Source organism: Lagenorhynchus albirostris, chromosome 11, assembly GCF_949774975.1.
Source record: "Lagenorhynchus albirostris chromosome 11, mLagAlb1.1, whole genome shotgun sequence".
NCBI classification, from domain to species: Eukaryota; Metazoa; Chordata; class Mammalia; order Artiodactyla; family Delphinidae; genus Lagenorhynchus; species Lagenorhynchus albirostris.
In genome coordinates this window covers 63,173,144-63,234,561 of record NC_083105.1, presented here as the reverse complement: position 1 = coordinate 63,234,561, position 61,418 = coordinate 63,173,144, and the positions used below count along the sequence as shown (strand labels likewise).

Sequence of the window (61,418 nt, the reverse complement as noted above, 5' to 3'; positions counted from 1 at the left end):
GAGAGGCCGCCTGCCGATGCAGGGGACACGGGTTCGTGCCCCAGTCCGGGAAGATCCCACATGCTGCGGAGCGGCTGGGCCCGTGAGCCATGGCCGCTGAGCCTGCGCATCCAGAGCCTGTGCTCCGCAACGGGAGAGGCCACAACAGTGAGAGGCCCGTGTACCACAAACAAACAAACAAACAAAAACAGTTAAAATTGTACATTTTATGTTACATATATTTTTCCTCAATAAAAATTGCAAAAAACCCCAAATCAAACCAAACCAGAATCCTGAGCCCCATTTCTGACCTAGAATCACAGTTTCTAGAGATGAATCCAGGACTCCCCAGGTAATGCTTATGCAAATTAAAATGTGAACCAATTGCTTAAGGTGTAGAGAGAAACTAAAAGATTGGAAGAGAATAATGGCAGAGAATGGCAGAGAATTAAAGGGAGCGTGATTCCATAAGGAAGGAGTCAATAGTGTTGAATGGTTTCATGGCCCAGGAGGAAGACTGAAAAGAGGCCTCAAAATATGGCATTCAGGTGGCCACTGATGAATGGGAGATGAGGAAGCAGAGGTGGTGGCATGTATTCTTTCAAGGGCTTTGCTCATGTATGGTGGTGAAGAGATGGAGATTGCATAAGGCTGAGAGGGAGATAGGACACAGGAAAAGTTGGTGGTTTTGAAGGTGAGAGAGAACTGAGCATGTTGGTAGGTGGACAGGAACGTTCAATGAGGCCAAGGAGACACCAAGGGGATCCTTAATAAAATACAATTTGGGACAGGTAGTAGAGGTTGGGATCTGGAACTTAGGCAGAGGTTATTTGGGTAAAAGCTCACTGGGTAAGTTTAGAAGTGAAAACAAGGGAAGATGAAGGGGTTCAAGACTGAGGGCAAGAAAAGACTTCCTGACACAGTAAACAAAAATGGCACTAGTTGGTGGTTAGGTCACCTGCTTAGATGAATGGAGAATGGAGCAGGAATAGAGTCAAGAGCCTGCCTGAAGAAGGGTAAAAGTCTGGAAGAGTCACTAGGATAAAAGTGATCAGGAGCAGCAATATAAAAAGACTGAGAAGTAGTATTAGAGCCTAATTGAGACTGGAAATGGCACCAACCATACAATTATCCTGCACAAAATAGAAAAACTGGTTTTCCTAAATGAAGGTTTTGGTTCCATCCTCCTATTATTTAGGAACTGCTCTGGCTTCTGCTCTCTCTGCATAAAGTTCAAATTCCTTAGTAGGAACTTTTACTAACTTCTTCAAAAAGTCCAACCTCTCATTGGTGGTTCAGACTCTCTTGTTCCCTGTTCCTCCTTCTATAACATCAACTCAGAAAACAATAGGATCTTAGAGATTGTGAAGCTCATCAATCCAATCTCCCTTCTTAGCTAGGTATGTTTTGTTTTTCCATCTTCTCTCCGCCAAATCTTCTCTATCTTTCACTTTCCCTTGAAGTGGACTCATGGGTGTTTTAAAAATCAACACCTGCCACACATCAGTGACACCTATCCCACAGCACTGACGCTGTAGCCATTCAATTGTAGGCTGCATTTTGTGTAGGCTTCTCTGCACGTATTCCCACCCCCATACTGGTGTATGCCCCCCACCTCCATACTGGTGTGCTTTGACAGAGGACACTGACAAAAAAAGTCCTGAATTAACTTACTCGCTTGCATGTTTTCTGTTTTGAGCTTGGGTGAGGTTCCTTTTCTTGAGTTGAAACCTCCATGGGTAGAGTGGTTAAAGGCAGAAATTTCTTTCCTACTCCAGATTCACAGGGCATTCTCAACCATACTCAAGTCACTTTTATTATATATAAAATATAATTGTATATATTCTATACAATCCCACTTCATTCATCCCATTTGTACCGGTTGGATTTTGAGTTCATAATTTAATCTTTTAAACATCTTTTAAATGCTAGTCGATGCATCTTGGTTAGTACTGTATCTGTAACTGCTGTGCTCAGCCTGGGCATGTTGGAAACTTGACCTGCTCTGGAAAGATGTTCTTCCTACCAAAGCTTCTCCTTTAGCCAGGCCAATGACTTTTCATTCCAGATTGTATTGTGAGGTTTTGTCTCATAGACAGGATGAATAAGTCTAGAAGAAGCCTGAAGGCAGATCAGATTTAAGGAGCCCAGGGAAGGGACATTCTAAGGCTAACCTGGTCTAAGTCTTCCTAAATAACCACCAAAAGCAGCCCCTTGCATATCCCAGAACCAGGGTCACTTTCTCTAGGTCATTCCAGATAGGACAGATCATTGCCTCACAGGTATATTCTCCTCAGGGATCATCCCCCCAAATGAGGAAGATACTGATTCTTTTAATTGCATGTCCTGGACATTTAAAAAGCTTCTGCCAAGTTTTAAAGCTGCCTAACTATCAGGAGTTAAGGAGAATGAACTTAATTCTTTGTATAAACCTCTTTCAATATCTCTATCCTCCCTCCCATCTCATTGTCTCCAGAATCTTATTCTGTTCCTTTCTTTCCCTTCTTCTATCAGTGATTCAGGGATCGGATGAGTCTCTGTGGCTTGTTTTGCTCTGAAGAGCAGAAGGCTTCGGTCCCAACTGGTGTTGCCAAAGCAGCATACTAATTCCATGCCATGGTCCTGGGTCAAGATCTGCACAATCTGATTAGCCATATCACCTCGGATAGCTAGGGAGCGGAAGTGGTCAAAATCATGGAGGCCCAGCTTCCGGAGACGCCTTGCAGCTGCCCGATAACACTTCCAGGGCTGTGGTTCCACAAGGAGGTAGCAGCACAGGGAAGAAAGGTGGGCCAGGAACTCCCAAAGGCCTTGGTCCCCATGGTTCAGATGAATCCACATGGTTACTGACATGCAGAAGCCAATATCAAAAACTGAGCATCCAAACTGGCTTAAGAAAGAGCTCAAGAGAACTTTCCGGGTCCTGTGATTCATGAAGTCCAGGGTGATAAAGGTCAAGCCATCAGGAAAAGGGCATTCTTTTTCAGCTCGTTCCACCAGGACTGGATCTATGTCGCAGCAGAGGAGATGGAGCTCTCTTGAGGCATCTGAGCAGGTCTCCCCATCATGTAGGGAAAGGAAATGTTTGTATAGAGCCACACTCAGATCCTAGAGGAATCCAAAAGAGCTTTGTCATTGCAGCTCTCAACCAGGGAATGGAAGAGAAACCTATATCTCTTATCCTCCCATTGAGACTGCCACTTATTCCTGGCTTTATAGGATGTAAGGTTGTTAAACTATAGCCTAAGCAGGTTGCCCCCCAAAAGTTTTCCACAAAGCAGGCTCTCAGTGCCCTCCAGGAGTCTCAGGCTGTAATGCATTATCTCCATACTTTCCTGACACTGATGGGCTGTGTGGTTGAAAGTTACAGCCCAATGGATGCAGCAAAGGAGTCCAGAGCAGTATTTTCCAGCTTAAGTAATATGCTGGTAAGCTCACTATCTTTTTCTTTTTTTGAGTATCTCAGACCCCAGGGAGGAGGAAAAGATTTCAGGGGCATAACCAGTGCTCCTTGCCAGGAAGGTGAGGAACAGAGCAAGCACCACCTTATAAAAATCTACTTCTCAGACCTGTGGTTGGGAAAGTCTGCATTCCAAAGTCTTCATTCAGCCTTCACTCTACAGCTTCAATTTTGCTACATGCGTTATGTTTCACCACCCCCTTCTGAGACTTATTCTGCTTTTGCATCCATAACCTGCTGACCTCCTTCTAGCCAAATCCAATGATTTGTGATTTTCACCATCTTAGCACCTTTTTGACTCTTAAACAAGTCACTATTTCCTTTCTCTAACTTTGACGTCTATAACCATTATAATGAACTCAAATTCATGTTCTGTTTTTTTAAGGCATTTTTCTATTCACTACCTCATTTGCTCTGTGCAACAATCCTGTGAGGAAAATATTTATGCCCTTTGCGCAGGTGAAGAAAGTGTGGCTGGAAACAATCCAGATGTCCAATAATAGTAGCATGGATTAAGACGGAATACCAGATAGCAATTAAAAAGGAAGGAATTCAGCTCAGTGCAGCAACATGGATGACTCACACAAATACATAATGCCGAGTAAAACAGCAAGACACAAAAGAAAATACATGGCAAGCATCCATTTATATGAAGTTAGAAAATGGACAAAATTAAACTACACTGTTTACGGATACAAAAATAGCAAGCTATAAAGAAAAGAAAGAAACAATAATAGTAAAAGTTGGGCTCTCTGGGTGGAGAGGGGCGTTTATGAGCAGGGAAAGGCATATGGGAGACTTCTTGGGGTGCTGACAATGTTTTATTCTTGATATAGACAGTAGTCATAAAGATGTCTGCTTTATAATAATTCATAAAGTGTGAATTTATGTTTTGTGCACTTTTCTCTATGTGTGGCATAGTTCACAAAAAACCTGTATTTTAAAAATTATGGTTCAGAGTCTAGTGACTTGTCCAATGTCACATGGTTACTACATGGCAGGATTTAGGCAACATTAAGTTCTTTCCTCCATACCAGGCTTCTCATACTTCAATAGGCATACACATCACCTAGGGATCTTATTAAAATAAAGATGTTGATTTAGTAGATCTGGGTTGGGGGCGGAGATCTGTATTTCTAATAAACTTCCAAGTCATGCTGATGCTGTAGCTCAAGGACCACATTTTGAGTAGGAAGATTATGCTGCTTAAAAATTTCTCCCCGTCTTTCTATTTATTTCTCTGCGGTCTTCCTCCTCCTACCTGATCTTGGGTGTGCTCCATGTTTGACCAGTCATTTCATCACATCAGTCCCTCCTCTACCACATCTCTTAATCCTCTCCATCCTCAATTCCCCAATCCTAGAGACCCCTGGAAGCTTAAAAAAGAAAACACAGACTCAAGGGCTCAATCCCCAAGATCCTGATTCAGTAGGTCTAGAGTACAGCCTAGGAGTTTCTAAAATCTAAAATTCTAAAAACAAAGCACCCCCCAAATTATCACACATCTATATTATGAAGCTGCTAAAAAAGACTGTAGTGACATGAGTGATCTCCAAATTATTAAATGAAAGGCAAGGTGCAAAAGAGTGTGCTATTATTTGTAAGGTGTATACTCAAGAAATTATAAACAGCAGTTCCCATTGTGTAGGAGAAGAGGATTTAGGGTCAGGAGTAGAGACTTGCTTTTTACTATATGCCCCTTTGTATTTTGAATTTTTTTTTTTTGGTCTTATCAAGTGCAAGCATCTTTTCTTAAGTGCAAAATAAAAAACTCCCTAAAGGTACAGCCAGGTTTGGGAACCACTGCCCTAGTTAACTGCAACTATGTCCTGGCCCCCAAGGTACAAGTATACTACTTTCAACTTTAAAATCTCCTGTAGTTTCCTAATGCCTTTCATGAAATCCCAAGTCTTAAACCAAGTCTCTTTACCCCTTTGATCTGCTATATCAACACAGCAGAGAAATGTTTGCAAGAGACAGCCAGACACCCACCCATCTGCTCATTCCAGCTTTTTAGCCTGTGTCCAAATGTCTCCCTCCCATTTACCAGCCCTGTGCCTACAGCCCTCAACCCTCTACCAAATTCTCTTCTGCCTAAGGCCAGAAGCACGATAAAATCTCCTCATCCCCTCCCACTCCGGGTCTGGAATGGAGTGAGGGTACTAACTTTTTGAAGCATTTGTAATCATGGGGTCAGAATGCCTGCTCCTCTAGGATATCCTAGTGGCTACAAATAGGTGTCAGAGAGACATTTCGCTATTTTGCTTGTGGTTTGACTATAATCATTCTTACGCCTAAAAATATTTCGTGGTAAGAAAATGTGGCAATGCCTTCCTCCCACAGAATACTTTATTTTTCTTTCTCGATCTTCTTCCCTGTACTCAGCCAACAGATTGCTTTTAAAATAAATATCCACTTGGCTCCAGGGTCCATTCTGCACCGTTTCACACTAATCTTAATTCCAGGCATGATTCTGTCACCCTTGGCTCCCAGTAAACCAATCCCAACCCCACGCTCCCAAACTTGGGTCTCGGGAAGTCCCCTCTCCCCCAGCCAGGTCGCCAGCCACGCTGGACAGGAGGCAAGCGCTGGAAGCCCAGGCACAGTGGCCCTTCCCACCCGGCGTTCTGCCAGGAGGCCGCAAGCGCGGAGGCGGGGACGCAGGAATTCGGAACGTAGTTGAAAACGATTCCTCCCCAAGATTCCTAAAAGAGATGGTGCTGGGACCCTAGAGGTGAGGTAGCAGCAGCACGGGGTCGAACACTACGCCTTTAAACTCATTTTGGGAAAGTTGTGAGGGGTCTGGTGCCCCGCCCTGGCCGGAACCCCAGGGGATGTGGAGGCTGCCAACCTCTCGGCTCGACCGACGTCCGATCCCTCCCCCGTCACTCACCCCGGAGTTACACCCCACGTCGAGCCCCAGGATCGGCCTTGTCTCTGGACTCTGAGGGAAGAGCCGGCGAAGCAGCTCTGGAGGCAGGAGGCGGAGCCGTTGCTCTGGAGGGTGGAAGCGGGAATAATGAGGGAAATTTCCGAATGGGGCGGCCCCGGGTTCCAGAACTCGCGGTTCCTCTTCCGCCGCAGTCTCTTCAACGCCCCCGGTGGCTTGCTTCATGGGCGCCGCCATTAGTCTCAGTCTGGCCTCGGGGTCGCCTCGGAACCGGAAGTCGGGAACCTGCAGGCTCGGCGAGCGCGGTCCGGGCTCCAGCGCGCCTGCGCTGCATGGCAAAGGCGAGTGACTATAAAAGCGGCCTCCGCTGAGCCAGCGCAGAAGTTTGGGGTTTCCGTTGGCGTGAGGAACCCTCGCCATAATCTGGGAGGTGGTTAGTAATATTATCCCGTTTTTCTGGTGAAACAAGCTCAGAGAGGTTGAGTGACTTGCTCAAGCTGACATAGTTTCAACTTGGGCTACCCAGAACAAGGAGTTTGTTGGGATTTGGAAGTCACTTTTGGTCCACCGTCCTTCCTTTACAAATGCATGTGAGATCCAGAGAGTAGGAATTACTTGTCCAGGGTCACACGCGAATCTGTGACGCTGGAACTTCACCCGGTTCATCCTGTGATGCCAGGAACTATGGGTCACTCGAGGTGCCAGAAGACCCAGATGGCCCTGCCTGCCACATGGGTCAGGTGGACAGGGGCAACCGTAGAGTGTGAGCTCTTGAGAGGCAAGGACTATGCCTTAAGAGCCGGTGCTTAAGAGTGCTTACCAGGCGCTAGACACCTTGCTAAGACCTTTACATGTATTTATTTAATTCGCACACCAACCCTGTGAGGGAAGAACAGTAACTAATATCCCTTTTATATAGATGAGGACATTGGGGCACAGCAAAGTTAGTAACTTGCCCAAGGTGTTGCAGTTAGAAATGATAGTACCAGGATTTGACCCAGGCACTTTGGCTCCAGAGGACGTACTTGCAGCCATTATGTTATTCTCAGCCTGAATCCCTTATACCTGCCATAATGCCTGACCCAAAGATGCTTAGTAAGTACATGCTGAATGAAAACTCAATATCTACAAATGGTATTGGGAAAACTGGTTATTCATATGCAAAAGAATGAAAGTAGGCCCTTACACAAAAATCAACTCAAAATGGATTAAATGTAAGACCTGAAACTGTATATCTGCGAGAAAAAAAACCATAGGGGAAAGGCTTCAAGACTGATCTTGGCAATGATTTCATGGATGTGATGCCAAAAGCACAGACAACAAAAGCAAAAATAGACAAGTGGGACTACATCAAACTAAAAAGCTTCTACACAGCAACAGAAACTACTGACAGTAAAAAGGCAACCTGTGGAATGGGTGAAAATATTTGCAAGCCATTTACTGATAAGGGATTAATTTCCAAAATATATAAGGAACTCCTACAACTCAAAAGCACAAAAACCAGTAACTTGATTTTTTTTTAATGGGCAAAGGACTTGAATAGACAGTTTTCCAAAGGAAGGCGTACAAATGACCAACAGGTATATGAAAAGATGTTCAGTGTCACTAATCATCAGGGAAATGCAAATCAAAACCACAATGAGATATCATCTCACACCTGTTAGGGTGGCTATTATGAAAACAAAAACAAAAGAAAAGAGGTATTGGCAAGGATGTGGAGAAAGTGGAACGCTTATGCGTTGTTGGTGGAAATGTAAAATGGTGCAGCCTCTATGACAAACAGTATGGATGTTCCTCAAAAAATTAAAAATAGAACTACTACATGATCCAGCAATCCCATTTCTGGGTATTTATCCAAAGGAATTGAAATCAGGATCTCGGAGAGATATTAGTGCTCACATGTTCATTGTGACACTGTTCACAATAGTCAACATGTGGAAATGACTTAAATGTCCATCTGCAGATGAATAGATAAAAGAAATGTGGTATATACATAAGTAGAATATTATTCATCTTAAAAAAGAAGGAAACCCTACCATATGTGGCAAAATGGATGAACCTTGAGGACATTATGCTAAGTGAAATAAGCCAGTTACAGAAGGACAATTACTGCATGATTCCACTTATATAAGGTATCTAAAATAGTCAAACTCACAGAAGCAAAGACTAGAATGGTAGTTACCAGTGTCTGGGGTGAGGGGAAGGGGGACTTGCTAGTCAACTGGTATAAAGTTTCAGTTATGCAAGATGAATACATTCTAGAGATCTGCTGTACAACATTGTGTCTATAGATAACAATACTATACTGTACACTTAAAAACTGGTTAAGAGCTTCCCTGGTGGCGCAGTGGTTGAGAGTCCGCCTGCCGATGCAGGGGACACGGGTTCGTGCCCCGGTCCAGGAAGATCCCACATGCCGCGGAGCGGCTGGGCCCACAACGGGAGAGGCCACAACAGTGAGAGGCCCATGTACCACAAAAAAAGAAAAAAAACTGGTTAAGAGGGTAGATCTCATGTTAAATATTCTTATTGCAATGAAATAAAATTTAAAAAAAAACCCAAACTCCATACAGGATGCAAGTAGGCAACTAAAGCCAGGTCTGATTTGGGAAAACTGAAAAGGAAGAAAGAAGGGAACTGAACTGAAAGAGACCTGGTGGAATGGAACTAGGCAAAATGTGGGCTGAGCCAGAGATAAGAAAAAAAACTGAGCTGGTAAGAAACTGCGCCGAGGTGGCAGGATGGGGCATGGCATCGGCCTAGGTAGCAGGTTCAAGTCAGCAGCCGGGATGGGCCAGAATATCCAGCAGGGTCAGCCAGGGGTCTGCAGAGTTGTGCTGACCTCTCCCCACCTGGCCAGCCATCTTCAAGGGGCCTCCAGCTTCATGAGGCCAGCGATTTGCTGAACTTCTTCCAAGGACTGAAGCATGACTCCTGCAGACAGTACCATCAGAAGTTAAAATAGGCCCTGTCCCTTTTCCTCTCAATTTTTACTTCATACTTTCATCTCTGTCTGATCTATCAGACAGAGAGGACATAAGTTAATGACCAAAAGTCACAGTGGGATTGAATTAACCACAATATTCTGCACAACTTTTAGAAAAAGGGGGGCAGGGGAGGGTGGGGGAACAGCAGCACCACCATTTCTCTCTCCAGTGTTTGACAGATTTTGGTGAGCTGAACTTACCCCGTTTTGTCACTAGATGATGCTAACACAAACACTTGGCAACCCTTAATTTCCAAAGAGCAGGAATCACCTTGCTTTTGTAGGCAGTTTTTTCTTTGCCTGTTTAAACACAGTATATATATATTTGCCAGTAAAGAGTTTAATTTCATCAAGGACATGGGCATGGTTTTTGAGTTCTCAAAACACTGTTCACCCTAAAAGAAATAGGCAACAGTCCTAGGTGGTGAATGGCAGGTTCCTCCTGACCCCGGGAGCCTCAAGAAGTAAAGATAGGAGTGGGCCTGGTAATGTTACTGGGGACCTGAAATGCCTTAGAGGTGAGCCCATAAAGAGGCATTAGAGTTTGACTCAGTCCGGGGACTTTTTGAACCTGTGCCCATTTTTCAGAGCCTGATCAGCCCAAGTGACCTGACAGTGCTCAGCTGGAGCCTGGGGCCTGAGTAACCAGCCCCAACACCTCAAATAGCTGTAGTAGCACCTAAGAGCATGCTCTGCACTGCAGTTGGCTAGATTTTGTGAAGCCTGATGCTTATACAATTGTGCGCGTGGGCAGTGCTTTAAAGAAAAAAATTACAAACAAAGATAGGTATGAAAGTGAATATTTACAATGAGAAAATAAATCACAACAAATTACAATTTTTAAAAAGCTGACAAATGCCACAAACATCGCAAAAAATCCCATAATTGATGAATCAAATGCCAGTCACATTTGAATATTACTATTTTCTTACATTTTTTGGCTGCATACGCTTTGATTGCTTCTTCACATGGTAATGATTTGAAAATACCATTTTACTAAGAGGACTAGAAAGATGATTCAGACTTATCAAATTTGCCTTTTTATTATTTAATCATTTAGAAAAGTTTCTTTCAGGTTCACAATTTGCTATTGGCAATGTCATGTAAATGTTTAGGTTATCAAATTGGGGAAAAACCTTGATCAAGTTTCTTTCATCTAGGAGCTATACAATCTCAGAGCATTTCAGATTTTCTTGTGAGGGACTGTGCTCTTCAAATTGACTCGTTTACTAGCCAATTTGTCTTTGAAAACCTCATTATAAATGGTGAATTATGAGTTTTTTATTATTTGCATTGATATCAGTAATTTGTGTCAAGTCATCAAAAGGTGTAAAGATAGGAGTTTTGATAATTTGTATTTTGAACAGTTCTTATCAAAATAGAAAAGAATGCATATATAATGATATTTGCTGTGTTATTGAGTATATTGCTGACACAACAAAATTTGTTTTGACTGGATGTCAATAAGGACAGGATCCTCTGCTTATATTTTTGTACAGCTGACAAGTGGAAGAGTTTTCTTCAGACTAGCTTCTGGCCTCATACATTTCTTTTCTTTTCTTTTCTTTTTTTTTAAAGAAAATGTGTTTATTTTTTCAATATATATTCTTTTTTTTAAATTAATTTTTATTGGAGTATAGTTGATTTACAACGTTAGTTTCAGGTGTACAGCAAAGTGAATCAGTTATACAAATACATATATCCACTCTTTTTAGAGTCTATTCCCATATAGGTCATTACAGAGTACTGAGTAGAGTTCCCTGTGCTATACAGTAGGTTCTTATTAGTTATCTATTATATATATAGTAGTGTGTATATGTTAATCCCAATCTCCCAATTTATCCCTCCCCCCGTCTTTCCCTCTTGGTAACCATAAATTTGTTTGTTTTCTACATCTGTGACTCTATTTCTGTTTTGTTTAGGTTCATTTGTACCATTTTTGTAGATCCCACGTATAAGCGATGTATGATATTTGCCTTTCTCTGTCTGACTTCGGCTTCATATATTTTCAAAACTTGATTTTCTTCTGCTCCCACACACTTCTGGTGCCAGGTGCAGAAGGACACATTTAGACCTTGATTTGAACTCTGGCCTTGCACCTTCAGGTCACAACTTCAGGTGAGTCAGCCCGGTGGGCAGATAAGAGATTCCTGGAGCTAGTCCTTCATCTGGGCGTCAGGTAATAGCTGTAATAGGTCAACTATGCATGGAAGTGACTGTAAACCATGTGAATAGATCCCAAACAGAGCGTATCCCCAAGTAAACTTCCCCTTAGCTGGATTCCAAGAATGCCTGTGGCCATTCCAGTGCCATCTAACACAAGGGGAAATGTGAAAGAGGGTAAGTCAAAGTGGAAACAGCAGTCTTTTTTTTTTTTTTTTTTCCGGTACGCGGGCCTCTCACTGTTGTGGCTTCTCCCGTTGCGGAGCACAGGCTCGGACGCGCAGGCTCAGCGGCCATGGCTCACGGGCCCAGCCGCTCCGCGGCACGTGGGATCTTCCCGGACCGGGGCACGAACCCGCGTCGCCTGCATCGGCAGGCGGACTCTCAACCCCTGCGCCACCAGGGAAGCCCAGGAAACAGCAGTCTTAATCAACTGCAATTAAAATATCTTAACTTTTTCAAATTTTGTAAAATCAAATGACCTTGTAAACACTTAGAAAAATTTCTAAGGCCTTGGAAGGGTCCTGGGTATGAGTGAGGACCCTGAAGGTTGAGTTTCATTAGCTCCATGGTAAATCCATTTCTGTCCTGCACAGAACACGTATCCAAGCACAGTTAAAATGAAGAAGTATATGTAGAATTTGAAATAACCAAGTTAGGATCTATTCACATGCATAATGGCGTCTATGGCCTCCCAAGGAACCTTGCGCAGCTGACATCCTGGCCCATGGTCCAGCTCATCCTACCCTCCCATCCTGTTCCTCTCTAATCACACCCCAGAGCCTCTGCTCAGTTCCTGCTCTCCCACCTCACTCACTACCTCCAGCTGGGGTTTGGAGGGGCCTCAGAACTGATGGTTAAGCAGGAATCTATGCATATTTTAAAATATTAAATCTCTTTTCTCCCAGAAACAATGTTCCAATAAGGGACTCATACCTGGACTTTTGGAACGCAAACCATCTATAGATGGAGAATTTACTTTTTATTATGGTTGAGAAACTCTGCAATTAATCCTTGTAGATTTTTAAACCACTTGGAAATAATATTCATACAATTTATAAATGTATGGATATGTAAACCTCTCATTTTCAGATGAGGAAACTGAGACCCAGGAGGTAAAGGCAATTTCTCCAAAGCTGGAACCGAATTAGTGAGGGTAGGTTAAGTGCTGTAACAAACAACCCCCAAATCTCAGTGGCTTACCACAATAAAGGTTTATTTCTCCCTCATGTCTCAGTTCAATGTGAGTCAAGGGTAGGGTGGAAGGGGCCTCTGCTTCTCAGAGACTTCATGGACCCATCTAGAAGCTTTAAAAAACATCTGGAAACATTAAAAAACATCTGGAAACATTTCACTGTAGGCAAATAAACACATGAAGAGTTGTTAAACATCACTAGCCATTAAGGAAATGCAAACTAAAGCCACCATGAGCTATCCCTATATATCTATTAGAACAGTGAAAATAGAAACATATTGACAACACCAAATGCTTGAATTCTTGGATGCAGAGAAATCAGATCTGTCATGTATTGTCGGTGAGAATGTCAAATGGCACAGGCATTCTGGAAAATAGTTTGGCAGATTCTTAAAAACAAACAAACAACAACTGGAATTGGGAGGAATGAGGATTAACTGTTCATGGATATAGAGTTTCTTTTGAGGGGACAAAATGTTCTAAAATTAGATTGTGGTGATGGTTTATTCATACCTTCTAAATATACGAAAAAAATATTAAATTGTACCCTTTATTGATTTATGTTTAAATATTTATTTATTTATTGGCTGCGTCGGGTCTTAGTTGTGGTGTGCCGGCTCCAGAGCATGTGGGCTCAGTAGTTGCGGCATGCGAGATCTTAGTTTCCCAACCAGGGATTGACTGGTGTCCCCTGCGTTGCAAGATGGACTCTTAACCACTGGACCACCAGGGAAGTCCCTAAATTGTACACTTTGAATAGGTGAATTATATGGTATGTGAATTATATCTCAATAAATCTGTTCTTAAAAAAATGAACATACACTTACCATATGACCCAGCAATCACACTCCTGGGTATTTATCCTAGAGAAATGAAAACTTATATCCACACAAAACCTTTATGAGACTGTTCATAGTGGCTTTATTTGTAGTAGCTAAAAATTGGAAAGAACCAATATGTCCTTCAGTAAGTGAATGGTTAAACAAACTGTAGTACATCTATAGCATGGACTATTACTCAGTGATAATACGGAATGAACTACTGATACCTGCAACAATTTGGATGGATGTTAAAGCATTATGCTGAGCGAAAAAAAATCTCAAAAAATACAAACTATATGGTTCCATTTATATAACATTTTCAAAATGAAAAAATCATAGAAAATGGAAAACAGATCAGTGGTTTGCTAGGGTTAGGGGGGGTGGATGTGACCATAACATCATGGCTTAATAGAGATGTTTGTGGTTGTGGAATGGTTCTGTATCTTGATTATAGCGGTGGCTACATGAATCTATGTGACAAAATGTCACAGAACTATTTACACACGTTGTACCAATGTTAATTTCCCAGTTTAAGTAGTGTGGTATAATTATATAAGATGTAATCATTGAGGGAAACAGTGAAGGGTACAGGGGACCTCACCATACCTTTTTGTGACTTCCTGTACATCTATAATTGTTTCAAAATAAACAGTTAAAAAAATAAGAGGAATTATTAGAGAATCAATATAGGAAGCAGTTACACCCTCACCCTCTCCACCACCCAATGTAGCCATCTATGCCCCCGCCTGCCTCTAACCCTGGCAGCAAAGTGGACAGGGTAAAATAGAGAATCTCTGGTCTGGGGGACAGCAGCCCACTGGAGGGAAGGATAACCTGCTGCAGGCTTAAGTGAAAGTTTACACAGTGAATGTTGAAAACCCCAGATTTCTTGCCCTACCACTTTCCAGATAACTGGCAGCCAGGGTTACACCCTTCAAGTGGGAGGTCTGGAGGGCCTGCTTGGGGAAACTTTTTTTTTTTTAATTAATTTAGTTTTTGGCTGCGTTGGGTCTTTGTTGCTGCGTGCGGCTTTCTCTAGTTGTGGGGAGCGGGGGCTCCTCTTCATTGAGGTGTGCGGGCTTCTCATTGCGGTGGCTTCTCTTGTTGCGGAGCACGGGCTCTAGGAGCACGGGCTTCAGTAGTTGTGGTGCACGGGCTCAGTAGTTGTGGCTCGTGGGCTCTAGAGCACAGGCTCAGTAGTTGTGGCACAAGGGCTTAGTTGCTCTGCAGCATGTGGGATCTTCCTTGACCAGGGCTTGAACCCTTGTCCCCTGCATTGACAGGCAGATTCTTAACCACTGTGCCACCAGGGAAACCCTGCTTGGGGAAACTTACAGACATCTGGGGTTTCTCTAGGGAAACAGCCCAGCCAGAACTAGTGAAGCTCACAGAGACAACCCCACCACCAGCTCAGAGCTTTTTAGTGCCCCAGTCATTTTTTAAAAATATTTATTTATTTATTTATCTATTTATTTGGCTGTGTTGGGTCTTACTTGTGGCACATGGGATCTTCATTTAAGATGCGGGACCTTTCACCGCGGGGCGCAGGCTTCTCTCTAGTTGTGGTGTGTGGGTTTTTCTCTCTCTAATTGTGGCGCACGGGCTCCAGAGCGCATGGGCTCTGTAGTTTGCAGCTCATGGGCTCTCTTGTTGAGGCGCGTGAGCTCAGTAGTTGTAGCGTGTGGGCTTAGTTGCCCCGTGGCATGTGGGATCCTAGTTCTCTGACCAGGGATCAAACCCCCACTCCCTGCATTGGAAGGCAGATTCTTTACCACCGGACCACAGGGAAGTCCCCATTCTTTTTTAAATAGATTCCAAGTGTATGTGAAAGTAGAGAGAATGGTATGATTTCCATGTACCTGCTACTCAGCTCCAACAATTGTCAAACATACAGCCAATCTTATTTCTTCCATACCTGTATACTTTCAATCTGTCGATGCCCACCCTCTTTAAAAAATAAAACAAAACAAAAATAAAAACCTTACAGCTTATTTGTTGAAGAAATTAGATATTTCATCCTGTAGCATTTCCCATATTCTGGATTGTAGAAGTCATGTAATAATTTTCTCAACTTTTGTATTCTATATGAACTCTTGGTTAGCTCTAGAATCTTGTTCAGATTGAGACTTGATTTTTGGCAGGAAAACTACTAGGTGGGGATGTACTTCCTATTGTATCTCATCGGGGGGCCCACTCTTAAAGTAGAACAGATGACCCCAGATCATCAGACATTTGAGGAAAGTCTCTAACATGAAAAATAGAGTTCAAATAGCCTGGAAACAAGTAAGTCAGAGGAGCAAAAACCATGCAGGGAGAAGAAAAATATCCCCCAAATCCTAAAATACTAACATTCTCTACGAATTAAGAGAGATATTACAACCATGAAACAAGCTAGAAAAAGAACATTGAATCCAAGTGATGGTTATGTTTATCATAAAATTCTTTCAACTTTTCTATATGTTTGGAAACGTCTCACAGCAAAATATTGGGGAAAAAGAACATTTAAAGAACAAACAGAAGCGTTGGGAATTAAAAATATGATAGCAGAAATGAAATACTCCATAGAGTAGCTGGAAGACAAAATTGAGGCAATCTTCTACAAAGTGGAGCAAAAAAGGCAAAGATGGAAAATAGAAGACAAAAGATATAGTCTGGCTTAGGTGGTCTGATATCCAAATAATAAGAGTTCCAGAAAGAGAAAGCTGAGGGAACTATCAAACTATCTGTCAAAGAATTAGCAAATAAATTAAAGAACTAGCAAAGAAATAATTCAAGAAAATTGCCCAGAACTGAAAGGCCTATCAGTTGTATAATGGATAAAAATAGTTTCCTTTCCATCCTCCCTCCCTTTCTCCTTTTTTCCTCTTATCATCCTTCTCTCCTTCCTTCCTTTTTTTCTCTATTTATTTTATTTAACTTCCCTTTGCAGTATATTTTATTACACAATTATGTAATTTTTGGTATAGAAAAATTAGTAAATCCAGATAAAACAAATAATAAACAAATACAGGGACTTCCCTGGTGGTCCAGTGGTTAAGAATCCTCCTTCTAATGCAGGGGACGCAGGTTCAATCCCTGGTTGGGGAACTAAGATCCCACATGCTGCAGGGCAACTAAGCCTGCACACTCTAGAGCCCACGCGCCACAACTAGAGAGAAGCCCATGTGCCGCAACAAAAGATCCTGCATGCCACAACGAAGATCCCCCGTGCTGCAACTAAGACCCAACACAGCCCAATAAATAAATGAATATTAAAAGAAAACAAATACAGTAAAGTGACAGGGCACAGAGATCTGTTGTGTCTCTATACATTGACAGTGAGCTAGTAGAAACAGAAATTGAGAAAACAATTTCATTTACAATTGCAACAAAAAGAATAAAATAGCTAGGAATAAACTTAACCTAGGAGGTGAAAGACCTGTACACTGAACACTGTAAGATGTTGAAAGAAGTTGAAGAAGACACAAACAAATGGAAAGGAATTCATGTTTATGGACTGGAAGAATTAGCATTGTTAAAATGTCCATATTGGGCTTCCCTGGTGGCACAGTGGTAGAGGGTCTGCCTGCCGATGCAGCGGACACGGGTTCATGCCCTGGGCCGGGAGGATCCCACATGCCGCGGAGCGGCTGGGCCTGTGAGCCATGGCCGCTGAGCCTGCGCGTCCGGAGCCTGTGCTCCGCAACAGGAGAGGCCACAACAGTGAGAGGCCCGTGTACAGCCAAAAAAAAAAAAAAAAAAAAAGTCCATATTACCTAAAGCAATCTACCTATTCAGTGCAATCCCTATCAAAATCCCAAGGACATTTTCCACAGAAATAGAACAAAAAAATTCTAAAATTTATATGGAACCACACAAGGCCCTGAATAGCAAAAGCAATCTTGAGAAAAAAGAACAAAGCTGGAGGTATAACACACCCTGATTTCAAACTATATTACAAAGCCACAGTAATGAAAACAGCGTGGTATTGGCAGAAAAACAGATACATAGATCAATGTAAGAGAATTGAGAGCCCAGAAATAAACCCATGCATGGGTTTACGGACAATTAATTTACGACAGAGGAGCAAAGACCATACAATGGAGAAAGTATAATCTCTTCAACAAATGGGGTTGGGAAAACTGGGCAGCTTAAACATGAAACTAGACTACTACCTCACACCATACACAAAAATCAACTCAAAGTAGATTTAAAGATTTGAATGTAAAACCTGAAACCATAAAACTCTTAGAAGGAAACGTGTATGTTTTCTGTATTTGTCCCTGTATTTGTTTATTATTTGTTTTATCTAGATTTACTAATTTTTCTATACCAAAAATTACATAAATTGTGTAAAAAGGCAGTATGTTCTTTGACATCAGTCTTAACAATATCTTCCTAGATATGTCTCCTCTGGTGAAGGAAACAAAAGCAAAAATAAACAAATGGGACTACATAAAACTAAAAACTTCTGCACCATCAACAAAACAAAAAGACAACCTATCAAATGGGAGAAGATATTTGCAAATGATATATCCATTAAGGGGTTGATATCTAAAAAAATATATAAAGAACACATACAACTCAGCAACAAAAAACCAAACAACCTGATTAAAAAACGAGCAGAGGAGCTAAATAGACATTTTTTCAAAGAAGACCTACAGATGGCCAACAGGCACATGAAAAGATGCTCAACATCACTAACTATTGGATAAACGCAAATCAAAACCACAATGGATATCACTTCATGCCTGTTAGAATAAATAACAAGGCAAGAAATAAGTGTTGGCAAGGAGGAGAAAAGGAAGCCCTTGGGCACTGTTGGTGGGAATGTAAATTGGTGCAGCCACCATGGAAAACAGTATGGCAGTTCCTCAAAATATTAAAACTAGAAATGATCCAGCAATCCCACTTCTGGGTGTTTATCCAAAGAATAAGAAAATGCTAACTTGAAAAGATATAAGTACCCCTATGTTCATCACAGCATTATTTACAATAGCCAAGATATGGAAACAACCTAAGTGCCCACCAGTGGATGAATGGATAAAGATTCCCAGAGTGGAATACTACTCAGCTATAAAAGGATGGAATCTTGCCATTTGTGACAACATGGATGGATCTTGAGTGTGCTATGCTAAGTGAAATAAATCAGATGGAAAAAGAGAACTACCACATGACTTCACTCATATGTGGAATACAAAAAACAAGCAAACTGTTGGTGGGAATGTAAATTGATACAGCCACTATGGAGAACAGTATGGAGGTTCCTTAAAAAACTAAAAATAGAATTACCATATGACCCATCAATCCTGGGCATATACCCTAGAAAACCATAATTCGAAAAGAGTCATGTACCACAATGTTCATTGCAGCACTATATGCAGCACTATTTACAATAGCCAGGACATGGAAGCAACCTAAGTGTCCATCGACAGATGAATAGATAAAGAAGATGTGGCACATATATACAATGTGTGGGCCTTGGTCATGCTTCCCAGAATCCACTTGTCAAAGCCCTCCTCTTCCTAGGACAGTTTATGCAGAAGTTGGGGATTGAGAAGCTTGAGAAGGAATACAATATTCCTTCTTTAGGTTTTCTCTCACTATCTGTTTCTTGTGATAAAAAGCCAAAACAAGCCAACTGACCCTTTCAGCGTTCTACCTGGAAATCATCTTAGCCAGATCCATCAGTTCATTAGGTATTTTTTTCTATTTTTCACATGAGTGTAGATTAAAGTTTTGCTAAACTTTCTACCATGACATAACAAGGGTCTGTGTCCCTCCGGGTTTCAATTCTATTTTCCTCAATTTCCTTTGAACCTTCATATGCAGTCTCCTGGAAGCCCTTCAAGCTTTCCTTAACAGTCTCATTGAGACTTGTCAGGCGTCTCCTACCACCTGGTCCCAAAATCAATGCTGTGTGTTTGAAGTTTTGTTATGGCAGTGCCTCACTTCCAGGGAACAGATTCTGTTCCAGTTATCTGTTGCTGCATAGCAAACTACTTCAAACTTAGTGTCATAACACAACAACAATTTTGTTGTCCTCACAGATTCTGTAGATTAGGATTTGAACAGGGGACATAGGGGATGGTTTGTCTCTGCTCTATGATGTCTTGGGCCTCAACTGGGAAGACTCAAATGTCCGGGGGCTGGAGTGAGAGAATCTACTTCCAAATTGGCTTCCTCCCTCACATGGCTGCCACTTGGTGAGCATGGCTGGAAGACCAGGCTCAGCCTGGTCTCTTGGCTAGAGCACCCACACATGCCTCCCTAGCGTGGTGGAAAAAGGAGCTAACAAAGGGGCACAGAGCACCTACTGTGTACAAAGCACTTCCATAGCCGGCAGAAGATAGGAGAGGGAGAAATCACCAGGAGTGTTGCAGAAGAGAAACCATACCCAACAGCTCCGGACCATTTAGCTGAGAGTCCCAAGTGAATGTGCTTTAAAGTGGCCCCAGCAGGCAAGCAAGCGCTGAGGAGCTGTGGAGCTGTGGGAAGGGGAGGCCTCTGTGCGGGGTGGGGCCTCTGAATCGTTTTCTCAGCTTGCTTCCTGTCCACCGAAGTTCAGGAGTCCAAAGTCCTCTTCGTTTTGAGACAGGGTGAGGTTCGCTCCTTTTGGCAGAGTTTTCCCAGAAAAGAAAGCAGAGACCCCAGGAGGGGTTGGGGAGGGTGGGCTGGGGAGAGAGGATCTTAGCCGTCTGTGTGTGGGGAAGGGGGTAGGGGACAATCAGTGAGCGGGCAAACACAGGTTCGCTGAGAGTCGCCAGACGTGAGTGAAGAAGATGGCAGGTGTAAGCCAGGTCAGGTCAGCTCAGCCCTGAGTTCCTCAGAGGAACTTGCTAATGTAATCATCACCCCATGTGCCCTGTAATCCCACCCCTGGTCACTCACTCGTGTATAAACTTGGACAAGTCACTGCACCCTCTGCTCCGGAGATTCCTCTTAGGTAAAATAAAAGGGTTGGAGGAGGTTCATTCATTCATTCCTCCATTCATTCAAAGGCTGTGTATTGACGCCATTTGCCATAAGACCTATGAATTCAAGGGGGAACAAGACACAGTTCATGCCTTCAAGCAGCTCAGGTCTTATACTAGGAGACAGAAGGAGAGGTTAAAACGCAGCTAGAGTGGTATAGAGCAGGAAGGGTCTGAGGAGGGAGGGGCCAGGGCACCTGGGGGAAGGATTGAGAAAGGCTTCATAGGAGAGGCAACTCTAAAAGCCGCTGTTCTTGGGGATCCTTCCAGGTATAACATAGGCCTTCCTTCTAGGGAACCAGATTTTGGGTCAAAATAAGGAAGAATCTTCTAACAGAACTGCGCACAAAAGAACAGGCTTCCATGGAAGTCTTCCTGTCGGGAGGAGCCTCTGTCAGGGCTGTCACAGGTGCAAGGATCCAAAGGGCCTCCGCCAAGGGTCTATATATATTGACAGGAGGGCCAGTGTGGAACGTGGAGATTTAATTCTCACTTAGCTACACTAGGAGCAGCAGCTCTGGCGTGAACCCCTCACACTGCCACACACACACACACACACACACACACACACACACACACACACACTCCCTGAGCCATCCGAGGGGACGAGCAAAAGGCAGGCAAAGGAGAAGATTCGGGTGTCATTATTACTTTTATTCTTATCTCCTGTCAGTCATGGACCAGGAAGGTGAGGCCAGGGAAAGGAACAGCGCAGATCCCAGGAAACTTGGAGGAGCTGAGGCCTGAAGGGCTTGTTTCTGGGGGTGTGTCTCTGCCCTCGGACACTCGAGAGAAAGCTCTGGGCCTGGGTGGCACAGGGGTGATTCCAACAGACAGGTAAACAGTGTCTGAGATACGACAGTGGCTGGACTAAAGGGAACAGCAGGAGGCTGAGGCAGAGAGTGGTCTGGGATGATCCGAGAAGAGCAGGGAATAAAGGCCAGTGGCCAGATCCGGCCCGCAAACCTCAGGCCGCACATCTTTCTGCTTCTCGCCTGCAGAACCAGGCCCTGCTTTTCCTCAGGCAGCCACTGAGGGGCAGCAAAGTGCTTGAGTGAAATCCCAGGTGGGCCAGGGAGGGGAGAGGTGGAGCCTTTTGGAACAAGGGTGTCTGTCTGATCCTGATGCCCCCAGGAGCAAAAGATGAGGATGGCAGAACCAAGATTCCAGGGGCTTCCCCAGGCGATACAGGCGCCACACCTGAGCCTGGGAATCGGTGCTAGAGGCCAGGGACCTGTGTGTACCTCCCCGGCCCCCCATCTACAATCCCCAGGAGAGGATCTTTTGCTCTGTTTTCCCCTCAGTAAGAGACCTCTGACCTGCATCACAGATGGTCAGATTCTCGGCTGCCTGCAGTTTTATAAAATCCAACCCACCCCTTCCTGGGCAGGGAAGCAGGCTCCTCTCCTCCTCGGCAGCTTGTGCCACCTGCCCAGCTCCGGATTCTCTGTTTCTTGAAATCCTGCATTCCTGTTCCCCACCCTTCCTCCTTCCAAGGCCCATCCAGGTGTCCCTGGGGTGCCTCATGGCTTCAGTGCAGGAGGAACACAGGAGCCTCAGCCCTGGCTCTGCTGCCAGCTCAGCATGTCCTGGACCCCTCTCAGGACCCAGAATAAGGGACTCCGCAGCATACTCTGCTGTGCGATGGCCCTGAGTTGCCCTGTCACATTGTCTATTGCTGAGTGCTTGCCTTCCCCTTCACGCTTTTGGAGCTCAGCCTTGGAAAAGCTGCATAAACCCCAAATTCTGCATAAACTGTCCTAGGAAGAGGAGGGCTTTGACAAGTGGATTCTGGGAAGCATGACCAAGGCCCAGGCTGAGAATTATAGGGCAAGGGGTGGGGGAAGTAACCCCTCTAGCACTGGAACTGGAGATTAGGAGAGGAATCGAGGGGACCTCGGAGGACAGGTGGCAACTGGATAAGGAAGTCAGTGCAAATAAATGTTCTGGTGCCTGTCTCTGCGGCACTCTGGCCACGGTCTTCCATCTTGCTGACAGGAAAACTGAATCACAGTCAGTAAGAAACACTTGCTTAATACCATGAGCCCGTTGGCAATGAGGCTGGAAATCAGACACCAGAATCCTGCTTCCCAGCTTGTGTTTAGAAGGTGGAAACTACAGAGTACAAAATCTGGTGGTGGTAACTGGGGTGGGGTGAGTAGGGAAGGCCAGGGGTGGTAATGAGGACAACGAATCCCCCGAGCTGTCAGGGCCTGACCATCCAGTCTCATTCCAGCCCCCATCCAGTCTGTTAGCCTTCCATCACCTCAGCTTTCCTCTCTGCAATGGGGATGCACTGAGTACCACCCTCGCAGGGTTGCCGTATGGATTAATTTAGACCAGCACGCGGGGCGCATCCCACCTGTGCTCCCAGTTGCCTTTATCTCACACACCAACACCGCCATCCATTCTTGGTTCTCTCTCTCCTCATACCCGAGATGGAACAAAACTTCAAATGCTTCTGCAATATTTCTTACAAGTTGGAAATAGGAAGGGCGGAGAGGGAGGGATCAGGAGCACATAGATAACATACCTAGTTATCCCCCCACCCCCAGGGGCAAACAGAGCCACCGGCATATGGGGAGAGAGGCAACCCTGGAGGGAGAGGCCAAGGAAGGGTCCAGGTATCCACTCTGAACCTCCCCGACTCCACACAGTAACTTTCCACTGGCCCAGTTAGCCGCTAGCAAGGGCAGGCTGCACGCTTCCCCCAGGTGTGCCCCCTGGTCCACTCCCCAGCAGACTTGCAGGGGGCTGGGTGGCTGACGCACACCCTGCGTGAGATCTCAGCCGCCCAGAGGCTGATAAGGAGACCCGACCCCATCACATGGGGACCAGCTGGAGGGACTTGCCCTGGTTGTTAACATCAGCTGGACGGCTTCCAAATTGGAGAGATGAGGAGATAAGGAGTGAAACGGCGACATGGGCACTGCCAATGGAGGCCTCAGGAGGCCTGACTGGGGATAAGCCAGCAACTGGCAGAGGATGGGGGGAGGCTTTAGGAAGTGAGATGGGCAGAAAGACCATGGGGAAGGGCTGGAGGCAGGGCCGGACTCCCTCCTGATGGGGCTGGCTCAGTTGCTAGATAAGCCTCCCTTCCCTAGAACACCCGGTCCTCCAGGGCCCAAGCCCTCACTCAGCCTCAGGTCTGTGGGAACAGCCTGGGAGTTTAAGAGAAGAGGTGAGCAGATGTTGGTCTCAGTCCTGCCACGCCTCCCAGGAGGATGCAGGTCTGGGTGAGTTAGCGGTGCTGCAGAGCCCAGGCCTCCCAGCTGGTTGGCTGCCTGCTCCCACCTCCCACGGAGCCTCAGGACAGGTCCCCACTCAGTAGCAGGGCCCCTGCCCCCACCTCCTGCCCCAACAGCTCTGTGTCATGACCCAGGAGGGTAAACCAAGGCAAGCACAGATGGTACTGGCTTCCTGCCCCTCTCTCTGCTGCAGGGCTCTGGTGCCTAGAACAAGCCGCTGGTCCCAGAGCTGAGAGAAGATAGGCAGCCTGGAGCAGCCATCCTGTTCACCCACTATCCCCATCCCCCCACTGCAGAGCACCCACATCTTGTCTCCCAGTTGTCCTCTCCACCCCTTTCTTACCGAATGTCAAAACCTAACCTGGAAGGAGGGAGAGGAGGCAGGGGGTGGGCACGGGACAGTGTGCCCCATAGTCCTACAGCTGTGGCAACTTCAGGAGGAATCATGGTGGGGCTGCAGGCCTCGGCCAGGCTTCCTGGGATCTTTTTCCCACCTCTGAAATCCTGCTGGGCTTCTCCCACTCATCCCTTGGGTCCTCAAACCCAGAGGAACCTCCAGCCTCGACTGTCTCAGTTTGGGAGATATAACTGGGGGGAAGGGGCAACACAGGGGATGGTGTGACCTGGGTACCGCAGGGCCCCTGATGGCATGGGTACAAGCTGCAGAGGGTGAGGATGAGGGCTGGCTGAGGGAAGTGAGCAGGCTGGCCAAAGGCTGGGCTGGCAACTAGCTTTATATCTGGGCTGGCAGGAGCACAGGGTGGGGGGGGTCAGAGGACCAGCAAGGGGGCATTCTCTGAAGGAAGTGGGGGGTGGGAAGGGCTCCTCATTCCCGGTTGGTGCCAAAAAGCTGCAGGAAGAAGGTGAAGATATAGATGATGTCTAGGTAAATGTTGAGGGCTCCAAAAATATACTCCTCAGGGCTCAGCGAGTGGCGTCGGCTACCCATCAGCAACTGGGTGTCAAATGCCAGGAACTGAGGGAAGGGGGAAGAGAGAGAGAGAGGTCAGAAGGTCTGGTCACTGTGACACTGACCAAGGGAGCCCAGTGTCCCAGCCCAGGCCCATCCCCAATTTTGTTATCACGGGCTACCTGGCTGCTCAGTGACCCTCCTGTGACAGCCCGGAATATGGCACTTTCCCAACACCTTCCATCCCTAATTCAACACTTATTTACTGAGCACCTACTATATGCCAGCCACCAATGCAGGAAAGAACAAGACAGACAAGATCCCCGACTTTGTAGAGCTTAGAGTATAGCGGGAAAGTAACTGTTAGTATGGTGAGTAACAAAGAGAAACACAAAGTGCCACAGGGGGTAGATAACAGGAACCTGACCAACGTGAGTGTGTCAGCGGTCAGGGAAGGCTTCCTGGAGGAGGGGACCTTCAAGCGGAGGCATAGTCTTCTTGCATTCCCTCAGGGCCCTACTCAGAGGATGAACGAATGTTCCATGTAACAGTGAGCAGGGAGCAGGCACTTGTTAGGTGCTTTACAGACATTAGCCTACTTTGTCCTAATAACGTCCCTATTGAGTAGGGATTCTACCTTCCTTAGAGAAAACCAAGGCCCAGAGATGTTCAGTACTTAACCAAGGTTACAGGGCTGGGAAGTGGCAAAGCCAGGATCTGCACCCAAGCAGCCTGGCTCCAGAGCCCCCTCATTTAGCCATTCTGCTCTGCAGCTTACGGGCAGCACCCAGGGTTAATGTGTTTCCTACCAGGAAACAGGCTCCCCCAAGAGCCCCAGTGACTTGCTCAGAGCTGCAGAGACGAGGAACACCATGCTTTCGGGGGCTCACCACTTAGTGGGGGACACTTACAGATGATTACAATAAAACCTGGTAAATGCCATAATTAGGGCTGATTGGGCAGGAGGAAGGTGGCCCGGGAGAGGTGACACTTTCCCTGGGGCTTGAAGTATGAGTAGGAGTTTGCTAGACTAAGCAGGCCTGGGGAAGCCCTGGAGGTGAGGGCGGTGGTGTGCAGAATGAGGAATTCATTGTGGCAGGAGCAGTGGGGCAAAGGGATGCATGGACAGAGGCTGGAGCCCAGGGGCCAGAGGGCTTGCTCCAACAGGGAGCAGCTCCAGCATGTGGGACATCAAGGCATCTCACCCTTGAGGGCGGGGAGGTGGGCATGATTACAAGTATGGGCTTGAAAGTCAGACCGACTTGGATTCCAGTCTCAGCTCTGCTACTCACTAGCTCTGGGATCCTGGGCCAGGTTATTTAGTCGTTGTGAGCCCGTGAGTCCACCTCGGCAGAAGGGAGGTGAGCGTGCTCGCCTCCTGAGGATGTTGTGAGAGTGAGATAATGCGTGCAAGGTGCCTGACACACGGTAAGCACTTAATGAATGGTGGCTGTTAGTGGAGTTTTATTGTTATATCTGCAGAAGGAGAGGTGCCCTCTTGAGAACTTGCGTGCGCTGCTGCTGAGACTCAGGTCTCCTGCCACCCAGCGAGGAGGCAGAAATGTCACTAGGGAAGCTGTGTAGCCTTAACAGCAGGCAAATGGAGAACCAGAGCCAGGGCTGAGGGGGCCCTGCTCAGGGCATGAGAACACAGGACCGGAGCCGGAACGCCTGGGTTTGGGCTTCGATAGCTTGGAGCCATCACCCACTTGACCTCAGTGTCCTCACCTGCAAAATGGGACAGTAATGACAACCACACCAGGGTGTGGTTTTGAGGGTAAAGGTATCACAGCATATGTGTCATCAACTATAGTTATTCTTTAGGGTCGTTTTACTCCACTCTACTCTGTTCCTTCTCAGTGTGATTTGGATTGCCAGGTAAAGTTTCCTTCTGTAGCAAGAACAGGCAAGGAGAGGGGCTGACTCAATGCTACCGGCTGCTTCGCAGTCACGGCTGCCAGCATAAGTTAATAAACTGCTGATCTGGCTTACCAATCAGTCACTTGCTTGGTTGATTTCCCAGAGCCCGGTCACCCCTGGGTGAGCTAATGAAATTGAATCTCTCAACTAGAAGGCTTGGATCTGACCCGGTCTGGGGGTGGCCTCTCCAAGGAGTCCCCTAGAACAGCCAGCTGGCTTTTCTCTTGGAGGAAAGAGGAATGAAATGGTTTCTGCCCCTGTCCTTGGCCAATGGCCATGGACGCTTATCTACATGGGCTATCTGCGAGAGCCTGCCACAAATTTCAACCCCACTGCCCAGTAACACCCATCACTGCAACCTCATGCCTGTGAGCCAGCTGAAGGCTTTCCATTCATTTATTCCCAGCAGCATTTGTTGAGCATCTACTATGTTGTAGGGAACATGAAAGCAAAAGACATGATCAGAGATTACATTACGAGCATGCACTCACATAGGGGAAAGTAACTTGATAATCTCCCTGGGTGATGAGCGCTGTTCCCTAACATGTTGGCTGAGAGCAGGTATCTTGGTCATAGTTAACATTGTAGTTGGCAGCTAAGATCTCAGTTGAGAGCCAACAACCAGATTGACCACTGACACCTAAAAGGACAGCAGGGGACTTCCCTGGTGGCACAGTGGTTAAGAATCCGCCTGCCAATGCAGGGGACACGGGTTCGAGCCCTGGTCCGGGAAGATCCCACATGCCAAGGAGCAACTAAGTCCGTGCGCCACAACTACTGAGCCCACACGCCTACAGCCCGTGCTCCACAACAAGAGAAGCCACCATGATGAGAGGCCCGTGCACCGCAACCAAGAGTAGCCCCCGGTCGCCGCAACTAGAGAAAGCCTGCGCGCAGCAATGAAGACCCAATGTAGCCAAAAATAAATAAGTAAAATAAATAAATTAAAAAAAACTCCCCAATCCTGCCAAAGTCATAAAAAAAAAAAAAGAGGACAGCAGGTGCTTGAGTTGCGAGGCAACTGGATACAAGACCCTGAAGGAGGGGCATGTGGGTCAGGGGCAAGAGGCAGGAGCTGGGCGAGGATGCTACTAACTTACATCTGAACCGTCTTTTCACACGCTAGTCCTTTATCTCACTTGCCCAGTTCACTCTAGGAGGTGGATATTCACCCTTATTATTTTAAATATGAGGAAAGGAGTCTCAGAGCAGGTGAGTGACTTGCTGATGGTCATTTATCTAGCTGGAACCAGATTACCTGTCTCCTACGTTCCAACAGAGAAGGGGGGAGGGTGGGCTTGAAGGGAGGGAGGAAGCACGCACAGAGGGCAGAGGAGACAAAGGCAAACTTTCCTGGTTCACCTTATTGGCCAGGGCTGCACCTGGTCAGGGTCCCACGGCCATATACTCGGCCTGACCCTGCCTCGTCCAGGCTTATGTCTGCTGTCCTCCCAGAGATGAGGCTGAGAGGCTCTGGGGGAGCCATGCCATGGAAAGGGTGGCTCAGAGCCACCAACAAACAGGCACTGAATACAAAAAGCTGGGGTTGCAATGTGTTGAATCAGCATAAAAAATATACGTGGACCATGTCCATGCTACAGAAATGCCAGCATAAGGGCTCAAAGCAGCACACCCAAGGCTGTTCACGGCAGCTTAGGTTCTAACAGTGAAACCCTGGAAACAAACCCAACCTCTATCAACCAGGGGATTGTTAAGTAAACTGTGGGCAGCAGTGCTGAAGCAGAAACATCTCTGATATACACTCATATAAGAAAAGCACAACTTGCAGAAAAATCCAAATCACATGAGCCCCTTTATGTAACGAAAAAACCTCACAAAACTATATGTTATAGGGGCCTACATAGCATATATCTATAAAATGCATATAGAGAGGTCTGGAAGGAGAGACAACTGACCACAGCTGTTACACAGCCAAATGACATTTGCTTTATCTATATCATTTAAGATTTAAAAAAATGAAATATATGAATAAGTGTATTCATACATTATATTAGAAAAAACTAAGAGAAGGGTTAAAGTAACACAAAAGAAGAGTTTGTGAACGCTTTCATTTAACTGTCCCCATAATCCCCTGGGACAGGTATTGCATGATCATCCCCATCATGGAGCTGAGACTGAGGCCCAGAGAGTATAAATGACTCGCCCACTTCACACAGCCGAGAGGACAGACAATCCCATTGTTTCCACCATGTGACTGACACTGCTTTGGGGTGTGGTGTGGGGTGTGTGTGTGTGTGTGTGTGTGTGTGTGTGTGTGTGTGTGTGTGTGTGTCTGTGCGACGCGCAGGTTCAGCGGCCATGGCTCACGGGCCCAGCCGCTCTGCGGCATGTGGGATCTTCCCAGACCGGGGCACAAACCCGTGTCCCCTGCATCGGCAGGCGGACTCTCAACCACTGCGCCACCAGGGAAGCCCTAAGCGTGGGCTTTGAGGATTCCAGAGAAAAGAGACTACCAGCTTTAAGCCCTTGTGCCCTCAGTTGGGTGCAGGACAAGGAGAGGGGAGCTGAGTGGAGACTCATCTGGGGCCCATAGAAGATACTTCTCTTGTCCTCAGCAACCTGGGTGTCAAAAGTTGAAATGGCACAGACGACCTCTGCATGCAGCCCTGGGTCCTGGGGAGCACTCCCAGGTGGGTCACCACCACCAAAGGAACAGGGTCTGGCAGCCGTGTGAGCCAGAAAGTCTGGCCCAAGATAAAAGGGGAGGAGTGTGAAAAGGTATGTGAAAGAGGAAGGGCATGCGTGTGATACAGTGCTTAAGAGCACGGACTGGGAAGTTGCATAGACCTGGGTTCAAAGCTTGCCTATGACCTTAGGCAACTGACTACTACTAACAGGTAATATTATTGATCACTGATGACACGCCAGGCACTTTCTGACTGCTTTGCACACATTAATTCACTGAAAAGTCACAACCTACGAGGCAGGTACTATTATTATCTGCATTTTACGGATAAGGAAACAGAAGCACAGAGAGGTAACGTGACTTGATCAGTCCACACAGCTCGAATGTGGCAGAGAATGGATTTGAACCCAGCTACTGTGCTCCAAAATCTGGTGTTCTGAATTATAAGGTTAACATTTACAATAAGGGTGAAAGCTACCATGGTAGTTGAGAGACTACCATGTTCCAGGTGCTAGGCTGTTTTCTTTTTTCTCTTCATATATTATCTTATAAAGCATTACCACAGCCTTGTGAGATAGTTAATATTAGCCTCATTTTAAGATGTGGCACAGAGAGATCAAGTAACTTGCCCAAAGGCCACAGTGGTAAGATGAGCTAGGCCTTGACTGTGGTTTGGGTGGGGTGCACGTGGCCACCTGAAGAGCCCCCCTGGCCCTCCTGATAGCACCTTTCCCAGCTCTGCCCCTGTATGCCTGTGTAGGTGCTCCCCTGCCCTGCTCCCTACAGGGACTCTGAGTCACCCCTCCCTCAGTCTACCAGCACTGGGGCTGGGGGCCTTCTTTCACCTTCTCCAGGTCAGGGTGTTGGTTTGAAAGGCTTGGTTTGAGCAGGGCATTGGTTTCGGAGGATTAGTGTCTCAGGAACTGAGACTGAGGTGAGGTCCAGGAGGGAGACACGAGTGCACTTTCCCCCCGAAGGAGCAATTACTGGTCAATCCACCCTCCCTCCTGCCACCCTCAGAGGAATCCACTCAATCTCGAGTGGGTTCAGATGAGGCCTCAGGTGGGCATCAGGGCTGTTGTGGTGGCAGAGGGTGGGCGGCAGGACAGAGAAGGTTCTCACTGGATATTTCAGGCTCATGTAAACCACTGAGGCAAAAGAGTCTCTAAACCCTGAATGAAATAAAGATGAGTCTAAAATAAAGTGATACCCCTGCCTTGGGTTTGTGTAGCCGTTTTTACTTTTCAAAGTGTTTCTCTAACTTTGAAGAAGGCAGGGCATCTATCACAGCCCCCGCTAGAAAAGCAGGGTAAGGGGTGGGGTGGGGGCAGACTGGAGTCTCTTCCCCAAATCCCTCACATGCCGTGGGAAGAGTCACAGGACACACAGATTCCCTGTTGGGGCTGAATGGAAGTAACGGCCCAAAGCCTAGTCTCAGGGTGACAGAGGCTGAGAAGGCCTCTCTGGGCCCTCCTGCTGTGGGGGGACCTCTCTAGGCCTCTATCTTCCCATCTGTGAAATGGACAGGGAGACAGAGTAGAAAGAATGCTGGGCTGAGAGTCAGGAAAATGGGGCTTTCATCCAGCTTGGCGGCCAACAGTGCATGCATGTGTGGTGTGTGTGTATGTGTGGTGTGTATGTAGTGTGTGATGTGTATATGGTGTTCATGTGTATATGTGTGCGTGATGTGTGTGTGAGTGTGTGGTATGTATGCATGTGTGGTGTGTATGTGTGTGTGGTGTGTGTGTATGTAATATATATGTGATGTGTATATGGTGTGCACGTGTATACGTGTGTGGTGTGTGTATGTATGGTGTGTGTGTATGATGTGTGTATGGTGTGTGTGTGTGTGTGGTGTGTGTATGGTGTCTTGTGTGGTGTATGTGTGTGTGGTGTGTATGTGTGTATGGCATGTGTGTGTGGTATATGTGTGACGTGTGTATGGTATGCATGTGTGTGGTGTGTGTGTAGTATGTATATGTGTGTGGTGTGTGTGGTGTGTGTAATGTGTGTATGGTGTCTCTGTGTGTAGTGTGTGGTGTGTACGTGTGTGTGGTGTGTATGTGTGACGTGTGTATGGTATGCATGTGTGTGGTGTGTACGTGTGTGTAGTATGTATGTGTGTGGTGTGTATGTGTGACATGTGTATGGCATGTGTATGTGTGTGTGGTGTGTGTGACGTGTGTACGGTATGCATGTGTGTGGTGTGTGTGTAGTGTGTGTGTGTGGTGTGTGTGGTGTGTGTATGGTGTCTGTGTGTGTAGTGTGTGGTGTGTATGTGTGACGTGTGTATGGTGTGCATGTGTGTGGTGTGTGTGTGAGTGTGTAGTATATATATGTGTGGCGGGTGTGTGTGATGTGTGTATGGTGTCTGTGTGTGGTGTGTATGTGTGTGTGGTGTGTATGGTATGTATGTGTGTGTGGTGTGTATGTGTGTGTGTGGTGTGTGTACATGTGTGTGGTGTGTGTGTCTGGGTGTGCTCTCTCTGGGTCTCAGCGCAGGGAGGTCCCTGTCACTCTGAGGGCTCACGGTCTCAGTGTTCCTTTTCTTCTAGGAACTGAGAGCAGACGGTTGTGTGTGTCCCCTCAATGGTCAGAAGTCAATGTCCAGCACTGGAGGCCCAGCACCTCTACAAACAAAGCATCTTCCTATCCAAGCTTCACTCATCCGAACACCACAGGCCCTGACGCATCCAGTACTGACCACACAGGCTCTCTGTGCCGCCCCATCCCTGACTCTGGGACACTGCAGTGGCCTCCTAACTAATCATCTCTCAGCCTCTCTCCTATTCATTAATCTGGCTTCTCACTAATCTCCCTTAAAGCATAGAAACTGATGTTTCCTGAGGTCCTCAAACTGGCCAGATGGGGCAGGCAGGAGAGAGTTCTGTTCCCACTGGGCCCATCACCTACTTTCTAAAGTCCTATTCCTGGTTTCTTCCCTAGGTATCCAGGCTTGGCTTCCTGATTTAATGGGCTGGGAGGCTTAGCTTCCCCAAAGAAGGACCAACCCTGAGGCAGAGCAACCTGCCCAGAGTCATGCAGGCAAAGAGGCTCAGTCCCCGCAGGAAAGCAGCTGGCCAGGCCCTGGGCGCCCCCTGTGCTCCCTCGCTCGCTCGCTCTCTCTCTCTCTCCCTCTCCCTGCCTCAACCCTCCTGCTCTGTCCAAACCCCTCCACCTTGCCTCATCACCCAGCCCAGCCCTCATGTTCCTCTGCCTCACTTTCCATGGGCTCCTACAGAAAAGCACTCCAGGAGAGGGCACTAGACGGGAGAGGAGGATGGGGCCAGCCTGAGGCCAGTACCTTTCGGCTGACTCACCCACTTCCGTTGGCATCTGAGTCTAGTGCCTAGAGGGGGGTTACGTGGTAGCGTGAGGGAGAAAACCCAAGCTTCTTGAGAACGTGCCAAGGCCAGTCGGGGTGAGGCCGAGGAGGGGCCCGTTCCTGCAGGCAGGACCACGGCCCTAAGAGGACTTGGCTCCCCACCTCCCCAGTCTCAGACTAGTCCATCTGGGTGGCCCTGCTCTCAAAGATGGCAGGGTCCTTCAGGGGAGGGGCTGAGGTCTCTAGGAGACAATCTTTTGCTGCTCACAGCCCTTCCAAGGCCCAGGCTGCTGGGGGTTGGGGTGGGTCTCACTGGGATCTGGGCCCTCCTCTGACACTTCTCTTCCCCCTTTTCTCACACATCCTCCTCGAGGCAGCAAGGAGGATAGGGATCGCTGAGTGACATTCTTGCCTAGCTGCAGTGCGGGAATGGCCCTTCATGGTGCTGAGAATTCTCCATCGGCTAGGGTAGGAGATGCCGGGATGGGCAGATGGAGAGACCAGGGGTGCTGGGCACTGATTCTGGGGATGGGTTGAAGCTACAGGACCACAGATTCTAAAGGACAGAAGTGATGCTGGGAGCAGGATCAGATTGAGGTCAAGGACCTTCTGACTTGAGCTCAACGGGGAGGAATGGGGACCTTAGTTCTCATGGGGCTGGGCCTCTGTGGGTCTCCATCCATCTGACACTGAGACGAGGGAGGGGAATGAGTCTAGCAGCCCCTCCTCAACTCTCCCCACGCCATGGGACCCAGGGGACGGGCTGCAGGTCGTCCCTCCTTTGAGCCAGGTGGCAGAGGGCAGGAGATGGGACTGGGGCATTGACACCACGTGCTCCCAACCATTGTTTACATAACCTGCAGGATGAGCCCCAAACTGTCAGAGCGTTGGTCTCCTAATGAGACATTAACAGGTAATTAGGCGCAGTGGTTCCTCCCAACGCCCCACCCTCCGCCGTGACTCACAGAAGACTGACGCTTAAGTCAGCTATGCACCCATGCTTTCTTTGCCTCACTCTGACAGCGCCTCAGCCGGACCTGGCCTCTCAGGCGTCTGTTCATTCTGCAAACATCCAGGGGTGCCTGCTGTTCTACGCACTGTTCTAGGCACCACGGATGCAGCGATGAGCAAGCCAGACCCAAATCCCTGCCTTCAAGGAACTTAAATTCTGCTGGACGGAGACAAACAATAAATAAACCAGAAAAATAGGTAGTATGTCAGAGGATGAGACGTGCTATGGAGAAACGGGGGTGTAGGGAGCAACGTGTGTGCGTCCCTGCATGTGCGCGTGTACACACTCAGCACAGGAGATTGTAAATAAAGCAAACACTTGAAGGAGGGGAGAGAGGGAGCTGTGAGCAGATGGGGAGGAACAGACAGAAGCAACCTCGGGTCCAGGCGCCCCGGGCTGGGAGTGAGCCTGCCGTCCTCAGGAGCAGCAAGGATGCCAGCGTGGCTGCCGCTGAGTGGGCGACGGGAGGCCGTGAGGTCAGGGAGGGCCTGCAGGCAGTGGAGAGCGATTGCTGGAGGCCAAGCGGAGGAATGACCTGACCTCATCAATGTTTAACAGGATCACTCTAGCTGCTGTGGTGTGGGACACAGACTGTCGGGGCAGCACCCGTGGGAGGCCATTTCAAGAATCCAGGTGGAAGGTGATGGCGACATGGACCAGGAAGTAGCCGTGAAGGTGGAGAGAAGCAATCAGATTCTAGATAGAAGGTGAGGCCAACCGGATTTGCTGCTGGGCCAGTTGTGGGGCGTGGGGAGAGTGAGGAGTCGAGGTGTCATCAAGGCATTTGGCCTGAGTGACTGAAAGGATGGAGCTGCCACTTACAGCAACAAGGAAGGCTGTGGGCGGAGCAGGGGTTCAGGGGAAGAGCAGGAGCTCAACTCTGTGCACATTAAGTTTGAGGTGCCCATTAGATTTCCAAGTGTGGACACGGAGTAGGCAATTGGCAAGTCTAGTGTGGGACTCCCGGCTAGCGATGTAAAATGTAGGGTCATCATCATAAAAGATGGTATTCAAAGTCTTGAGACAGTCTGAGATCCCTTAGGGAGTGAGTGTGCACGGTCCATGGCCCCAGAGCCCTCCAGTGCGACCCGGGAAGCAGGAGGAAAACCAGGAGAGCTGATGCCTGGATACCAAGTGAAGAAGATGCTTCTAGGGGGAGGGAATGAGCAATTGTATCAGATGCTGCTGAGAGTCGAGCAAGATAAGGACTGAGAAATGACAGCTGGATTCAGTCACAGGGAGGCCATTGTGGACCTCGGAGAGAGCGTTTTTAAGAGGGTAAGAGAGAATGGGAGAAGGACTGAGTAGAAAGAAGGGAGGAAGGGAGGAGAGGAATTGGAGAGAGTGTAGATTCCATTTTAAGGAGCTTTGCTCTAATTAGGGGGGCTAGAGGGAGATATGGGTTAAGAGTGTTTTGTGTGTTGTTGTTTTTTCAGTTGGGAGAAATTACAGCCTGTTTCTACGCAGATGGAAATAATCCAGTAGCGAGGGCAACACTGATGGTGCGAGAGACGGAGGGGGAACATTGCTGGAGAGATCACCCCAGCCTCTCCCCACTTCAAGCCAATAGAAGTTGTCCTCTTTGAGGGCGACGATTGGGGTTCTGGCAATGGCACCAGGCTGGGCACAGGACACCTGCGTCCTGTCCTAAATCTGCCCCTTCCTGGAGGTGGGACCCTGTGCCAGCCCCTTAACACCCGGGACTTCGGATGTGGAAAGTGGGTCTTCACATGTAGAAAGCAGGTCTAACAGCAGCACTACCTCCCTCCCTGGGTTGTGATGGAGATCCAGTGAGGTAATGGGTGTGAAAGTGCTTTGTAAAATGTAAAGGGTGCAACAGATGGTTGGGATTATTTTTATTATTCTAATAATGCAAGGGGTTATTAAACAAATTTAAAGGATTACTGTTCATCCAACCCAACTTGTACACACAGCCTCCCCGCATAGCTGACACACGTGCTGTGTCCTGATCAGCGCAAAGCCAAGTAAACTCCCTGACCCTCCATCAGCGCTCGCCCTCCTCCCACTCTGCCCGGCACGGACCCCTCTTCTTCCATGTGTCCCTGGCAAACGCTGTCCTCTGAGGCCTCCCCAGTCTCCCTCCCCTCAGTCTGACCCTCCTTCCTTTCCTCCTAGCCGACACCCCCCCACCCCAACCTTTTCATCAAACTTTGTCTTTAGCAGGTACTGTGTGCAGGCAAGAGTGCTGATCAAGAGCCAGAGAAGTTAGTGTCGCAGGATGACCAACCATCCTGGTTCGCCCAACCTTGGAGTTCCTAGGGGGTTCCCCCAAGAAGTGAGACTTTCAGTGCTAAAACTGGGAAAGTTCTGGGTAAACTGGGATAAGTTGGTCACCCTAGTCTTGACCAAGGCCAATCACACTTAGTTGATTTACCATTATCTTGCAGGGAAACCTTAGAAAAATCATTTAACTTCTTTGGGGTTAAGTTTTCTCATCTCTAAAATGAGTGGCTTGAAGTTTCACTAGACCCCTTTTTCAGTCCTGTCCAGCCCTCAGCTTCTGAGCCTGGAGGCCAGTTACTCCATAGGTATTTACTCAGTGCCACTATGTGCCATGCACTGTGCCCTTCCTGCTGACTGTGGCATCCTGGGCGCATAGCACACACCTCACACTTTGTAGGTGCTCAATAAAGACCTGTGGAAATGAATGAATGAATCTACCACACCTCCATTCCTGGCTCGATCCCTATCCACACCCCCACAGTCTCTGCTCATAGTTCTGACCCCCTATTTTCCCCCCATCTCTGCTCCCCCACTCTGTCAGCCATAAGCCTCTGGAACCTGTGATTAAGCCCAGAACTCTGACCAGACTGAGTTGAGCTGAAAACACCAGTGAGGGACAGGAGGGTCTGGTCACTGCTCCCACTGGCAGTGGATGTTTACCTTGGATGCCATCCCACCGCATAAGAAGATGTCACCAACACAGGCTTGCCCTGGTGCGCCATCGCATTCAGGTGCTGGGAGCCCACTGAGCGAAGGACCTGTGTTGGGCTGCTCTAGGCAGACGTCTGCCCCTGGTCACCTGCATCTCCTGGGCATCTGCCTCCAGCCACCCCACTCTCTTCCCCCCTAGCCTCAGACCCTGAGTGGGGCTCTGGAGCCATCTGTGCGGATCCCCAGTCCAACCCTCCACTTCCAGGATGCTGTCTGCTGTCTGCAAGTCATTTAAAGCCTCTGAGCTTCAGGCTCCGCATCTGAATCTGAGAACAGCAGAACCTAGTTTATAGAGTTACGGTGAGGATTCAGTACATGTGCAGAGCTTGCTGTGGGAGAAGCAAGTGCTCAAAAACTACCAGCTATCATTGTTATCATAACCATAATCATCATCATTAACACTCTCAGTCTGGTGAGGACGCCAAGGACAAGCTCAATCTAAGTGCATCTGTCACAGGGTACCTGGAATCTCCCTTCCTCCAAGAAGCCTTCCCAGATTACTCCCAGCAGAGCAAGGACTAACTTAGTCCATGCGGCTGGGACACCCTCACTCTCCCACCCCAACAAGCAGCACTGAACCTCCCCAGGAGTCAGGGGTACCTCTTCCCAGCTCTGTCTAAAGCGTCAATCCTGTTGTTACGGCCTTCCTTGCCCCTCTGCCCAGGTCAGCTGGTCTGTCTTAGAGACCTGACAGCACTGAGCCCCTCTGCGCCCACTGGTACTTCACAAGGGTTCAGAGAAGAGGACTATGAGGAAGATGGGGATGGTGGAGGGACCTGAGGAGATGATGGGAGGCTGAGAAGGCAGGGTCCCTGGGAGGCCACACTCACCAACGTAAACACGCCTGCTCCCAGCACGGCATACACTGCATGGAGCCAGGGCACCTGCAGGGCAGACAAAAAGTGGGCTCAAGGATGGCGAGATGGGCAGTGCGGCAGAGGGGCAGGGAGAAGGGATCAGTCCAGGAATGGAGGGTGTGGCACAGACCTCCCCAGTGGGGGCCCTCTCTCACCCCCCCAACCCTGCCCCAGACTGAGAGGTCCTTAATCCCCTGCGTGCTCACGGTGGGTGGGGGAGCCCCAGGGTAATAGTGATCCTGGAGGGCTGGCAGGCGAGGTCCAGACGGGCCAGCACTTCTTTCCTCCACACACAGCCCCAGGCTCAGGCTGGCCCAGGGTGACTCATCCTATGGGGTCCCTGCCATCCTCCCAGCCTGGGTCTGGCCTGAGGTTGTGCCCTTCTCCCAGTGTGGACTCATCCCTGTGCCGTCTGTCCCCATGTCGGGAGCTTCCTGGCTCTGCCTGTGTGGGTAAAGGGGCTCAGGTAGAAGGGGACAACGACTTAGGCCCAGGGGTTGGGGGGGCATCTGGCATCCCTGCCAGCTGTGCTTGCTGGGATCCCCTGCAGAGGCTGGAACAGCACCCCTTCCCAACCTCTGCTCCCCTCAGGCCTCAGGGGCACCCATCTGAGTGCGGAAACCTTGCAAGAGGTGCCAAACGAGCCGTGCCCTCTGAAGAGCCTTCCCCCAGAAGACTCCTGGAAACACAGGCATTCCATCAGCCTGACGCGGGTCGATAAAGGGTTCTTGGAAGCTCTGGGGCCCCTTCCTGTACCCCTCCCCCCATCCTAGATACACAGAGGGCCCCCAGGCCAGCTCCGGCTCCTCCCTTCGTCAACAGGATCCTGGGAAGAGCCAAGGAAATGCCAGAACCAATCCTGACGTTCTGGACTGGGAGGCAATAACCTGGGGCTGGGCAGGATGGGGTAGGGACGGGGAGTGAGGAATACTGCTCTCAGCCTGGCAGCAAAGGGGCAGTGGGGGACCCCCGTACTAGAGGTAGCTAAGAGGAGGTAGCGGCAGGTACAAGCCCTGAGCCCTCAGCACGGGTCCAACAGCTGCTCTCTTGGGTTCCCAGGGTTCAAACCCCCTCCTGTGATGCCCTAAGTCCGCCCCTTCTCCACCTGCAGCAGCCTGAGTTCCTGGAATGGGTCACTGAGCCCTGAGCAGTCTTGGTGGGATTTCCCAGGCAGGCCAGACACTTCTAAAAGAGCTGAGATTCAGCTGTCGCCATGGACACCCTCATGGGGCAGGGGTATGCTCGGAGCCCCACTGTCCCATTTCCCGCCTGCCTGGACAGCCAGATCCTGCCTCTCTGCACTTGACTGATCCCCCAAGAGGCCCAGGAAGCCCTTCCTCAGGGCCCCTCTGGGCCTGGTGGCCCCATGGAGCTCCGGAGCCCCCTCTCCGGCCTAGGGTTTAAATGACCTGAGCCCTCCCCCTCAGCCTCACCTCCCCCCTAGTGGAGAAGATGGGAAAGGTGAAGCGGATGTGGCTTGTGGAGTGGGCAGGTGCCCAGACCTGTCAAGAAAAGCCTCGCTTCGTTGTTTGCTTACACTGCCAAGCAGCCCGGGGCAGGACAGGATGGCAGGCTGTGAGCCCTTGGCTCGCTGCCTTCCCTGGAGGGTGTAGGAGGAAACGGCACCCTGGGGCCGGCAGTCCCACCCCCGCCATCCCCATGGGGCCGGCCGGGAGACCTGGAGACTCACATATTGGAAGGGCAGGAGGATGGCCAGGATGAGTCCACTGAAGAAGAGAGTCATGAGCAGCACGAAGAGCACACCTTGGCAGGACGTGAAGTCAAACTGCAGGGGTAGGACGGGCGTCAGCTGCCGGGGCCCTCAGGCCTGCACAGAGCGGCCCGGCATTCCTGGGGGCCCCGGCTGGGCAGTGTGCTGGCCAGAAGGCTGAGGCCGAGGCAGCAGGCCACCTTCCCGTGCTCACCCCAGAACCCGCTGTTCCTCCCCCTCCCATCCCAGGCGGCTTCCCCAGACACTACGCATGCCTTTTACCTCCCCCAGCTGGGGAATCCAAGCTTGCAGCCCACCGCCCCCGCCCCCCACAAACCTTCCCCAGCCCGAAGGCCCCAGGGCTGACCTTGGTCTGGAAGCTAAAGACGGTGACCGAGAGGCAGACGAGGGCCGTGATGCCCAGGCACAGCAGCACAGATGTGGTGTTGTAGTAGCTGCAGGACGGGCAGGCCAGGGGGTCGGCTTCAGGGCAGGGCTTCTGGTCTCCCCTTGCCCTCCTCCCAGGTCCTCCCCTTCTGCCAGGACCTGATCCCACGACCTCTGGCTCCCAGTCTCTCCCCTTTCCCAGGATCCCCCTTCTCTCTGCCTCCTCATCCTTTCTACTGGGACCCACCCTCCCCAACATGCTCACACTCAGAATCCTGTTACAAGGCTCTCGAGGAGGTGGGAATGGGGGTGGGGAGGGGTTGTGCTGGTGCCTGGAGGTGGCTTATAGGGAACTGTGTGATCATGAACCTGGGGTCCTTTCAGCTGCAGCTTGAGAGGTGTCACCTTGCTCTCCTCCGTCTCCCACCCCCACCCACCAGCCTGGCCAGGTCCTGGAGGCCGAGTGCGGGAGGAGCGCGCTCCAAGCCCATGTCTCCTGCCTGTCTGAACGCCCCCCCCCCACCCCGTCCAAACGCTCCCTGGAAGGACTGTGCTTGGGGCAGCTCCCCTCAGGGTGTGGCCAGCCCCCTTCCGCCTGGCCCCTTTACCTGGACAACATCCCAGTGAGGTAGGCCATGGACAGGGTCTGAAAGGAGAAGCAGGATGAGGGAATGCTGGGGGCCCAGACACCTTCAAGGGCCAGCCTGGGTCTCCACCCCTTGCGTGTACCCCTCAACTCTGAGTCTGCTTTGCTCACACACACATTTACCTCCAGGATTTCTCCCGGTGAAGGAGGTCCCAGCTGTCCCTTTCTTTTTTCTGCAGCCCTGCTCTTCCCCCTTTCTAAGATTCACACCCTCCCCCCACCCCCAGCTCTTGTTATCCATAGCTCTAGGAGTCCCCATACAAACCTCTTAAAAACAAAATCACAACGGAAAGAGGGAGTGGATGGAGTGGGGAGAGAAAGGCTATTTGGAAAGAGAGGGTGGGGTGTCTTTGCAGAAGAAGTGGGGCAAAAATACCCCTGCCACCCCCAGTGACCTCACATCAGCTACCTCCAACTCCTAGCCCTCGAAGCTCACCCTTCAGCTCTCCTCCCCCCATCCCCACTCAGCATCTGTCCCCACATCACTTACAAAGATGGTCAGGAGGATCAGGTTCCAGGGGAAATGCCTCCTGTAAGGCAAGCCACCAGAGTTCAGAGGAGAGAGGGGGCATGCCTGCAGCACAGGCTGGGTCATGCTGTCCGAGGGCTCTCCCACAAACTCACCCCCACGCCTCGGAGCTTCTTCCTTCAGCCACATCCCCATGTGCCCCCATCTGTGCCTTCACCCTCCCCCCGCCCCGAGGTGCCAAGTAAAGGAGGGAGGGGCAGGCCTGCTTGATGGAGCCCAGAGAAGGATGGGGCCGTCTCAGGGGTGCACTGGCGGCAAGCAGGACTGGGGCCAGGACTTCCAAGGTCCTGCTCACATTCCCACAGCCATGCTGCTCCTCAAGCCGTCATCATACCTTGGTCCAGAACAGCAGGCCAGGGTCAGGTAGGTCGCGAAGAAGACGGCGCTGTGAGAGACAGACGGATGCGAGAGCTGGCCGCCCCTGAAGGCCCTCCACCCAGGCCCCTGCTCGTCCCACTCTCTGCCACCCCTGCCCACAGGGCACCAAGCAGGCTGCCACGGGCCAGGGGCAGGGGTTGGTTAAGCACACGATCATCTCAGAACCTTGCAATGGGCAGGGTGATGGTGTAATTCCAAAAGAAAGGAAGGGGAGTAAGATGAGCCTGCTTCTAGAAATACTGAATCTTGGGTGCCATGTGGTAGCTGACCACCCAGTGCAAAGTGGTTCCCCCCAGACAATATCTTATTACTTACATATATTTTGAAAAGCTCATATACAGTGTTCTCCATATGCCAGGCAGAGGGCTACCTGCTTTACGAGGATTAGCTAATATAACCCTCCTATCTTCTCTAGGAAGCACGTTCTTCACTTTATAACGGAGGCACAGTGAGGCCAGGTGAGCTGTCCAAGGCCACACAGTTACCACATGGCAGAGGCAGGGTTAGAACACAGGCTTCCTCCTCCAGAGCCCTAGCTTACAACCACTACCCCATACCGCCTCCTTTAGGCCTTTCCCTGGCTCTGTCACTACCTACAATGATCTTGTCTGTCCTGCCAGCACCTGGCACAGCAAGAAGTACCTGTGGCATGAATTTCTGGATCAGGTGGCCGTATCCATTGGGAGACTGGCAGGAAGCTCAGGTGGAACCCAGAGACAGGGGTCGAGGATTAAGGATTTTCTGGAGAGCAGTGGAGGTGGAGGCCAGTCCAGGAGGTGGGACATGAGGGCTGAAGACCCAAGGCTGGGGCATGCTCATGTCTACCTAGATTGGTGCCTACACCAATGCATGGTCTCCAGCTCTCAGTGTGCCCTCAACACACGGCACCTGTCATCCTTCCCCATCTCCCTCCTCGGTTCTCTCACGCATCCCCTACAGCAACAACGCCAACCATCCTCCTTCATCTGCAAACCTCCCAGGCTGCCTCACTCTCCTGCCTGGTCTGGCCTGATGTGTCCCAGAAAGATTCGAGATGAGGTGGGGGGCTCCACTGGCTCCCTGCCTGCCGCCTGCAAACATCGCGTCATGCATCTATGTGTCCTTCCTCCTGTCCCTCCTCCCATCCCAGGTGAATCCCCCCAAGCCTCTGGGTCCCACACCCTCAACTGCCCTGCCATCGACTGCTACATCTTCTCCCTCACAAACCTCCTCAGCTGTTCTCCATCTTTAACCAACATCTTTCCCGGCTCCAGCTACTGCCACTTTACCCACCCTCACAGTCAAGCTTCTTCAGAAAGTTGTCTCCACTCACGGCACCTTCTCCAACTCACAATCACTCCTCAACTTAACAAACCAGCCCCTGTCCCACTTAATGAGAGCTGGCTTTGCCACATCACTATGACTTTGTTGAGTCCAACTGACACTTGTCCATCCTTATCTGACCTGGACATGCTGACACCTGATCTCTCTCGTTGTTTCCCTGGTCCCACAATGACACAGCCTTGGGTCCCCTCCTACCTCCCTGGTCACTCCTTCTCCATCTCCTTCAGCACAGGGTCTCCCTTCATGATCCTCCTGGGTGGGCTCACTCATTCCTAGGACTCCCTTTATCAGGCAGATGCTTATGACTCACACACCATATTTCTGATCTAGAATTTCCTTCTCAACCTCAGACCTGAATACCCAACTGCCTGCTGGGCAAACACGGCTGTTATGCAGCAGGTTAGAGCCGAACCTGCCCTCTTCCTTGCTCCTTCTCCTGCATCCCCTGTTGCAGAGGATGTCATGCAGCCTCCGAGTCACCCAACCAGCGACCTCGGTCAGCCTTGACTCTCACCCTGCCATGCCCAGCTAATCACTTGGACCTGCTGATCCTCTACCCAGGCAGTTCTCAAATCTGTCCCCTTCTCTCCATCCCCACGACCACCCTTTTAGGTCGGGTCATCTCTGTCTATCGGGTCCTTCTGCCTCCAGTCCTGCCTTCCACTCTCAAAGCTATAGGCAGATCCCATCATGTGACTCTCCTGTTTAAAATTCCAAAGACCTGGTGATGCCCTGCCTGATCCGCACCCCCCCCCCCGCCTACCTCTGCAGCCCATCCCACACCGCACTCCGCCCCTCCATCTACCCTCATGGCCCTCTGCACCCTCACAGCGTGCCCACCACTCTCTGCCTCTACTGGAAAGGACCGACTGGCGAGGATGCCTGGGGCTGAGGTTGGAGGGGCTTCCTCTGTGCACCACGGGCATAACTCAACCAAAGCCTGCACCCCACACCCCACGGGTCTGCTCATCTGATCCCCACCCAGATGTAGCACCTGGAACAACCTATTGTCCAACCCGGGGCCTGGCACGGCTTAGGCAATCTTTATGTATTTCTGGGTGAAATGTGAAAGCACAGGGAAGGTAGGGGTTGAGACGAGCCTATTGCATTTGGTAAACAGGAGCCCTCCATCCTCACCCTCTCCTATTCTTCAGTGGTTCTCAAATAAGGCATCACTGCTGTCACAGTGATGGAGGGGTTCTCAGTGCCAGGGCCAGGGCTGCAGGCCATCCTGTTCCGTGAGGAACAGTGGAGTCGTCCTGCCCCAGTTGTTAAGAAATACCCCAGCATCTGCTCTCTTTCGGTCTCCCTTGAGTCACCAGTCACTTCGACATCAATAATAATAATAAAACCCTTGTCTATGTGTATCCTGGTTGTGGGGCCTGTCTCCCTGGCCAGACTGGAAGCTTCCTGAGGGCAGGGCCCAGCCTCCTTTTCTCTCTGGTCCAGAGCTCCTCAACCCTCAAGACGAGTGGTCGGGAGGAAGGGCAGAGGGACGGATGACCTGGAGCGTATGGGGCAGTTTGGGAGCCTGACCCTCATTTCACATCCCAGCTCTGCCACCACCATCGTGTGACCTTGAACAGCTACTTAATTGCAGAGCTCCAGCCTCCTGCTTTGTAAAACGGGAATGCTGGTACCAACTCACTGGGCTGTAGCGAGGACTGAATGAGAGCATGCGGTCCAGCCTTGAGCACACAGCCTGGCACTGGGTAGGGACCTGAAGATGGGAGTTGTTATTATTATAACTAGAACCTGGCTAACTGACAGCTTCCTGGAGAGGCTCGGACCCACCTCCCCCAAGTCTGGTCTCACACTTTTCCTCCTCTGTCCGGTCCCCCCACCTCCACCCCACAGCCCTCACTCCTCCCCTGCACGGTAGGGAGGCCCGCAGTTCCCGCTGCCAAGGCTCAGAGGGAGCAATCAGACAATAAGGCGAGAGCCCACTGAGGGAGATGATTGGGGCCTGGAGAAAGAGTGGGTGGGGGGGAGGGGGTGGTGCTGGAAGGCTGCCATCCCAGGGAGCGAAGAATAAATCACAGAAGAAGTGAAAGACAGACTTGCTTGTCAGAGCCTGGGCCTCAGGGCCTGAGCTAGAGCCGTGGTCTGTTTACAGAATGTCAAGACCAAGGCACGAGGCTCAGGTGGAGGCCAGGGTCCAAACCCAGTGTCCTCCCCCAACTTATGATGCTCCAGGACCAGTCCCAGGCTGTGGGGAGGCAGCAGAGCATGGAGGGGAAGTGCACGAGCTTCTCAATCAGAAAGACAGGGTTCAATCCTGGCTCTGCTGCTTAGGAAGAAACATCTTCTCTCTGAGCCTCAATTTTCTCATGTATAAAATGGGAATAGGGCTTCCCTGGTGGCGCAGTGGTTGAGAATCTGCCTGCTAATGCAAGGGACACGGGTTCGAGTCCTGGTCTGGGAGGAACCCACATGCCGCGGAGCAACTAGGCCCGTGAGCCACAACTACTGAGCCTGCGCGACTGGAGCCTGTGCTCTGCAACAAGAGAGGCCGCGATAGTGAGAGGCCCGCACACCGGGATGAAGAGTGGCCCCCGCTTGCCACAACTAGAGAAAGCCCTCGCACAGAAACGAAGACCCAACACAGCAAAAACAGAATAAATTAATTAATAAACTCCTACCCCCAACGTCTTCTTTAAAAAAAAAAAAATGGGGATAATAACTGTATCTGCCTCGTAGGGCTGTTGTTAAGGATCAAATGAAGAATATTTGCAAATCACATGGTACAGTGCTACATACATAGAAAAAGACCTGTTTTATTCTTACTGCTATTAAGGGCTTGGTATTTGGAGGACGTGAGACCCACTAGGTGTCAGACCTGCTAGGTCTCAGACCCAGAGGCAGACTCAGGACTGGATAGCGATGTGGGGAGGGGGCAGGATGGGGCAGAGCAACAGGCTGGCTTTCTAGAGAACAGGGCAGCATCTTGGTGGTGAATTCCCAAGCACCTTTAAGGCTTGGCGACGCTCCATGGAAAGCACACGGTCCATGCCCACTTCCGACTTCTCTCCACACCCACCCACCCCTGAGTCTGGGACAGCATCTGTTTTCTGCCTGGAGATGCTGAGGAGGAAGGACCTCTCACCATTCAGAGGTCAAATTCTCACACCATTCTCAGTGGGGTGGACTCTGCCCTCAATTCTAGAGCCTGCTTATTCTTGGACTGTCCCCCTGCCACCATCTGCTTAGGGCACAGAGTCCCAAAGACCCTCCCGCAGGAGGCCTGATGAGGGGCCTGGGGACCGCATTCCCGAGGTGGCAGGGCGCAGAGGCTGCCACGCGGTGCTGATGTGCCGGGAGCCATGCCAACCCGCCACGGGGGCTGGCCGGGGTGGCAGTTCCTGGGGCCTCATCAGTTTTAGCCTACAGTGCCCCCCATCTCCCCAAATGCCCGCCTCCCTGCCTGGTCTGCAGACAGGCCCTCTGTCCTGTGCCCTAAGAAAGGCTCTGGGTGTGAATGTCTCCTCCCCTGGGATCCCCAACTTGGCTGAGCTCCTCCTCCACTCCTCCGGGGAGCCCCAGAGGCCAGGATGTCTCCTTCCTGTCAGGCTTTGGCTGGCTTTTGTTAACTTGAGGCCCACTCTGGGACTGTTCTGGGCTCGGGTGGTCCAGGAGGCTCTGGGCTGAGCCTATGTTCCCACCAGACCCCCATCCAGGAACAGGCCTGGGACAGCTGTAGTGTGCAAGCTCCTTGGGTGGACATTCAGAGCCTCCACCCCGGAAGGCCTCGCTTCTCTCTGGGATGTCCCGATTCCCCTCACGGAGGCTTGCGGTGCTCCGCCAGCCTGGTCCCTAATTTACCCAATGTACCACGTGCGCTCCCACTCCCAAGCGTTTACTTAAGTCACCCCAGTCCCCAGGCCCCTTGGCTCATCCTTTGAGGCGCACCCGCTGACATGGACTGAGGGCTCCCCCTCCTCTGAATGCTGCTCTTTCACAGGCTGCCTTGTATGCCCACCACCTTCCCCTGCAGAGGCCTCCTCTCCACCAGCTCCAGTTCTGGCCTGGGCTCACAGTAGGTGCTGAAGGAGACTTTGCTGACAGTAGTTCTGCTTTGAACAGGGTGGTCTGGCCTGGAAGTATCCAGAATGACTCCTTAATTGCCCACATAGGAGGGTCAGAATAACCTCTAAAGTTCCCTGCCATGCTCCTTAAAGAGTAGAGTATATAAGCAGAAGCCAACTGCTCGAGGGGAAGGGAGTCTGCCAAGTAGAGGGGTTAAGAGTACAAGCCTCAACCTGAAGCTTGGGTTTGAATCCCAGCTCTACCACGGCCTACCTGTGTGACCTTGGGCAAATTACTCAACCTCTCTGAGACTTAGTTTTCTGAGGAGTGAATGCAACACTGCATATCAAGCACGTAGAACAATGCCCAGCCCTTATTAGGCACTTTATAAGTGGTATCTCTTATGATTAATAATTCACAAGCATTAATAACAACTACGTTAATATTGAGTAGCAACATCATCATTAGTGTGGGCCAAGGTGTCCCAGCCCCCCTTCTCCTCCAGGCCAAGGTCTGGGTCTCCCTAGCCATGACCCCAGTTCCACCCTTCCCTCCTTGGGCAGGCACCAGAACCAACGCCCATCTCCTCCCCTCCCCCTCAGCTCTACACACCCCAGAAGGCCCCTTCTGGCCATGCTCTTATGAGGCGGTTCCTATGGGATGGGGAGAGGTCATGGGCTGGGATTCTGTCAGCGGAGATTTCCCACCTTGGCTGTGAAGGGTGTTCTGGGAAGGGGCCTGGGTATACTTACTAGGATGCCCAGTACCAGCCTGGGTTGGCCTGGACATAGTCCTTAACGGGGTCACTGCAGAGAAGGGAGGGAGAGAGAATCAGAATTTACCCTCTGTCTCCATTTCTAGTTCAACCTCTGCACCTGCCCCCGCCACCCCCGCCACCCCCCGCCCCACCCGCCAGTTCACAGGACTCAGAGAGGAAGAAAGGAGAGACCACACCCCTGGTGGGGGAGGGAGCTCCAGCCACAGTCTCCCTGTCTCAGGCTGAGACTTGGGTGCGCCCAGGTGTAGGGCTGCTGCATCTGAGAGGAACGACTGCTTCACAGACACCTGCAGGCCCAGAAAGCACGGGGCCACCCCCTGCTGGACGGAGGACCCCTCCCTGTGCACGGTCTAAGGTTTTTCCCAGCATGAGGTGGGCCGCTGCCCTGCACCAGCATCTTCAGGCAGACGGTTCTAAGAACAGTCTGACTCTGGACCCTCCTCCCCAGGCCGAGACCTGGCGCCACCACCCGTGGAACGTGCGGTTCCACACAGCCAACTCACCAGAAGGTAAAGAGAGCCACGACACCCAAGGTCACCAGCAGCTGGATCAGCAGAATGGTATAGACCTGGGGGTGGGAGGGGGTTCCGCTCAGCTTGGGGGGCCCTGTTGGGGGCCAGAGAGGCTCAGGCCCCCAGCAAGGCTTAGGGAGACCCCAACTTCCCGGCGACTCCATCTACCCTCCAGACCCGCATCCTGGGCCTTCCACCCTCCTTCTTAGGGGCCATCGGAATGAATCCAGGACAAGGCGAAAGGACAGCAAAGACGCTCCAGAGCCCACACCCATGGCATCTGGAGAGAAGAGACCACGTGTTCAGCCGCAGCAGGGGGCAGTGGGCACCCCAACTTCCCAGGAGATGCCGTCAGTTGGCATCACAAGGATGGGGAGAGGGATGGCCTCTGGGCAGGAGACTGGGCCAGCGGCTTCTCGAGAGGCTCCCCCCACGCAGCTTCCCAGTCTGGGAGAGTTGGGGGAGACAGTTACCTTTCTGATGAAGACTCTGCGAACGTTCTGGTCGTCCCAACTGAAGGTGGTGAAGAGCTCATGGTCTCCAGTGGGGAAACCACTCTCATAGCTAGAGCTGCTGCCTGGATGGGCAGGGGGAGGGCCGTGAGCGCTCCCACACACATAAACACCACCCGCAACAGCTCAGAGCTACCTTTTGTCAGACTGGCTTTCTGGACCAGGCAACGCCCTTCTCTCCAGCCCCATTCTCAAACCTCCTCCTGCCCCACCCCATCCCATCCCACAGAGATCCCAGATCTCTCCCAGGTTGCCCCTCACCTTTCCTGTTCTGAGTGTGAGAAGGAACTGTCATCTCCCCTTCCCACCCCAAGCGGGGGCTCCCTGGGGCCCAAGCTCTGCCATACAAATGTGGCCCTTCCCGCTTGTGCCCCCCCATCCCCCTTCCTGGACAGTCTGGCTCCCTTGTGGCTGAGAATCAGAGAAGGACAGCCACTCCCCCGGGGCTACCTCACACATCCCAGAGTCAAAGGTCCTACCCCGGCTTGCTCTGAGGTCCCGGGGGTGGGAACTGGGGACTCGTAGGTGGGGTGGACTGCTGGTGCTCCAGCTGGGAACCAGAGCTGGGGGAGGCTGGAGGGGAAACAGAGCCAGGACAAGGGCAAGAAGTGGCACGTGGGTGTGGGTGAAGCTTGGGGGCCTGGTCCCAGAACTCAGGCTTTTGGAAGAGCATGGGCTCTGTAAGCAAACACGTGGATCCCTCCCCAAGACTGACTAGCTGTGTGGCCTTAAGCAAGTCACCAGCCTTCTTTGTCTCTTCCGTGATACGGGTTAGTGATACCCACCTCACGGGGGTGAAACGGATAAAAGTGAAAGCTCTGTGCCTGATGCTGGCGACACCACCCTCTCTCATCCCTCGTCTGGGTCATTCCTAAGGCCTCAGATGTGTCCGTTCTGCTCTCCACCATCCCTGCAAGTTCTCCATGACCTTCCCCTCCACAGCAAGAGCCTGTCTTGGCCTTTCAAATCTGCCCTCGGCACTGTCCCGCTTTAAATTCTTTGATGGCTCCTCACTGCCTTTTACTCAAGTTCAAGTTCCTTAACAAAGCCTCCTCAGCCTCCCAAGAGTCCTCCAGCCCCACTGCACACCACTCCCTTCTACTTTTCTCCAGCCTGACTATATTTTTTTCAGCAATGTGCTCTCTTGCCTCTGGGCCCCTGCACATTCTTTCTTTCAGCCTTGGACACTCATTTTTCTACCTCTTCACCAAGCTAATACATGCCATCTTTCAGGACTCCCCTCATGGATACCCCTTCCTCCAGGAAGTCTTCCCTGACTGTCAGGCGGGTTAGCTGAACTGCCAAGGCCTCCATCACTGCCTTTCACCATGTGGTAATCATCCATTTACTTGTCTACACTGTCAGCTCTGTGAGGGAAGGGCTTGCAAATCAATGCATCCCCAGAAATTAGCTCAGTGCCAGACACGGTGCCTGGTGCACGCTTAGTAAATGTTTGTCACGTGCTGACTGAAATGAGCTGCCTTCCTCTGCCCTGACAGTTCGTTGGAAAACATTCCTTAAGGCAGCCAGTCCTGGCAACCAGGATATGGGAAATGAGGAAGGGGGAGGGAGGTGGACCCACTGCCAACCTGGGGCTTGGAGACCCTCAACCTCTTATCCTTCACTCCTTCATGTTCTGTCCACGTCCCCCACCAAAGCCCAAATGGCCAGGCCACAGAGGGGGAGAAAAGGAGAGAAAAAGCAGTCCTGTGGGTGTCAGCGGCAGGAGGAAGGGCTCCCATGAACACCTTCAAAGGACCTTCAAAGGCCCTCCAGTAGCTGACGGTGGGGTGGGTCTGCTTGGGTCTGGGCTGAAGGGCTCTGTGGTGGGAGGTGTGGACCATGGTGGCCGCTCCTCCTGAGTAGACACTGTCTGAGGCATTGTCCCCAGGATCCCTTCTAGAATTCTGCTGGGGGTGGGGGTGGGGTGACAAGGTGGGGGAGGGGGCCGAGGGGGCCGAGGAAGACTTCCTTGCAGCTTGCGGGAGCTGTACGTTCCCAGCCCTGAGGCAAAGCTCCCACAGGCTGCCACACCGAACAGAGGGCCCCCTACCAGCCCGATTCTTCGTCTGCAAGGAGCTGGCGTCAGCCCGGGTGGGTCGGCCTAGGAATTGTGCCTGGCCCTGAGGGATGCTAAGGCTGGCATCCACACACCTTCCCCACATCCTGCTCTCCTGCCCCCAGTTAAGGCCTGGGGGAGGGTAGAGAGACAAGGAGAGTGACGAGTGAAGTGGATCCTCAGGCCCCCGCCCTAAACAACCCTGGGGCCTCCACGGGGACTGGTTTCAGATCAGCCAGCGTGTCAGCAAACTGCACCCACACTCACAGGGAGGCAGCCCCAGCTGAGGCCACGGTCAGCTGTAGCCTCGTACTGCTCCCTCCTGTGTCCACTCTGACCTCCCTCACTCCCTCTCTGCATCCCTTTCTTCTAGGACAGCCCCTGGTTTTTCTCCCCCATCTGTCCCCTCTTTTTGCCCTAGCTTGGTGACTTGAAAAAGCCCCTCTTCCCGATCCAAGGGAATTATGACTGCAGAAACTGTATCAGTCCTTCTTCATGGAGTTCTCCTTGACCTACCCTCAGAACAGTCCTCCAAATCCCAAACCTTTGACATCAGAGCCTCATACAACAACCACACAGTGCGTCTATTTCTGGGCAACTTCTTCCTATGCAGGTTTTCCATCTGGGCCCACCACTCCCCCTGATGCTCCAGCCTCCAGGAACTGAGAGACTTACTAGGGTCCACATAGGCCCAGCTGGGGTGGAGAGGCACAGCCGAGGGGGCTGGCGGGAAGACTCCTGCCTTCAGCCCCTCCCCAGAGGTGGCCTCCTCATAGGAGGGTGGGGCCGAAGGCACTGCTGGAGCCTCCTTCTTCTCACCATTCGCCTGCTGCTGCCCCTCTGTCCCGGGGGCCTTGTTAGCCACAGAGAGCTGTGGAGTAGAGGCAGAGAGAGACAGTCACCAGGGAGAGGGCACCTTCTAAGTCCTCTTCCCCAGCCCCTCAATTTCTGGAACTTCCATGGGTACTTTCTCACCTGCACTAGGAACGGCAGTGGTGCAGACAAGAACCTCCCTACTTTATGTGGGGTATATATACGGTGGAATATTATTCAGCCTTAAAAAAGGAGGAATTCCTGTCATTTGCAACAACATGGGTGAACCTGGAGGACATCATGCTAAGTGAAATAAGCCGGACACAGAAAGACAAAAACTGCAGGATCTCACTTATATGTGGAATCTAAAATTGTCGAAATCGTAGAAGTACAGAGTAGAATGGTGGTTGCCAGGGTCTGGGGGGTGGGGGGAATGGGGAGATACTGGTCAAAGGGCACAAAGTTTCAGTTATGCACGATGAAAAAGTTCTGGAGATCTAATTGCAGCCTGGTGACTATAGTTAACAATACTGTATTGTGTACTTGAAATTTGCTGAGAGGGTAGATCATAAGTGTTCTTGCCACACACACAGAAGGTAACTGTGAAGTGATGGATGTGTTTACCAGGTTGATTGTGGTAATCATTCCGCAAGTTATATGTATATCAAAATATCACACACCTTAGATATATACAATTTCTATTTGTCAATTATACCCCAATAAATCTGGAAAAAAAAGAATCTCCCTATTTTACAGATGGGAGAACTAAGCTCCAGGGGGGTCAGGGCTGGCCAGGGGCACACACTGGAGCTGGGATAAGAACTGAGGAAGGAGAAAATTCTTAGGAGAGCCCACCATTGGTGGTCACCGTCCCCTGGGGCAGGGACTGGCGCTATATGGTTCCACCATTTCCCTGGGGTCCAGGGAAGGGCCTGGCACAGAGTAGTAGGCCCTTAAAAGTATTACTGAATGAAAGGTCCTCTCATTGAATCTCCCTGCTACCTTGCTCGTTGTATTTTGATCCCTGTTTTTAAATGAAGGAACTGAGGATCAGAGAGGAAGAATGACTCAGAGCCACACATGGCCCACTGGGCTGCAGAGCCCAGGTACCGTCCACTGGGGCTGGCCTCCTTCTGCTGGGCTGGAGATGACCAAGGAGGGTGGGGATGGGAGAGCAGGGAAACAGAAAGGGGAGAGGAGAGGGAAAAAAAGAGGAAGAGGGGGACTTCCCTGGCAGTCCAGTGGTGAAGACTCCATGCTTCTACAGCAGGGGGAAGGGGTCAATCCCTGGTCAGGGAACTAAGATCCCGCATGCTGTGGGCAGTGCAGACAAAGAAAAAAAAAAAAGAGGAAGAGGAATGGGGGCTGCAGTGCAGACAAAGAAAAAAAAAAAAAGAGGAAGAGGAATGGGGGTTGCAGTGCAGACAAAGAAAAAAAAAAAGAGGAAGAGGAATGGGGGCTGCAGGGGAGCGGAGGGGCGAGAGGCCCCTGGCTAAGAGTCCGTTTTGGCCTCATGCTGTTGGAACCTCAGCCTCTCCCTCAAACCAGAAGAGAATCTGACTGTCACTGATGGAAGGGAAAGCACCTCCTCATTCAGCCCCTTTCTTCATCTTACAGATGAGGAAACTGAGGCCCAGTGGGAAATATCCCATGGCAGGTTGAAAATTCAAGTCTATTTACACTTAGATATGGCCCCGGTTCCACAATGTGCAAGTTTAGCTTTGGTGAGAAAATAGGGGCTGGGAGGGCCCGAATGATGCCGCCAGGGAAGGGAAGACTGGGGATGCGGGATGGTATGAAAACTGAAACGTCACCAAAAGGACTGAACCTCAAAAAACAAACGGGATTTAGGTCTGGTTCCAAAAAGAATGAGTTAAACCTGCAGGGCCACTGAGGAAGGCTGCAAAGTTCCTTCTCTGCGAGCAGCATCTAGCTGAGGCAGCCCAGAGATGAACAAGCACCGGAACGTTTCTTCTTCCATCCAGCCCTGAGGATGACTGAACTGGAGGGGTCTTTTCCATCATCAGAAAGCCTGGGAGCAAGCTGGGGGTGAGGGGCCGAGGAGGCAGGGGCCATACATTCACCTCAGGACAGGAAGCAGCATCAGCAAAGTGACTGGTGGAGGTGGAGGTGGGAAATGGAGGGAGAGAATCCGCAGAGCTGGGAGCTCTTCATTTTCACCACGGTGAACCCCACCCCTGCGTCCTTAGGGAAGGGCCTCAAAACCCAGGCCTGTGGGAGTAGGGCCCGGGCTCATCCCTCCCACTCCCCAGCCCCCTTCATCACCCAGATCAGAAGGGTCATGCCCAGGAGAATCCATTTCAGCCCACCGGAACCAAGGTTCTCTGAGCCCAGACCCAGGGCTTGTGCCTGGGAAAAGGATTATCACCTCTGACCTCAGCCCGGTCCAGATTCGTCCTCCTCACCAACAACCACCCTGCTGACCCTAGGCCCTGGTCCCCCAACATCCAGCATTACCAAGTGAAGTCTGTCCACATGGCACGAGGTGGTATCACCCAATGACATCATTTCGAGGCCTGCTGAGCTTAAAAAACAGTGAAAGGAGGGTCTGAGAGCCCAGGAAAGATGCCATTGGCTCTGAGGCTCATCTCTGAGAAAAGAAGGGGAGTGGAAGCGAGGCCCTTCTTCTGTTTTCTCTGCCCAATCCTTAGCACCCCCAAGCAGAGAGCCAGAGGACCCTCCCTCTTTGCCCCAGGCCCTGGTGGTTGTGTAATTCCACAGGCTATTGGTGTTACATAACCCTACTAGGCCAGCCAAGTCTCTGCCCCAGCCCCTCCCCTACACTTCAAGCCTAAAACAGGAATAAAAAGAGAAGATGTTTTATCCGATCCCATTCAGTCCTATGTCTGGCCAAAGCGAAAACAAAAATTAGAACATCCTGAAGCAGGGTTGCCATAGGAACCCCCCAACCACAGGGGCTGTATCCAGATATGGAATAATGACAGGGAGTTTGGTGGTGGTGGGGGGGTTCTGTGGAGGGTGTAAAAGATGAATATATGGTTGGGGTTGGGATTGGACAGAGTGGGGGTGCCCTATAGGGACTGACCCTCAGGGCTCACCCTGGGGATGCGTGCACACACACACACACACACACACACACACACACCAGATGCCTAAGCTGACTCCTTAAGGGGACATGGGCGTCTGTGAAGGCTCCTGTGATGCCAAAGCAATTGATGGAATGTAGATGGGAGGAGAGGTGAGCCTGGTGGGCAGGAAGAGGCCACAACCCATTCCTTGAAACAGGCCTTGTGGGCCTCTGACTTCGGCAAGGACCACGCAGCACCTTCGCATAAGAGCCGAGGGAGGATGCTTACAGTGGTCCTGAGAGTTTGCTTAGGATGACAGGGAGATGGGGGAACCAGAGGATGGAGGATGATGCAGGTGGGGGAGATGCCGATACCTTTCCCTGTGTCATGGCGCCGTCTCTCCGGGAAGGGGTCCCTGAGGCACGGGCGGCCGCTTGGGTCACCGCAGCCTGCCTGCGTCTCTTCCTTCCTCCGTGTGGGTTCTAGCAACATCCACTGCAGCCGGGCCAGGAGGACCGGAGCGTACCATCCAGACGCGGGGAGGGGGGCGGGAGATGGGGGGAGGAGGGGGCCAGGGCGGGCCTGTAGGCTGCGGCGGAGGCCTCTGCGGATTCGCAAGCGGAAGTGGAGGAGGCGGCGCACAGCCCTTTCCTCCCGCCCCCTCCTTCCTGGTATCCTCATCGCTCGGGAGCCAGGCAGCTCTGCGCTGCGGAACTGCCCAAGTGGACGGGTCCAAGCGGGCGGGAGGAGGGGCCGGGAGTCCGTGACACCCGACCAGCTGATGCTGCCTGCCTGTAACTGGAGCTGGGTGTCAGGGCCTTATCTCTCCACCATCTTTGCCGCTGACAGGCTCCGTTGTGCCTCTGCCTGTTTCCTCTCCCTGTTTGGATGCGGCCCTGCTTTCTCCATCACGACCTCCCCTCTCATCATCTCTATTTCGTCATTCACGCTGGAGTGGGAAAAGTCTCCGATGTCTTGTCTACCCTACCGGCTTCTAAAGGGCCCCCTGGGCCCTGAGTTCCTGTGGGCCTTTGGGCAAGCCATGTGGGCACCTCTCCTTGCCTCCCTTTTCTCACCTGTGAAATGGGAGCAAGAGGCCCCTCCCTCCCTTGTCACGGAGACATGGGGCTGGGAGGATGCAGCTTGTATTTTTTTCAACCCTGCTGGCACATTTTACCAGATCTTCCTGGAGAGGCCTCTAGGTCTGTCTCAAAACCTCTCCAACCCCCTACCTGCTCCCTTTTTGCCTCCATTCTCAGCCTCCACCACCCCTGTATCTGTCATCCTCCCCATTCCAGAGCCTGTCCCACCCCCTTTCCCAGTCTTATCCTTGGGACTCGGCCATCACCGGGCCTTGTTTTCTGCAGTTGCTGCAGTGTTGCCGTGGGATTTGCAATTTCAAGAGCTGGGCTCGAGTCCCAACTTAGTCACCCACTGGCCGTGTGACTTTGACAAAGCCTTAACCTCTCTGAGCTGCAGCTTCTCCTATGGAAAGGAGGATAACAGCGGAGCTCTGTCCATCCTAGATTTACTGTGAGACACAGGGGTTATGGTGGTGGAAGCACACTGAAGACCACAAAGGGTTGTGAGTATTTGAGTTATTATTATTTGAGGAATCTCCTGGAGCTGCCCCAGGGTGAGGACACAGAGATCTACCTAAAAGAAGGATCTGAACCTTGTAGGATGGGATGAGAAACCAAGATCTGGTGCAGGTGGGGGTGGCCCCCTACCTTCTGCTTCCCTGTCATCTCCAGGTGGACCCACCTAATTGCCGGTGAGATAGCAGGGTTCTGGACCAGCAGGTAAATTGCTGAAGTCTTTTTATCACCTCTACTCACCTGGTATCTCCCACTCCATAACCACCAACTTCCAACACACTTGCTTAAACTTGGGCCTCCCTGGGCAGGTGCTCTGTCAGTCCCCACACACTCAAGCCCTTCCCCACCCCATCACTTTCCTCCCCAAGCCCTTCTCTTTGACCCCTTCCTCCCACAAGCTGCTCCCTGGCCCTGGCACTGCTGCTGAGGCTCTGCCCAGCATTCCGGGTTCTGGCCTTCCCCTCCCTCTCTGCGTCTGTGTTCTGGAGCATTCTCCTTCTCCTGCTTGGCGGCTCAAGTGCCGTCTCCTCCAGGAAGCCTCCTTGGTCCCTAGTGTGGGTTAGATGCGCTCTTCTGTACTTTCATAGTGCCCTGACATAGCACCTGTCACGTGGCACTGTGGCATTTGTCTGTTTCCCCGTTAGACTCTAAGAGATCCTGTCTGTAGCAGTTTTTGTGTTGGCAGGACTGAGGACAGTGCCAGGCATGTGGAATGAATGAATCCTATTACTGTTACCCAGACGTGCAGTGTTACACAGAGCCTGAATTTATGTAGGCCTTGGCGTTTTCCTGTGTTTGTGACTCTCGCTTACTCCTCTCCCCATTCCCTCTGTTCCAGCCACGCGGGCTTCTTGGCTGTTCCTAGACTGGGCCAAGCATAGCTCAAGGCCTTTGCACTTGCTGGTCCTCTGCCTGAGATATCTACACGTCGCTGCATGGCTCACTCCTCCACTTACCTCACTGCTCTGCTCAGACTTCACCTTCTTGGGGGCGGGGGGGCCCTTCCTGATCCTATACAAGTAGCAGTGCCACCAGTGTAACCCCACCCAGCTCACGGGACAGTCCCTTTTTCCTGACTCAGCTTTATTTTTTTCCATGGCAATTGTCACCTCTGACATATAATTTTTTTAACATCTTTATTGGAGTACAATTGCTTTACAATGGTGTGTTAGTTTCTGCTTTATAACAGACTGAATCACCTATACATATACATATATCCCCATATCTCCTCCCTCTTGCGTCTCCCTCCCACCCTCCCTATCCCACCCGTCTAGGTGGTCACAAAGCACCAAGCTGATCTCCCTGTGCTATGCAGCTGCTTCCCACTAGCTATCTATTTTACATTTGGTAGTGTATATATCTGACATATAATTTTTGTTTAGTTTTTTGGTCTCTCTCTCTCTCTCTCTCGCCCCACCGACTATATGAGAGGATGCATTTTTGCACTACGCCCTTGGGTTAAAATGGTGCCTGGCATGGATGTAGTGGGTGCTTGGTAAATGTTTGGCTGAGCAAAGGGCAACATTATATACAATCCTTATATTCCTCAGACATTTTGACATTGTCAGTGCTATGATGTTTCTCAGATGTTGGACTCTATGACCTTGACATCACTTATATATCCCGTTATGTGGTCTTGAGACAGCACCCAGATGTTGGAATGTCTGTCTATCACTTTGCTGGCCTCTGGAGGCAGTGAGGTCTGGTGATCAAGAGCACGGACTTAAGAGTCAGGTAGCCTCAGTTCTGATTCCAGCTTCTCTACTTGAAGGCTGTATGACTCCGGACAAGTTAGTTTCCCTCTCAGAGCCTCAGTTTCCTCATTTATAAAACGGGGGATAGTGATAATACTGACTTCACAAGGCCGCAGAGAGGTTTAAATGGTAATATATGTGAAGGGCTTCACACAGTGACCAGCACATAATAAGCTCTCAGCGTAAGTGAGCTATTAGCCTTAGGGGTTCCACAAATGTTGTTTAATGAAATAATTAATTTCCACCGTCACAAAGCAGCTTGGCTCCACTGTTATTCATTCGTCACGTGTGTCGTGCCTATCTCTGTGCGACACACTGTGGTAGATGCTCTGGTGGTTCAAAGAGGAATCAGACCTGCAGACTTTCCTCAAGGAAGAACGATTCATCACACATTCAGAACTCACCCCCGTGCAGTGCCGGGGTCGGAACCGGTGCCGTCAGGGAGGTTAGAAGACAGGGTGCCTGAGGGGAGCCAGGAACAGTGAGGGACTCCCCAGGGGAGTTGGGAGCTTGTTGGGGTCACATCCTTGAATCCTTAGTCCAGGGAATGGGCTTTATTCTGTTAGCATGAAGTAGGGAAATGGGGCTGGGGGAGAAGGGGCCGGTTTCAAGGTTTTTTGAGCAGGGCACGCTCCAGAAAGACCACACTGCTGGAGTCACTTTTGTCATTAAAGCATTTTCTTTTTTTTTTTTTTCTTTCTTTTTTTTTTTTTGTGGTACGCGGGCTTCTCACTGCTGTGGCCTCTCCCGTTGCGGAGCACAGGCTCCGGACGCGCAGGCTCAGCGGCCATGGCTCACGGGCCCAGCCGCTCCGCGGCATGTGAGATCTTCCTGGACCGGGGCACGAACTCGTGTCCCCTGCATCGGCAGGCAGACTCTCAACCACTGCGCCACCAGGGAAGCCCTAAAGCATTTTCTTAATCGAGAAGGGCAGAAGGATGCATCTGTGAGCAACACGTGGGAGGGACTGAATGAGGAAGAGACTGGGGGGGCAGCGACAAGCAAGGAGACTTCGGGAGAGGTCCCGTGAGGGGTGCTCAGAGCCCAGACTTGAGAGCAGGCTGCCTGGGCTCAAGTCCAGCCGCTGGGTAAAATGCTTCACTTCTCTGTGCCTCAGTTTCCTCTTCTGTGAAACGAAAGTTATGCGTTAGTATTGGTAAAGCACTCAGAACAGGACTAGGCATATAACAAGTGCTCCATATGTGTTTGGTGATTTTAAAGTAGACAAACAATCCAGGGGCAGAAAAGATGGAGAGAGGCAATCGGCTTGGGGCAGGATTGACAGGACTTGAGAAGAGGCTGGACATAGATAAGGGGTGAAGGGACACAAGAAGAGATGGGGGCTTGGGGGCTGAGGCTCTGGGCGAATGGTGCCGTTATGAGAAGGGAGGAAGGTGCTGATGTGCTCAGATGGGGTCAGGTTGAGTTTGTGGTGCCCGTGTGACATCCAGGTGGAGAAGCCCCGTAGGCAGTCGGCCAGAGGTCCAGGCAGGGCCTTACACAGCTCAGGGGGCAGCAGGCACTGGATTCTAGGGGAACACCACTGCCCCTTCTGCCCAGGAGCCCAGCCCTGGGGCCTCACGGAGTCGAGCAATGTGGGTGCCGGGGACTGAGAGGCCACTGGCCATTATTAGAATGTGGGCAGTGGCTGAATCACAGAGTATGTGAGGACATCCCTGGAGAGCGAGGCCAAGGAGGAAGGGGGATTGAGCCGGCCTGGAGCAGCACCTGGGGGATGGGGGAGATGGAGGGAAGTTCTTTCCTGCCTCCAGAATCCCCATCACCGTTTTCAACCACCAAGCTGAGGTGGGAGTGGAGAGATTCGGAGACCATGCCTGAGTGTCTTCAGGGCTGCTCCTCGGGCAGGGGAGCATGTGGGCTCCAGCTCACACTGTGGCGGCCCATCCCCATCTTTGTTCTGCTGTGATTGCCAGCTAGCTCTTTTTGGGGCAGGTGCCAGGGGAGGAAGCCGATGGTGTGGACAGAGGCATCGCTTCTCATTTTACAGCCGTAGAAGCAAAAGGCTAAAGAGGGTGAGTGACTAACCCAAAGTTACATGACATGTTGGGGGCCAAACCAAGGTAAGAGGAATGAACGTACCCCAGCAGGGGACCATCAGCCCAAGAGTGATTCAGTGGCAGCACTTAGACTGCGTGAAGGGGAGGAGTTGGGCGTTCCCAGGCTTCCTAGGTGGGCAGAATCAGGGCTAGCCAGTCACCTCTCCCCAGATCCTCCCCCGTGTCCCCCTTACACTCAAGCCTGCACACCCAGCTTTCAGCAGCGCCTGCGCCCGAGGGTGAAGAGAGAACCGCAGAGGCAGGGTCTAGAGCCCGGTGGCTCGCAGTAGGCAGATTTCAGGCTGGGCTGCAAGAGGTGGTGGTCCGGGCCAGCTCTGGCATATCAGTGCACCCCCTGTGTATACCTGGGCCTCAGCCGTGGTTGCCTCCCACAGATTTCGAAGCCTGTCACTGCCCTGCAGGTCCCTGGCCCCCTACCCCTCTCATTGCTATCCTTACAGGCCCTTTCTACCTCCCCTCCCCCCTTCTCATCCCCTCCCCAGCCCTACAGCAAAGAGCCCGACATCCTGTCCTGGCCAGTCGTAACCTGGTTGTACAACCCCTCTGTGCTGGGGTGTCCATTCCTGCCTTCCCCTCCCCTCACCCCAGGACACACTGCCTCCCCAGATACAGTCTCTGAAGCTCAGGGACATGAAATCTTTGGCAAGCACCAACACCCTGAATCACCCTTCTTCCCAGCTGCAAGGGTGGCTTATGGAGTGAAACCGCATTCTTGCTGCTCTCGGCAGTGTTGAGTGCCTTGAGAAGTCATTCCTTCCCCTGAGTCTTGGTGTGGGCGCCCGCCCTCCCTGATTCCTGGGATGGTCACAGGTTGTACAATCACTTGTTGTGTTCCGTGTGCTGCGCATGTGCATTTCTGCTTCTCCACCAGATGGAAAGCTCCTTAAAGGTAGGACTGTGTTATCTCGATCCTTTCAGCATCCACCCCGTCTCTTCCACCTGCTAGAGTTCAGTGGTGAAGAATACAGGTTTTGGATCCAGGTCCATCTGGGCACAAATTCTGACCTTGCCACTTATCACATGAGTGACCTTAGGCAAGTCATTAAACCTCTCGGAGCTTAGTAATGGACATCCATTAATTAATTCACTCATCCAACCAATATTTACTGAGGGCCTACTACATCTCAAGCACTCATGTATATATAGCAACGAACACAAAAGATGCAATTCTCAGCCCTGCGGGGTTTACTTCTTAGTGGGGAATATTAGTGCTTATCTCATAGGGCGATTGTGAGGACTCGATGAGCCGCCATATGGAAAAGCCTTAATTAGCACAGTGCCTGACACAGTAGGCATGACACACAGGAGCTGTTGGTGTGAACATGCATTCAGGACGATTTACCGAGAACTTACTGTGAGCCAGTTCCATGCTGGGTGTCAGGGAGACATAGGTGCAGAACACCCATCCATGCCCTCGAGGAACTCATAGTCTAACACACCTACTATGTAACAATGGGCAACATCTCCATCATTGTTCAGAAGACTGTAACCAACACCAGCTTATATTGCATACCACAAAGAAAGTTCTAGAATGTCAGGTATAGCAGAGACTGCTGTTTGTCCCCCAATATCCTTCAGACAAAGCCATGCATGACTGATTGTTATCAACACTATGGTTTGGGGAGGTTCAGAAAGAGGTGTGGTTATATTTGGTTGGGAGATCAGAAGGGATTGGAAGAGGTGGCTTTTCAACTGCATCTGGAACAAAAAAGTAAAATTTAATAGACAGAGACCGTGGTGGCAGAAATAGGAAGGGAGGCCCTTCAGCGGAGGAGAATGGCACACAAAGGCATGGAGAAAGGAAGATGTGAGGCACCAACTTTGTGCTAATCCCAAGATGGCCTAGCCTAGGGTGAGGTTGGAGGCTGATCTAGGGAAGGCAGCTGTATTCATTCACAGGCACAGAGACAACTGCCCTAGAGGTGGGGTTTGACGGACCCCCG

At 50.7% G+C, this 61,418-nt stretch overlaps 2 protein-coding genes across 5 annotated transcripts in view; both read right to left on the bottom strand.

Moving 5' to 3' along the window:
* The window catches only part of BCDIN3D (BCDIN3 domain containing RNA methyltransferase), a 10,899-nt gene extending 4,150 nt beyond the window's left edge, over positions 1 to 6,749 (bottom strand). The window contains exons 1-2 of one of the 2 annotated variants that reach the window (XR_009543509.1): positions 6,333 to 6,749; positions 1,654 to 3,087 (exon numbers count right to left, since the gene is read on the bottom strand). Coding sequence is in view for 1 of the 2 variants with exons in the window: in XM_060166292.1 (XP_060022275.1) it covers positions 2,443 to 3,087; positions 6,333 to 6,749 (1,062 nt within the window). In the remaining variant the exon portion in view is untranslated. Of the gene's footprint in view, positions 1 to 1,466; positions 3,088 to 6,332 lie in introns of those variants that run through there. The other variant, XM_060166292.1, reaches the window with a different exon arrangement.
* A 14,331-nt stretch (positions 6,750 to 21,080) lies between these two features.
* FAIM2 (Fas apoptotic inhibitory molecule 2) lies at positions 21,081 to 54,584 on the bottom strand. 3 transcript variants are annotated; one of them, XR_009543507.1, is made up of 13 exons: positions 54,420 to 54,584; positions 50,858 to 51,053; positions 48,085 to 48,188; positions 47,603 to 47,667; positions 47,074 to 47,127; positions 40,890 to 40,979; positions 40,556 to 40,595; positions 40,028 to 40,065; positions 39,400 to 39,487; positions 39,012 to 39,107; positions 37,528 to 37,765; positions 37,295 to 37,348; positions 24,612 to 24,671 (listed from the first exon to the last, which is right to left on the bottom strand). XR_009543507.1 is itself a non-coding variant. In XM_060166275.1 (12 exons), exons 1-12 carry the CDS (start codon positions 54,432 to 54,434, stop codon positions 24,522 to 24,524), a joined length of 990 nt encoding a protein of 329 aa, XP_060022258.1. In that variant the 5' UTR covers positions 54,435 to 54,584; the 3' UTR covers positions 21,081 to 24,521. The 3 variants fall into 3 exon arrangements, 2 of the variants coding, with proteins under 2 accessions (XP_060022258.1, XP_060022259.1); XM_060166275.1 differs by lacking the exon at positions 37,528 to 37,765 and having other exon boundaries at positions 21,081 to 24,671; XM_060166276.1 differs by lacking the exon at positions 37,528 to 37,765 and having other exon boundaries at positions 21,081 to 24,671; positions 40,929 to 40,979.
* Positions 54,585 to 61,418: the final 6,834 nt, after the last annotated feature.

Bases quoted from the DNA above. Each gene is read 5' to 3' on its own strand.
- FAIM2 (XM_060166275.1), bottom strand. The intron at 48,189-50,857 runs GTAAGTCTCTCA...CTGCCCATCCAG, and splicing joins CTGGGCCTATGTGGACCCTA to GCAGCAGCTCTAGCTATGAG. The intron at 40,596-40,889 runs GTGAGCAGGACC...CTTGCCTTACAG, and splicing joins AGCAGCATGGCTGTGGGAAT to GAGGCATTTCCCCTGGAACC.